This window comes from Hevea brasiliensis, chromosome 14, assembly GCF_030052815.1.
Source record: "Hevea brasiliensis isolate MT/VB/25A 57/8 chromosome 14, ASM3005281v1, whole genome shotgun sequence".
Taxonomy (NCBI): domain Eukaryota; kingdom Viridiplantae; phylum Streptophyta; class Magnoliopsida; order Malpighiales; family Euphorbiaceae; genus Hevea; species Hevea brasiliensis.
Genome location: NC_079506.1, coordinates 22,931,024 through 23,003,112, shown reverse-complemented (window position 1 = coordinate 23,003,112; position 72,089 = coordinate 22,931,024). Strand labels below are relative to the sequence as shown.

Sequence of the window (72,089 nt, the reverse complement as noted above, 5' to 3'; positions counted from 1 at the left end):
TTTAATTCAATGGAAGCACAATGTCTGGTTAACAATCGATCGTCTATTTAACAAAATATAGTTATCTTCTTTTCTTCACTATAGAATAATCTTAAAATAGATAAATGGAGAAACTTGAACTCGAGATCTCCTTATTTTTTTTTACTTCTTACACTTTAAACGTGAAAAAGGACCAATCGAGCTACCCTTGATTGGCCTAAAACTTAATTAGTTAAAGCTGCATGTATTTAGCATTGACATGGTCAATGAACAATTTTTCTATGGCCAACCAAGATTGATAAGCATCACGGAGAATATGGTTGAAGAACATACAACAGAAGTACAATGGAGGTTTAATAGTAATTACCCTATTAGAAGATTTCTACAATGTGTATATGACGTATAGAATGTTGTTAACTAGTGCTCAGAAGAAGCAAGCTCCAACATCTATGCACATGTATAATAGACACTTAGATGCTATATGTATCCCTTGTACTTGTACCAGCCAATAGCCATCACATACAGTGCAATGACCCCTGCACTGGAGCTGCCAGTAGTCCAAAGCCATTTTGGCATTCCTTCTTGCACACTTATTTTGAACAAATGAATTCTTATATTCATACCAAGAACACCAGCCAAAACAACAAACGCTGTCAAAACTAGAGTTGCTGTTGTCAACATCACCCCCATTTGCAGCAGCTGGTTCTGTTTCTCATCCAGCATTATATTTATGTAGTCCTCTGTGTCATCCACATATTCCCTCAGCTTCCAACATCAACGATATACCATTAATACGCATAATAAAATTAGAGAATCCAAAAGTAAAAATAATTTAAAAAGGGTGATCCGGTGCATAAAGCACCCCACATTTATGGACTCTAGGGAGGGTTGATGTGTGCAGCTAACTTGGCAACAAGCCACTTCGAATCATAATCTGGACCGGAACCTGGACCGGCCAGGTCAAACCTGGGACCAATCCAAGTGAACATTTCCGGTTCATGAATTGAGATATAGGGGGTCGGTTCTGGTCCCTCTTCCTCGAACCTGAATCAAAATCGGCCTGATATTGTCAGGTCAAACTGACAGTTTCCAACCATAACCGACTGATTCAAGAAGGTTTTATTTTAATTAAAAAAAATTATATTGAATTTTATATTCGAATGCCTTTGATTTATTTTTTTTACATTAGAAACTAAATAAATGATGTGTAAAAATTTATTATAATTTAGTAATAACACAGGACCAAACTAGAACTGGACCAAAATTTTATCGATCCAAAACCATTTTAAACAGGAATTCAAAGAGTGAGGCTGGCAAAACCGGCTATTTCGGCCTGGAACCGGCTCTTAGCCAGGTCTATACACAGACCTTGCTTTGCAGAAAGATTATTTCCATAAAAGTAAAACTGATTTAGAATTTAGAAGGAAAAAAAATAGGTGAAGGGGATGCCGGGAATTGAAGGTAATTCTTAAGGTAATTTTGAAGGTAAAGACATACCGTGGATAGTTTGTTTAGTGTGCCATCAGTTTGCACAAAGTATGCCTCCAAGAGCATTTCCAACTCTCCTACATTGAAGTCCCTGATGTTAGAATTGGCATAAGTACCATGGCTGCCATTGTCTCCATGAGCTTCCAATAAGATTTCAGAGGGAACCATTCTGATATACAATCCAATCAGACAAATTACAAATATTCAGAATGGCAAAAAACTAACATTGATTTTAAAATATTTCAATTTTGACTCACTAAATTGATTAAAATTGTTATATAAAAGTTTATTTGGAACCTGTCGTCTACTCCTGCATCTTCATAATCAGATTCATCTCCTTCATTTGTAGAGGAAGTGGAGGAGGGTTCAAGGTGTCGTTGAAACAACTTGTTGGTCAGATACATCTCAGCCATATCTCCATCATCATCTAGTAAGTGCTCTAATTCATCCCTTACCTAATTAAATATATATTAATGCACTGAATTAGTAGTAACTAATATTCTAAAATTTAATAAGCAAGCAATAATTAAGAGTATACTCAACTCTTTGAACACGTCCAGTTGTGGCAACTATACGACTCTTGATTTGGCGGACTCTTTCCAGGTTTAGAGTACTGATGTGAGAAGTAAGCTTGTCCAAGGCAGGATGAGCCTCTAGCTCCAAGGTATTTGCCTGACATCAAACTACTAATTTCAAGAAAATAAACAACTAAAAACCCTCAATTTCATTTCAATTTGTAATTATGGTCAGAACATCAAAATTTATTATTACTTTTACAATTAACACTTATATGAAATTAACGAGTTTTAACTTGATAATACTTGAATTGCCTTTAATATTATAAAGTTTCGTGTATAAACTTTAATCCAAGCTAAATGAATTAAAAAGATCAACTCGTGTTTGGATTATGTAAACTAAATACCAAATTGAATAAATATTTCTTTTGTAAAAATCAACTTCAAATAAAATTTTACATGAGATTCACCCGTGACAGACTCAGCGAAAAAAAAAAATCTCAAGTCAACATGCAAGAAAATTTTTTGGGGGTCAAATGAAATCCATTTGCAAAAATACATCTATTCCTAAAAAAAAAAAATCAATGATTAAATTTATGAAGCTTCATTATATATATATATATATATATATATATATATATATATATATATATATATATATTAGAAAAAAAAAATTATGCATCCTCCAATGGATTCACCATGAATTTCTTGCTAGAACTAAACCGAAAAAAAATTGCACTAAGTTAAAACGATAAAATAAGAATGAATTACTTCATTTTCCAAGATGCTGCAAGCTGCCTCAAGGCATGCCTCCAAAGCGACAAACTCGAAGGGAAGGACCTTGGAGCCATCTTGGTTCTTGAAACCTTGTTTCCTCTCTGCCATACTTCCCTTGTCTTCAAAAAAATCTTCCAAAAGTTTTTCAGGCCTTACAAGCTCGGATTGTTTTGAATCTTCCTCACCATCATCCTATGAAAAAGATTTCACAAATATACAAGCAAATGGAGCAATTATTTTTTGAGTTCATTCTAATTATGTAAAATAAGTTTGACTCATTAAAAAATAAAGATTTTACATAGATATTAATTTACACCCAGTGTTTAATAAAATTTACAACTACCCACCTGGGTTTTAGTAGCTTGGAGATAGCAGAGGATTCTTCTCTCCAGCTCCTGAACAAATGGCTTAACGAAAGGATCTTCAGAGTTCAATACCAGTACCTCCTTTGCCATGATTATTGCCTTTATATGCTCTAAATTGATAACGATCGCTCTCTCCCTACCCAAAACCGTTGATGGGTATGACAGAAAAGGATCAAGAACGCGCAGGTCTCTTGCTGGCAGCCCCGTTCGCCGCATGATCGAGTACTTGCCGGCCTCCAACACCTGGTTCTGGCCCGTCGAGTCCAGCATGAGCCAGGTCCGGACGCCTGTGCCCTTCTTGCGCAGCACTGGAGCTGTGTTTAAGGCCGTGGCAGGGTCAGAGTCTCTCATGGTTTGGGTTATTGACCGTTTATGTGACTGATCGATCAAAGTAGCTAGAGAGACTGTAGTTGCTGCATTTGTGGCTTCTGCCCAAAATAAGAAGAGGGTTTCGTATTGCCTTAGATGGTTTCTCCCCTGGTCGGAGCCTCTTGATGAGGTGGGTACATGTGCGTGCTGTGGTGGGTCTGGTGCATTTGATTCACTGGTGATGGTGTTTACTACGCATGTTTGTTTTTATGCACAAACAAGCATTTCCCCTGATGAGGCTCCGTTCCGACCATGCATGGAGCTTGTTGTAAACAAACTAATCCATGAAACGATTCGATTCAATAATAAAAAAATATTTAACGACTGAGCTTTTAGTTTAGTGATAAATTATATATAAAAAAAAACAATAAACATATTATTTTTTTATAATATACCTTTGATAAGATATAATTAAACTTCATATAATATAATCAAATAAAAATTTCAATAAAACATTATATTATAATATATGAAAAAATACACTTTAATAACTTATAATTTGCGTGTTCTATTAATTGAAGCCTGAATTTATTTTTTAACATAAGAGTGTGTTATTATGTTATTAGCACTCAAAGAATAAAATTACTAAAAGATATCAATGTCAATGCAATTGTAAATCTCCCCACCCTCTTAAGTTGGCATAACTAGTAAACCCTACATATCTAGTGATATGTACCAATCTGCCTTCTTATTTCTTCGTGATAGAGAGTAAATATTAACGTATTTTATTTTCTTTCATTTTTTTCCTGACTTGACATTAGATGGATGATTACATACAATTAAATATAAAAGACCCACTTATCACACTATCTCAAAAGTAAAGAGAAACTCGCCATGTCAACACTCATTGAAGACGTTTAACAATTTTATCATAATATAATAATACAGACCCTTAAGTGAAAAAAATAAAAAAACCTTAAACCCCTATTAATAGAACATGCATACCATAGGATACTAAAGTGTACATTTCCCTATAATATATTACATTTTACTTACAATATAAGAAACATGAACTCGGTGAAAGTAGAGAGAAAATAGCTGCACTTAAAAAAAAAAAAAAAGAAAGACGACCTGATGAAAGCAACATATTACCTGTGAAAAAAAAAAATACAGTTGAACATACATAATCTCTGAACTTGTCAACCTGAGAACAATAATTAAAAGTAACTAGGCAGAACCCATTCACTCAACATTTTTGTTTTATTGCTGTATGGTAAAGTTATTACAATCAAAGCCTCTGTAGTAATATCGAAATCCAACATGAATAATAGGTTTTTAAGTTTGGGGTGGGTGGGGGGGTGGTGGGGAGAGCAGAGGGGGAAGGAGTTGTTCAAACTTGAGATCTCTTATAGTAAATCTCAAGCTTTTACCACTGAAACGTGCCCTTCCAAACACCATGAATATCATATGCATAGGAAGTTGCGTCAGAATTTATTCACAATTTCAATATATCATGCAGCAGCCACTAAAATTTATTGCCTCCTCATAGAAAGCAAGCCCCTCAGTTATTCCAGCAATCGCTTGTGCTTGCACCAGGCAATAGCAATTACATATAGGAATAAGCTCCCAGTACAGCTGCCCCCAACAGTCCATAAAAACTTTTGCATCCCAACCTCCGTCTCTTCATTGAACAACTCAATGTTGATATTCATGCCAAAAACACCAGCAACAACAACAAAACAGCTGATTACTAGGGTTGCTGTTGTTAACATGACCCCCATTTGGAGGAGATGATTCTGTTTGTCGTCCAGCATTATATTGATGTAGTCCTCTGTATCATCAACGTACTCCCTCAGCTTCCAAGATGCAACCAGGAAAACATAAAACAGTGATTAATCAGTTGACTTGCATCTATAAACGGAGAATTGACTACAGGATTAGAAATGAATATAGACACTGTTCAATATTTTGTTCAAAATCACAGGCAGCCATGCGCTTGAATGCATGAAAAGCCAAATAATATGGACAAGGTTCAGTTTAGTTACATTGTTGAGCCTAACGTCTCCGTAAATCTAATTCCAGGCATTTTTGCTCCAAAATTCCGGCAGTAACAATTAGGATTTTACACAAAGGGAAATTGTTAAATCCACATCATTTAAGTGCATAACTTATTTTCTGGTTTCTTAGAAGGGCACATAATAACAAGGATGTGCATATATGCATAACAAGCTAGTAATAATCAAAATTTAGATAACTATCAGAAGAACCAAGTGCAATGATTAAGCTGCTTACCGTTGATAGTTTGTTCAGTGTACCATCAATTTGTACAAAGTATGCCTCCAACAGCATTTCCAGCTCCTCTACATCAAGGTGCTTGCTTATAGCACTTCGAGTGGTACTGGTATGGGTCCCATGGCTGCCCCTGCTAAGCACATGAGGAGCACTAAACAGATGATCCTGTGGATTGTCAGCATTGTGAATATCACCTTCACCACTGGTAGAAGGCCCATGAGCCTCCAATGAGACTTCAGCAGGAATTCTGATGCAACAAAATGAGAATTCCCAGTGAACAGACAGCATAAAAAAATAAATGGAGAAAAAGTGATTGCGTAATCAAAGTGATGATGAAATTATTAGGTACCTGTCATCCAAGTCTACTGGAAGATATTCATCATCCATGTCATCTCTCTCATTTAAAGAGGTAGTGGAAGAATTTTCTAGGTGTTGAACCAACTTCTCTGTTAGATACATCTCAGCCATATCTTCATCATCATCCAACAAGTGTTCCAATTCATCCCTAACCTAGAGATGAACATGTATGTGTAATCATTTAGCATGAGGTATTGGAAACTTGCAATAACAAGGTTATTATTCATTACAGAATATCGCAAGACACTATGACAAAGCAATGGAAAAAAAAGGAAAAGACTAGCAAACCTTTTGAACACGGCCAGTTATTGCAACCAAACGACTTTTAAGCTGGCGGACACGCTCTAAATTGAGAGTACTGATTTTTGAAGTCAGCTTATCCAACGCTGGATGAGCCTCTTGCTCCAGTGTTTTTGCCTAGTTAGATATGGAAAACAAAATGAACAATGAAAGCAAAAAACCAATCTGAAAGAAGTTATAAATAAACCAAAAAGCTACCAAACTAGAACGTAGTAACGCTCACTTCATTTTCTAAGCAACTGCAAGCAGCCTCAAGACATGCCTCCAATGCAACAAATTCAAATGGAAGAACATTTGGTCCATTTCGATTTTCAAGCCCTGGTTTCCCATCTACCTTATCCCTCTCATCTTGATCCTGAAAGCCCCCTGGAAAATTTTTATGATTTTCCCTTGATTGTGGCTCTTCAGGATCATACAAATTTTTCCAGTTTGAATCATCACCATAGCACTCCTGTATAGAAAAGGCAAAGGCAAAAACAACAAAGAAGCATGCACATGATTCAAAAGGCACCTAATGTAAATGTCAATAGACACATAAGTTTATATGGTTAAAAAAAATTAAAAAAAAAAAAGAAAAAGAAAAGAAAAGAACTTCTTCAAGCTTTGCATGAGTAATTATTAGAAAAAAGAATTGCACAAATATGCAAGCTTGAAGATTGAGACAGTTTAATTTTATATATATAAAGCAATGACGATCGTGCTGACTAGCAACAAGAAAAGCAGCTCAAATATGTGAACCTTAATATAATTGTTACAAAGAGTTCATCAAGTTCTGTTTTTACTTGGGGAGATTTCATTCGTTCCAAGTTTTTTAGTTCAATATTAACCAATATAAACAGTCCAGTGCATTTTTTTATTTCATTTTCATTGACCAGCCGGCTTAAATAACCCATTTCCAATTCAATTATTAACTACTTTGTCAACTTAAAGCTATGACATATTTCCCCAAAAAATCTCCGAGTTTCCTATCCTAAATTCTTCACATCCTCAGCAAATAAAAGAACTTTTTCAACACCTAAAACCCATCGATATGCCACAAACTTAAACAGGCACACAAAGAGAGACAAAATAACTGTGAGTTACTTCTACAGCGTTCTTCCAAAGCACAAAAGGAATCCAAAACCCTGAATTGGGTACCAGAGAATCCAATAGAACTTGCAAACAACACGTTAATCACAGAAAATCCCCGCATATAAGGAATTCTCAGTAAAGCAACACACATCCTTAAGAAAATTTAAAGAATCTTGAATTGTACAACAAACAATCGAAATAAAATAAGCAGCAATCCACATATAGGCATCAAATTTAAGCACTTCACAAAATAAACAAAGAAAAGAACCCAGAATTTTTTAATTGACATTAAAAATGAGGATCAAACCTGGGCTTTAGTGGCGTTATAATGACCCAACAACCTCGTCTTCAATTCCTCAACGAAAGGTGTAACAGAGGGGTCCTTGGAATTCAGCAAAAGAACTTCCTGGGCCGTAATTATTGCCTTGATATGCTCCAAGTTGATGACAATCGCTCTCTCTCGACCCAAAATTGTAGATGGGTACGAAAGTTGTGGGTCCAGAATCCGCAGGTCACGAGCAGGTAAGCCGGTGCGGCGCATGATGGCATGCTTACCCGCCTCCACAACCTGGGCCTGGCCGGTATTGTCAAGGAGGAGCCAGGGCCGAACCCCGGTTCCTTTCTTGCGGACAGTCGGGAGGACGGAGGCGGCGGCCGGTCGGGTTAATGGGTCGGAGTCGTCATCGGGTTGTGGATAGGTGGGTTTGGATAGAGGCGGAAGGTGAGACCTCATAGCGAAGGCCGGAGTCTACGCCCGGGGTAGGGTGGATGTGGAGTTGTTGTTACTGAAAGTAATAAAAAATTAATGTTCATAATAAAATAATTTTTTTAATTATAAAAAATTAATATTAATATATTAAAAATAAAAATATATATACATTAAATACACTTAATAATATTTGTTATTATTCACTGATACATCGATGCCTAGAGAAAAATTAACAAGAGTTCATTATTTATTTATTTTAAAAAGAGAGAATATTTTTCTTAATAATAAAAAAGGAAAAATACTTTCTTCAAAAAAAAAATAATGGGATAAGTTATCCGACACACAAGAAATTTTTTTTAACTGCATTGTTGAAAATAATGCATTTCTTTTTATTAGAAAAGTATACTTAATTATTATATAATTTAAGCTTTTTATTAAAAAGAATTTCATATTTTTCCTATTTTTTAAAATTAATAATTTAATGCCGAAGAGAAAACTTTTAAAATAAGATATAAATTTTTAATATAAAAGTTTTTATAGAAGTATAAGTGTTTTAAGGCTTTAAAACTTTCAAAGCCCTTACTTTTTCTACCTATTACTATGAGCGATTTTTAGAGGTGGATTGAATTAAAATTTCCTAACAAATATTGCCAAGTACTAATATGGTAAGGAAAAAGCTTACGTGTCAGCAACATTTTAGCATTTATAATATTTAGGTATTAAAATAAAATAAATATTAAAATGTTGATATGATGGTAGCAGGGGTGGATCACGATCCGATTTAAAATTGAAGTTGAATTGGAACTGATTTAATTAAAATCTGACAAAAATTAATTAAAATCAGAATTAGTTTTGAATCAGACTGAAATTATCTTTTTGTTGTTTAGTTTAGGTTCAAATTTTTCAGAAATCGTGAACCGACAGTTCCGAACTGAATTAAATCAATGATTTCAAATTGGATTAAACTGACGATTTAAATAAAAAAAAATTTAATAATATATATTACCCCACTCTTAATTCATTTATATATATATCATTAATTTGCTACACAATTATTCTCTACACTTTTTTCAATTTTTAATACTTTTTCAATTTCTCTCAAATTCTCTAAATAATTATTTTCTACACTCTTTTCAATTTCTAGTACTCTCTCAATTTTTTTATTTTATTATTTTATATACTTACTGAAATTTTTAATATTATCTAAATTACTTTGTTATTATTTTAAATCCTCAATAAAATTTCTAATACACTCTATTTTAATTTTTTTTTTCTTTTATATTTTTTTAATTATCAATTATTATATAATTTAAAAAAAAGGCAAGTAATAGAATTATAAATTTTGATTTTTCTAAATCCTAAATGGATATATAGACAAAATTAAGTTCATACACTTTTTATTAATTTCTTTAAAAAAATTAATTTTATCTCTAATTTTTTAATCAAGTTCAATTTTTTACTTATTAAATTTTTTTTTAAAGATAAATTATTTTTTTTCTTATTTTTTTTTGATTAAAATATTTCTAAGAAAAATTAAAATATTTTTACAAATATAACTTAAATTTGAAATCAATAATTTTTTTTTTAATTTTTTTATTTAAACTATCCTTAAATCGCTCCTAAATCGCTCTTAAACTGTTCTTCAAATTATCTTTTTTCAAACCGCCTTTTAAATCATTTTAAATTGAAACTCAAATCGAAATCAGCGATTCAAAAATCTTCTTTAAAACTATCCCCTAGCAGTTTGGTTCAAATTTATGATTTCACCAAATATAAATTAGTGATTACCTGTGGCTGAACCGTGGGTACCCCTTAGTGTTAAAGTCACATCAGTGCCACATCAATCTTTTCTGCCATGTCACCATTCATAACATTGCCATTTGATGATCGTCCAGCTTATGAAGTTTTGGATGATCTCTACACAGACTTGATAGTCACCGACACTCTGTTTTGAAGGAAGCAGGATAAAGTAAAATTTTTTTAGAAATATAAATTTTTAAAAACCTTATTTTAAAAAACTCATATTCTTCTCCAAATACAAATTTGAGGTTTATAATAAATTTTCAAAAATCTTCTATTACTTTAAAATGCTTCTTTCTAATCATAGGTTTGAAAGTTTTAAAAAAGACTCGATTTGATAAGATAATAGATAGTAAAGGGTATAGTTATTAAATTCAGATTAAATTAATCAAATCTCAAATTGATTCGAATTTATAATTAAATTAGATAAAAAAGTGATTTAACGTGATTCAATCGACTCGGTGATTAAACTAATAAATTAATATAATTTGACTAATTCAGTTAGTTCAATTATTTAATAGAATCTCTTTTTTTTTTAATTTTTATTATAAAGAATTAAACTCAAAATACCATAAAAAAATTTTAAAATCAAAATAAATTTAATTAATTTGATAGCTATATATTTTTTATTTCAATATATTTATTTTTTAATATATACTTAATATTTTATAAATATTAAAAAGGGAATTATATATTTATAAAAACTTTTATATATTATAGTACTTAAATATTTTTATATAAAATTTAAAAATACTATTAAAATTTATTAAATATATATTAAAATTTCATTTTAAATAATTAAAATTTAATTAATTTTTAATATTTTATTAATTAAATTATTTACTCATTGATTAAATCCCGAAGTCATTCACTCAGTTTCTTGGCTAGGTAAACGTGGCCGGGTTTAATAACCCTGGCGAAGGGGCTAAAGTTAGGTCTTTCCAACTTAACACTTGGATTAGGGGTGTGCAAATGGTCGGTTCGGTTCCGAACCGAACCGAACCAAACCTATAAAACTGAAAATCGAAAATCAAAAATTTTAAAAATCGAATCAAACCGATTGATAAGAGAAAATCGAACCGATAAATATCGGTTCGGTTCGGTTTTAAACCAATCAAACCGAAATTTATAAAATTTCATATTTTTAACATTAAATCTAAATAATAAAAACATAAAAACAAAAAAATTAGAAATCAAAACTCAAAAATCTTAAGGTTCAATTCGGTTTTTTTGATTTCGGTTCGGTTTGATTCGGTTCGATTCAATTCGATTAGATTTTTTTATTTCCTATATATATTAATAATTTCGGTTCGGTTCGGTTTTTTTGATTTTTTTATGAAAATAACTAAACCGAACCAATTAACCAAAATTATCAAAATTATAAACCAAACCGAACTGATTGAATTTTAAAACCAAACCGATTGAACCGAATTCAATCGGTTCGGTTCGGTTTTTCGGTTTAAACCGAAAACTGCTCTCCCCTAGTACCAAATTGTACGTAAGAAAAGAAAGTACTAGGGTCTGTTTTTACTTGTAGACTTTTTTTTTTGTCAAGAACACAATTTTTTAATTTAAAAAGTTAAAAAATATCATATCTTTTGTTGACCCCGTATAGCTCAAAATGAGCATTGATTTTGATGATAACAAAACTCAAAGAGAATCTATCTAACCCAACTTCAAAGTGATGTGTAGATTCTTTGTCTTATGCATAAAGAACCTTTCAAGTTGTATCTAAGGAGAAAAGATACTCAAAGACATTTCAAGACAAATCCAAAATGAGAAAAAGACTATGGAAGCCAAGACTCAAAGAAAATATATGAAAGGCATAGTGTTAGAGTCTTAGGTCTTTTGTGAAAAGAATGAATGAGAATTTAGTCATATGGAGCTCAAAATTGAAATTTTATTTTCTGATTACTTTTTCTCATCATGACCTTAGACACTACTATTGAAACATTTTTTTTAAGGTCTAAATCATTTTACATAGCAAGTTGAGACATGTAGCTGTTGACTTAGTTTGCTAACTGGTTTGCTAAAATTTTCAGTTTGCTAATGTGTTTGCTAAAAAATTAGTTTACTAACTAGTTTACTGACTGCTACCATTATTTCATTAGTTTGCTAACTGTTCAGAGCTGCTCAACTTCGCACAAAAGGACAAAATAACGGCCATTTTGTCTTGGGCAGTGTGTATAACGTTTCAAAAGTGTTTCAAACGGTCTAAAATGATTTGGGACTATAAATACACCTTCTTTACTTCATTTACTTTTGATGAAAGCTTACATTTGAACTCCAACATTGATTTTTCATTTATTGCTTTCATTCAAGAGCTTTAAAGATTTTGAGCTACCATTGGCAAATCAACTCATCTCTTCTTTATAGTTTGATTTGTATTGAGTAAGAGTGAGTGTTGAAACATTGAATTGCATTTAAGAGAGGTTGTACAAGCACCTATTGAAGCTTGAGAGAGAAAGTGCTTGTGATAGCACTTGTGGAGGTTTCAAGCTACCTTGGTAAAAGCTTGGTGTTGAAAAGTTGTAAAGGGCTTTTGGTCTCTTGCCTTCAAAAGAGCAAATAGCGGAGAGAAGACTCAAAGAGGGTTCTTTGAGAGAGTGGATGTAGGCTAGTTAAGCCGAACCACTATAAAAATCGTTGTGTTTGATCTCTCTAACCTTGACCTCCTTAATTTTGTGCAATTTAAATTTTATTTGTTATACATGATATTGAATGTTGATTGAATAGATTGAATTGAAAAACTTGAGGACATATTGAGTGACTTGAGAAATTAATGCATGCCTTGTTAGATATTGCCATATACATTGATTGAGGGTTGAATTGCAACTTAGGAACACCTTGTTGAAGCACATATTATTTTCATTATATATAGAGTAGCACCTAGTTGAACAAAGCCACAATTTTTCATTAGGCTACAAGCAAGAGCCGAAAAATTGTTAAAGTCCAATTCACCCCCCTCTTGGACTATTTTTGGGACAACAAATTGGTATCAGAGCCTGACTCTCTTGCTTAGAGTATTACAACCTTAGAGTGATCCATAATGGCTAGTTCATCTAGTAATACTGCTGGTATACCCGCACCATTAGCTAAAGGCTACTCAATCACTAGACCACCACTCTTCAATGGCACTAATTATTCATTTTGGAAAGTAAGAATGAGAAATTTCATATAATTTGTAGATATTGATGCATGGAGAATTATTAAAAATGGTCCACATGTTCCTCAAAAGAATGGTCCAGGAACTACAAAAGTTCCAAAACTTGAAGATGAATATGATGACAATGATTGGAAGAAAATTTCTATAAATGCTAAAGCTATTAATATTTTGCATTGCTCACTTGACCTTAATGAATACAATCGTGTTTCAGGATATCAATCTGCTAAGGAAATTTGGGATAAGCTTGAAGTGACTTATGAAGGAACTGATGTTGTTAAAGAGTCCAAAGCAAACCTTCTTATTCGAGATTATGAGCTGTTTGAAATGAGACTAGGGGAGTCAATTGCGGATATGAGTACAAGATTTACTGATCTTGAAAATCTTCTCAAAGCACTTGGTAAAAGATTTGAGGAAGCTGAACTTGTGAAGAAAATTCTTAGATCACTTCCAAAGTCTTGGGAAGCAAAGACAACAGTTATCCAAGATACCAAAGATTTTAATACATTCACCTATGATGAACTCATTGGTTCTCTCATTGCACATGAGATTGTATATAAAAAGGATGAAGTTGAAAATGAGCAAAAGAAGAAGAAAAGCATTGCTCTCAAGTCAAACATAGATGAAGATAAGAAGAAAGGAGTTGCATTCAAAGCTAATTCTAGTGACAACTCAAGTGCTTCAAGTGAAGATGATGATGAAATGGCTATGCTTGCAAGAAAATTTAAAAGAGCTTTCAAGAAGGGAGGAAGCAAATACAAGAAATTCTTAAAAAAATATACTCCCAAGGATAAACACTTCAGGGATTCAAAAGAAGAAATTGTATGTTATGAGTGTCACAAACCTGGACATATCAAGCCCAAATGTCCATTACTCAAAAAGAAGAAAGGAAAAGAAGATAGGAGCAAGAAAGCTATGAGAGTAGTATGGAGCAACAGTGAAGAATCTTCAAATGATGAATCAAGTGACAAAGAGGCTGCTCTTCTTTGTATGATGGCACTTGAAGAGAAAGTCAAGGGTTCACAAAAGGAAGAAGAAAGTGACAATGAGGTAAATTCTTATGAATCTCCTAATGTAGAAGAACTTGAACTTGCATTTGCTAGAGTATATGATGAGTATAGAAATTACAAGAGAAAGTGCACTAAAATGAATTTAGAAATTGAATCATTGAGATCACAAAATATTGCCATGATCAATGTGCATAAAGAAAATGAATTCTACAAAGGACAAATTGCTTTGTTTAAAGAACTAGATTTAGAGTTGAGAATCTCAAAAGAAACTTGTGAAATGCTCATTGAGAAAAATAAGGTTCTTGAAGCTAAAGTAGAGTCCTTGACTAATGATTTGGCTAAATTTACAAAAGGAAAAGAGACTCTAAATGTAATTCTTGGAAACCAAAGAATTTCAAATGAGAAATATGGAATTGGTTTTGATGGTTTCATGAACTATGACAAGTACAAGAATTATTTCACTAAAGCATCTACATCCTCTTTGCCTAATGTTACATGTTATTATTGCAATAAAAGAGGTCATATGATTAGCTCTTGTGCACTTAGGAAAGGTCATCTTAAAGTAAAGAAGGTATGGGTACCAAAGGGAACCTTACCTAAGGTCACTAACCCCCAAGGACCCAAAGTTGCTTGGGTACCTAAAGCTAAGTGATTAAATTTTAGGTTTGTTGCAAAGGGATGGAGGAAAGTGATAAATGGTATATAGATAGTAGTTGTTTAAAGCACATGATTGGTGAAAAGGACAAGTTTTCAGAAATTGCAATGAAAGATGGAGGATATGTAAAATTTGGAGATAAAGGGAAAGGAAAAATAATTGGAAATGGCACAATTGGAACCAAACCTTGTATTGAAGATGTATCGCTTGTTGAAGGTTTGAAATACAACTTGGTAAGTGTAAGCCAACTGTGTGATAAAGGTTTTGAGGTAAAGTTTACTTCTTCTCTTTGTACAATCAATAACTTAGATAATGACACATTGTTCATTGCAAATAGATCAAATAATGTTTACTTGCTTGACATGAATAATTTTGAAACTAATCATGATACATGTCTAGTATCTCTTGATAACTCTAGTTATTTGTGGCATAGAAGACTAGGTCATGCAAGCATGCATACACTCTCAAAATTGTCTAAGAAAGAACTTGTTGATGGTATTCCTAAGATTAATTATGAAAATGAATTTCAATGTAGAGCATGTGCACTAGGAAAGCATACTAGAGCATCTTTTAAATCTAAAAATGTTTTTACTACCACTAGACCATTAGAATTACTTTATTTGGACCCGTATCTCCTACTAGTCTAGGTGGGAAGTCATATGCTTTAGTTATTGTTGATGACTATTCAAGATATACATGGACATTTTTCCTTGCTCACAAAGATGAAACTTTTGAAAAATTCACCTCTTTTAGTAAAATGGTTCAAAATGAAAAAGGCTTTTGCATCTCATCTATAAGAAGTGACCATGGAACTGAATTTGAAAATCATTTATTTGAGAAATATTGTGATAAACAAGGAATCAATCATAATTTTTCAGCTCCTAGAACACCACAACAAAATGGCATAGTAGAAAGGAAAAATAGGACTTTGCAAGAAATGACTAGAACTATGTTGAGTGAAAATAATTTGCCAAAGTACTTTTGGGCTGAAGCTGTTAATACATCTTGCTATGTGTTGAATAGAGTTTTGATTAGACCAATTTTGAAAAAGACCCCCTATGAGCTATGGAAAGGAAGAAAACCAAATATCTCATATTTCAAAGCATTTGGTTGTAAGTGCTATATTTTAAATAACAAGAAGGATAACTTGAAGAAATTTAATGCTAAGTTCGATGAAGGAATCTTTCTTGGGTATTCAACAAAGAGTAAAGCCTATAGAGTATTCAATAGAAGAACTTTGGTTATTGAGGAAACTATTCATGTTTTGTTTGATGAGACTAACCCTTCTATCAGAAGGAAAAATGTTTGTGATGATAATAATGAGCAGGTTTTTGGAAAAGAAAATATAATATCAAGTCAAGAAATGGAACAAATTGATGACAAAGATGAAGAAACTCAAGGAGAAACCCCAATAGAAGTCCATGATGCCAATGAAGATCAAATCAATGAAGAAATGCCAAATTTGGAAGAATTACAAGTAAATGAGCCTCAACATGAAGATTTACCTAAAGAATGGAGATTCCATAGAAACCATCCTCAAGAAGACATTATTGATGATCCATCTTAGAGGATGATGACTATAGCACAATTGAGAAGATATTTTGGTAATGTTGCTTTTGTTTCACAAATTGAACCTAAATGTTTTGAAGATGCTCAAAATGATGAAAGTTGGATTCTTGCCATGCAAGAAGAACTAAATCAATTTGAGAGAAATAAAGTTTGGAATTTAGTGCCTAGACCAAAAGATCATTCAATTATTGGTACTAAATGGGTTCTTAGAAACAAAATGGATGAAAAAGGCAATGTTGTTAGGAACAAAGCTAGACTAATGGCTCAAGGCTACAACCAAGAGGAAGGGATTGATTTTGATGAAACTTTTGCTCCGGTTGCTAGAATTGAAGCTATTAGAATGTTGTGTGCCTTTGCATGTTACAAGGATTTTATGCTTTATCAAATGGATGTCAAGAGTGCATTTTTAAATGGTTATATTGATGAGGAAGTATATGTTGCACAACCTCCATGCTTTGAAAATCATGAGCATCCAAATCATGTGTATAAACTTACTAAAGCTTTATATGGTCTAAAACAAGCTCCTAGAGCATGGTAAGAAAGGCTTAGTAAATTTCTCTTACAAAATGATTTTTAAAGAGGCAAAGTGGATGCAACACTTTTTGTTAAGAAGCATCATAATGATATGCTCATAGTGCAAATTTATGTTGATGATATAATTTTTGGTGCTACTAATGAATCTCTTTGGAAGAAATTTTCTAAGATTATGCAGAATGAATTTGAAATGAGCATGATGGGTGAGCTCACATTCTTCCTTGGACTTCAAATTAAGCAAATGAAAGATGGCATCTTCATAAATCAATCAAAGTACATCAAGGATATGCTAAAGAAATTTAAAATGGAAGATTTGAAGAGCATGGGCACTCCTATGAGTTCAACAATTAAAATGGACAGTGATGAAAAAGGTAAAGAAGTAGATACCAAACTTTATAGAGGTATGATTGGCTCTCTTTTGTACCTTACTGCATCTAGGCTAGACATACACTTTAGTGTTTGCTTGTGTGCAAGATTTCAATCATGTCCAAAAGAATCCCATCTAAGTGCAGTTAAAAGGATTTTTAGATATCTCATTGGCACACACTCAATTGGTTTATGGTATCCAAAATGTGAATCATTCAATCTTGTTGGTTATAGTGACTCTGATTTTGCTGGAAGTAGACTGGATAGAAAAAGTACTTCAGGTACTTGTCAATTTCTTGGTCTTGCACTAGTTTCTTGGCATAGTAAGAAACAAACTTCAGTAGCTTTATCTACAGCTGAGGCAGAATATATAGCTGCTGGTAGTTGTGTTGCTCAAATCTTATGGATGAAACAACAATTGGAAGATTTTGGTTTAAAATATAATCTTGTTCCAATTAGGTGTGACAACACAAGTGCCATAAACTTGATTAAAAATCCAGTCCAACATTCAAGAACAAAACATATTGAGATAAGACATCATTTTATTAGAGATCATGTTCAAAATGGAAATATCAAAATAGAGTTTGTTGCCTCTGAAAATCAATTTGCTGACATCTTTACAAAACCACTTAATGAAGAAACCTTTTGTAGAATTAGAAGGGAAATTGGTATGTGTGAACCACTTGCTTAAAATTGAAGTCATAATAATTTCATGTTACTACATTTTATTCAATGTGTATGTGATCTACTATGATATAAGTTTGCTGAGAAATCTTTAAAGAATATTAGCTAACTTGTTTGTGTACACGTGAAATTAGTTTACTAAGTTGTATGCTAATATTGCTTGACCTAAATTAGTTTGCTATATCGTGTACTGTTCAAATCTCAAACCAAAAGGTGATTGTGCTTGAAATTCTCTGCGTGTCCAGCTATGCATTTATCTTCTCACATTTGATATCACATTCTCAGTGCTGTGTCAGACATGTAGAAATGTTTATTTGTGCATATAGGGATAGATAGACTTGTTTGAAATATAAAATAAAAAAAAAGGGGGATAAGAAAACAAGTTCAGTTGAAAGTACAGTGAAACAGAAAAGCGCGGGACTCAAGAGGATTTAAACCCTCTGCCACACGAAACCCTCACGCTCTCTCTCCTCTGCATCGGGTCACGACACCATACCTCTAAAACAGACCCATTTTCTCTCCGACAAAATTCATCCAAACCCATCAGACTTCTCATCTCACTTCTCTTCTTCAGTCCTAACACACCGAAAAACTAGTATTCAAATTCAACATTTTGTCAATGGCTCGTGCAAAATGAAAGTCCCCTGTTGCTGCGGCTGCTTTGTCTTCGTCCTCAGCCTCCAACGATGTCCCTGTCGCCACATTGCGAAAGAAATTGAAAGGGAAGAAAAACCTACCTGCATCGAAATCAGCTGGTGAGTCTTCCGAACCATCCAAAGGTGTCGAACCCACTATATCGACTCCTGAAAAGAAAAAAAAGGGACAAAAGCAAGGGATGGATACCCAACAAAAAATGCGTGCCGTAAAATCTTCGGGTTCAGTGGATAAAGCACTGTTGGATTGCAAATTCATCAAATGGGAGTACTTTAATCAGGTAAACTTTCAATTCAAAGAGCTTTTTGAGTTTCAAGGATGGTTTGATGTTTGTGAATGTACAAATGAGTATTACCCTAGGCTTGTTCAAGATTTTTATAGGACTTTAAGAATGATTGATGATGAGGACAAATTTGAGGTAGTGTTGAATGAAAGTGTATATGGTGTCTCTATTGAACTGATAGCTACGGCTTTGAAATTGCCCAATGATGGAAATAAAATTTCCACACATAAGGATGTTGCTAGGGTGGCAGGATTCAATTTGGTTGAGTTTGAAAACGAAGTGTTCCCTGTTAACACTGCCGCAAATGAAAAGTCCACCAGTACAAGAGCCCTTCAACATATCAAAATCATTCACAGTATGGTGAACTACATTTTCTGTCCTAAATCTGGTAGCTATGGTTATTTGAGTCACTTGGACATGTGTATTATGTGGCACATTGTGAATAAAGTTAGGATGAATTTGGCTTATTTAATTTTCAAAAACATGTGCAAAGCTTATGGGATTGGAAAACTGCCTTATGCACATCTTTTGACTGCTGTGTTTAAAGAGCTAAATGTGAATGTCTCTAAGGAAAGCTCTAGGACTGATTTGATTGTGCTCAGAGAAATACACTCTGACACTGATGGGAGAAAGAAAAGATTTGAAAAGGGTGGTTCCTCCTCTGCTAAGGTTGATTCTGAGTCTGCTAGTGAATTTTTGAGTGAAATTCAAGGGATAAAGGCTACTGTTAATGAATAATTTAGTTCAACCAATCAGTCCCTTGACATTCTGAGAAAATTTGTGGATGTGGTTGACTACAAAGTGAGTCACCTGCTCACTCAAAATGAGGAATTGAAGAGGCTGATTATGGATCTTCAGCAGGCTAAGGAAACTGGTGTTCCAACTAAAGTTGAGGCTGTTACTCAAGTCTCTGCTGATAAGGGTGAAAGCAATAAGGTTGATGAGTCTCTTGCTGCTATGGCACATGAAAGTGACCAAGTAGCTGAACCTGAGCTTGAACCTGCAGCAGAAGCCCCTGTTGAGCATGCTAGTAACCAGGTCATTGAACCTGAAATTGGCCTTGCAGTTGATATACCTACTGAGCATGATGGTGAAAAGATTGTAGAAACTGAAGGTGAGCTACCAAAGGATGGTGAAAAGGTTCTAGAATCTAAACAAGTTGTTGAAACTGCTGCTGCCCCTACACAGCAGAAGGAAGCTGCTCTCAAGGATCACCAAGAGAGTGCTCAAACTCAGCTATCTGTAGCTGCTGCCCCTGCAGCCAAAAAAAGGTAAGAAAAGGTACAAGTCAACTATGTCAAATCCATATCAGACATTAGCTGCTGCTCTTCAACCACCATCTGAAGAAGATGAGCCCGAGAAAGATGATCAATTGGCTGACCAAGCATCTTAGCCCCCTGTTATTAAACTCCCTAGGAAGAAAATGGTGCCTTCAAAATCCACTCGCAGGAGTAAAAGACTTAAATAGCATCTCATCTGGATTTTTAGTTTACTATCTGCATATTTAGTTTACTAGTCTGTTTGCTACTATTGGTTTTTAGTTTGCTACTGTCTACCTTACTGCGTTTACATTTGGGCTAACATGATTCTTTTTGGGTTATTTTCTCCTGTTTCCTTTTTGATTGATGACAAAAAGGGGGAGAATGGATATGGATATGTGAATATGTGTTTATACTTGTGTTGATGGACATGGAAATGTGGAAATGTGTTGATATACTTGTGAAGTGTGATGATATGTGAATATGTGTTGATACTTGTGTTGATGGACGTGGAAATGTGGAAATGTGTTGATATACTTGTGAAGTGTGATGATATGTGAATATGTGTTGATACTTGTGTTGATGGATATGTGTTTATACTTGTGTTTATACTTGTGAATTGTGAATATGCTTTATAGCATAAACTCAGGGGGAGCTTATGTACAGAAAATAGATTTCTTGGAAATTATGTGCATATATTTAGGGGGAGCATTTTCGGTATACTATACTGCTTGGATTTACATACTCACATAAACTTTCACACACTTTAATTTTTTATTGTTGATTCAGTTGAGTTTTGTCATCATCAAAAAGGGGGAGATTATTGACCCCGTATAGCTCAAAATGAGCATTGATTTTGATGATAACAAAACTCAAAGAGAATCTATCTAACCCAACTTCAAAGTGATGTGTAGATTCTTTGTCTTATGCATAAAGAACCTTTCATGTTGTATCTAAGGAGAAAAGATACTCAAAGGCATTTCAAGACAAATCCAAAATGAGAAAAAGACTATGAAAGCCAAGACTCAAAGAAAAGGTATGAAAGGCATAGTGTTAGAGTCTTAGGTCTTTTGTGAAAAGAATGGATGAGAATTTAGTCATATGGAGCTCAAAATTGAAATTTTATTTTCTGATTACTTTTTCTCATCATGACCTTAGACACTACTATTGAAACATTTTTTTTAAGGTCTAAATCATTTTACATAGCAAGTTGAGACATGCAGCTGTTGACTTAGTTTGTTAACTGGTTTGCTAAAATTTTCAGTTTGCTAATGTGTTTGCTAAAAAAATTAGTTTACTAACCAGTTTACTGACTGCTACCATTATTTCATTAGTTTGCTAACTGTTCAGAGCTGCTCAATTTCGCACAAAAGGACAAAATAACGGCCATTTTGTCTTGGGCAGTGTGTATAACGTTCCAAAAGGGTTTCAAACGGTCTAAAATGATTTGGGACTATAAATACACCTTCTTTACTTCATTTACTTTTGATGAAAGCTTACATTTGAACTCCAACATTGATTTTTCATTTATTGCTTTCATTCAAGAGCTTTAAAGATTTTGAGCTACCATTGGCAAATCAACTCATCTCTTCTTTATAATTTGATTTGTATTGAGTAAGAGTGAGTGTTGAAACATTGAATTGCATTTAAGAGAGGCTGTACAAGCACCTATTGAAGCTTGAGAGAGAAAGTGCTTGTGATAGCACTTGTGGAGGTTTCAAGCTACCTTGGTAAAAGCTTGGTGTTGAAAAGTTGTAAAGGGCTTTTGGTCTCTTGCCTTCAAAAGAGCAAATAGCGGAGAGAAGACTCAAAAAGGGTTCTTTGAGAGAGTGGATGTAGGCTAGTTAAGCCGAACCACTATAAAAATCGTTGTGTTTGATCTCTCTAACCTTGACCTCCTTAATTTTGTGCAATTTAAATTTTATTTGTTATACATGATATTGAATGTTGATTGAATAGATTGAATTGAAAAACTTGAGGACATATTGAGTGACTTGAGAAATTAATGCATGCCTTGTTAGATATTGCCATATACATTGATTGAGGGTTGAATTGCAACTTAGGAACACCTTGTTAAAGCACATATTATTTTCATTATATATAGAGTAGCACCTAGTTGAACAAAGCCACAATTTTCCATTAGGCTACAAGCAAGAGCCGAAAAATTGTTAAAATCTAATTCACCCCCCTCTTGGACTATTTTTGGGACAACATCTTTTGTAATTAAAAAAATAATCATTAAAAAAATGTTTAAAATCTTATTGTAATTTTAATATTTTTAATTTGTGTCATTCATTTTTTATAATTTTATCATGGTAAATAAAATTTTTTTAAATAATAATTTAATTTTAGTCATGAAAAAGTTATAATATAATTTTAATTATAAAAAAGTCACTATTTTTCACTTGGAAAATAAAACTTTTATTATAAAAGATAAAAGTGAAAAATAATTTAAAATTATTTTCAAATCTTAATTAAATTTTAAAAATTTAGAAAATTAATATTTTAATTCTTTATTTAGAAAATTAACATATAAGGATATGAATAGGAAATTCTATTTTAAAGTTTTCTTAGAATTTTTTTTTTTCAAAAAATTACTTTAACTTTTCACAAGTGAACAAGACTTTAAAAATCTCAAGTAGTGGCTAAAAATTAGGTTGATATTGATGTTAAGGGTGGCCTTGGCTCTAAACATTTTAAAAAATATTTTAATATATATAATAATTTTTTTTATTAATTAATATCTTAAAATTTGTATTAATATCTATAAATATTTGTAAAAAATATTAAATAAGTGTAATAAATTTTTATTTTTCATTAATTTTCCTTTTAAAATTTTTATTGGTCATTATTAATTTATAATTTATATATTATAATTTCAATTAAAACATTAAAATATTTATTTGGTTATCATTAAATAAGTATAAAAGTTCAATTAAAAATTAATTATTTAAATTTTTATATTTATAAATTAAATTTTAATTAGTAATTATTATTTATGAAATTTTTTTCATCTTTACTCTTCCTTATTATATATTTATTATTATATATTACTATATATTATATATTTATAATGTATATTATGTTTATATTTTGTTTATTTATTTAAGGCTATATGGACTTAACCGTAGACTTTCTCAATAAAACAAATTAAATTGATTTTTATCCAAATGTGTAAATATAATTCTTTTTTTTTATCTTTCTTTTATTTTGTTTTATTTTATTTTATTTAAAATTTATTTTATTTACATATATACAAATAAATAAAATTAGTGATTTCAACTCTCGTGTAAATTTTGAATTGATATATCAACTTAATTATATATTTATTTTTATATGATATGTTTACTTTATTGTTTAACTAATCTCTAATTTTCATGTTTCTTTAATTTTAATAATAATTATTTTTTTTAATTGTGTGTTATTATATCATATAATCTAGTTAGTAATACGTACTTTTATCATAATTTAATTGATAAATAATTTTTATAATTTAATATTTTATATTATTTTTTTATTAGCTTGATAAAATATTTTATTGATATATATTATAATTTAAGACTAGCTCCCCAATTAAAATTTTCTTACTCCATCATTGCCCGTGTTGCCTGGTCTGCAGACGCGATAACTTTGCCGTGATTTGCAGCTGGCAGAATGACTTAGGATTGCCTCTTTCTGCACTGGCATTTTATTTTTCAGGATTATACTTACTTTCGTTTAGCCACAAGCACTTTAACAGTATATGTTACAGTTATATATATATATATATACATATATATATATATATATATATATATATAAGGCCTTTTGTTCTTCATGAACCAAGAATGAATTTCAATGTCTCTATCAAATTTTTTTCTCATCAATGCCAATAGAATTAAAATGAGTCCAAAACTATCTTCACAACTTATATTCCCATTCTATGACTAGACAATAACCAATAACCAATAACCCAGGAACAAACAACCCACAAACATCTCATATTTGCCTTTGAAATATAATTGTTGTTAGTGAAGTAAAGCATGCTGATTCATCACAAAAGTACAATGAACTATGCAACATATGGCAAGGACAAAGAAGTTAGCAACATATTACTGAAATCATTTACCCAAAAAAAAAAATGTATTACCAAAATTTACTCTTTGAATTTGTTTTTAACATTTGAGAAGACATTGCTATAAGCTTGTTGAATAATTGGTGCTATAATTTTGTCTACAAAGTAACAGGAGCTTCAAATTTTAGTAAGCTCTCACCAAGTCCAAGCGTTTCTCACATTAGATACTAAGATAACCACCTATCAATCATTGCAAGACACTCCTTAGGCTTGTACTCTGGAGCTGTATGACCCCCTCCCTGTAATGAGCCAAAAAAAAAAGAAAAAAAAGTTACCTTATGTTCACATTCTGATTGTGTAACCACTTGCAAATAATGTTCACTTGCCTTTACAGTGTTAAAGACCAAACCGTCTCCAAATTTGTGACCATATTTTAATGTGAATCTGCAAGGAAAAGAAAATTGAAATGTTAAATTGGATTATAATTGTTTTGTAAAAGACTATTTGAAAGAAAAACAAATTGCTATATAGAAACCAACCCTGCTATTTGGCCCTCAACAAACCAAGGTCTCCAATCATCAACACCGGTTAAATTGAGAGTGTAAATCCATGCTACTGTACCAGTGTAAGGAATTAGCATGTCATGGTCGCCACCGCAAGAAAATGCATAGGATAAGGAATACAGCCATATATGAAAGAAAAAGGAGAAAACTTTTAGCTGTAGAGTGATGTTGGTGGTTAAGCTAGTGGAAGAAAAATCATATATTTTCCTCCAGTTCTAGAATTAATATTTGTGTTATTAAAATTCTACAGCAGTTTTTAGAAAGTCCAAGGGCTTTATGTGGTATGCTGGAATTTATATACCTTGTTGACGCTGTATGAGACGTGAGCTAAGTTAAATACAGATGATCTTCAATGACAATTTATTATCACCTAAAAATATTTCTTGGCAACGTAAACTGGAAAACAAAATCACTATTGGAGAAACTGAAGAGCAACAAAATGACCCAAAAAAAAATATATATAATCATACGATACCTGAGCACGATAGCCGCTCATGACGAGTTCTTTATGGTAAAAGACAGTACTCAATATGTGATAATCATAAGCCAGGGTTTTGTTACACCTCATCCAATCGGTTATGGTATCCTGATTTCCAGCAAAAGTAAGAAAATTGAGTATGCAACAGTGATTAAAGTGGATTTAACAAATCTGAAATTAGCACATTGAAGTTATTTACATTTCGAACATGAAGAGCAAGCTGCACACGTTCATCATTTGCCCAGATGTAAGAGAGTACATAATTTGATTTCTGCAAAGAAGTACAAGATTTACAAGATTTGCTGTTTGAGATTAGAGTCTAATTGAGCTAAAACAATATCTGGTGGATTGGACTTCTATCTTATGAAGGGAGAGAGAGAGATTTACTCGGCACCAATTGTCAGGACCTTGCTGCGATGATAAAGCAATGTCCACAGGAGTGTCATAAAAAAATTTGTGTCCCCACTTCAAGCTCATTGATTTTGGTGATGCAAAACTGCATTTTGGTTCCAATATTTGGGCATTACATACTTTTGTAGTGCACTAAAAGTTCACACATTCTTATTAGTTTTTATTTATTTATTTATTTATTTTTAAGTAAAGGATACAGTAGATTGTGAAGAAAAATGATAAGCCTGTTTATTTTCCCCCTCCATTCAACAGCTGAAGGAGAGATTTTTTTTAACCTGCATTTTTTTAAACATGTTGTGGTGTTGCTTAATTAGTAGTTTTTATTTTATTTATTTAATAAATTTATTCTTCAAATTTCACTATGAAATTAAAAAATATTGTCTTAATGGATATTGATTATAGATAATATATTTCGGATATTAAAATTGAGCTAGACTACTAGATAATAATATTATGTATTGAGTTGAGTTAGACTTTCTAAATTAAGTTTTAATATTTTAAAATAATGTTTTATCTTATATGTCGGTGAACAATAAGATTTACTACTGGTTTTGTAAACTTTCAATCGACCTAAATTTTAGTACTTTATCCATAGAATTAAGTGGTGACATGAGTGCCTGAATTTATATAAGTGGAAAAGGTGGAATTGAGTCCAAATAAAGAAGTAGGTGGACATATTTAAAAAAAAAGAAGTTGGTGGACATGTTTTTAATTAAATAACAAGTCACCACCTAATGCGATTATATTTTAATATCTAATAGACTTTTCCTTTTTGTTGAGGTGATTAATTTTCTATTCCCCTACCAACTCTTGATGGGAAATTAACAGAATCTCAAAAAAAAAAAAAAAATGGAATAGATGACGAGATAAAATATATTGGAAAATTCTTGCATAGCAAAGTTTCCTAATAAAACATAAGCATATTTTTTTAAAGCATCAAAGTTGTGGAATGATATTCGTTATATTATATGCTATCTACATTTGAGATTTTGACATAAGCATAGTTTTTTAAAGCATCAAAGTTGTGGAATGATATTCGTTATATTATATGCTACGTACATTTGAGATTTTGAAATAAGCATATTTTTTTAAGGCATCGAAGTTGTGGAATGATATTCGTTATATTATATGCTATCTACATTTGAGATTTTGACTCTGGCGAAGGGAAGCAATTTCTCATCCAATAATACACGCAGATCAAATCATAAAGTTCTTGGGATATGTTATCTGTTTACAGCACAGCAGCCTGATATCCATATCTCTCCTACTAAGACTACTCGTCTCGATCAGACCAGGTAATTTGTCTGTAGACTTCTGTAAACCATTGTATATCTTATCATGTTGATGTTTTCTATGCTCTTCAATACTTAAGTTTTTCATTACTAGTTGTAGATTTGGATACTGCCTAGCCAATGATGGAGAAGCAGATCAATATTGACGTTGACCAAGTTTTAGCATCTTCAATCCGAAGGAAATTGGTTCAGAACTCTCCGGTTTCTGCAGGTTGCTGCATATTTAGAGTTCCCAATACACTTAGGAAACATAATGAGCAGCTTTTCGAGCCAACATTTATTTCAATCGGTCCATATCATCGAGATATACAGAAGTTCCAATTTACTGAAAAGATCAAGCTCTGGTACTTGGATTGTCTTATTGCTCGAGCACCAACTCCTGAGACAAGTTTGGAATGTTTCATCAAATCCATTAGAGCAAATGTAAAAAGTTGCCTGGAATGCTATGGAGAAGAAGTACTGAAATTGACTAATGATGAATTTGTGGAGATTATGGTCATCGATGGCTGCTTTATTATAGAGTTTTTTCGTAGAAATGCCAATATAGTGCCAAAAAGTATGGATGACCCTTTGTTTAAAATGCTTTGGGTGCGAAAAGTTCTAGTGACCGACTTCTTGTTACTTGAGAATCAGCTTCCTTGGTTTGTCTTGGAATGCTTGTTCAACCTCACCGAGACCAGTCATGATGAGGAAAGGCGTCCCCTTTCGCAGCTTGCTTACAATTACTTCCATCGGAATGCTTTCAAGACAGAAATGATTGAAGTTAACCAGAGACTCCAAAACAAGCATTTACTAGACTTGCTAAGGAACATCATACTCCGTGGAAGTGAAGATCCTCAAGAAAAAGGTTTCTTGCCAATTCCATGTGTGACAGAGCTTCTGCAAGCTGGAGTTGACTTTGCAGTAGGAGAAAAGACCAGCTTAATGAAGATAACATTCGAAAATGGAATATTGACAATCCCTCCATTAGTAATTTTAGACAATGCAGAATCTTTCTTTCGCAACCTAATTGCATACGAGCAGTGCGACAGAAGTCTGAATGATGGAGTTACAGCATATGCTGCATTTTTAGACAATCTCGTAAACTCAAGTGAGGACCTTGAGTATCTGCGCCAAAAGGGAATTATAATTTGTTACTTGAGCACGGAGGACGTGTCTGCTTTCTTCAACAGGCTTTACAATGACGCTCATTTGACACGTTATCCTTATAGAAAGATTTCAGAGCGAATTGTTACTCATTACCAATCTCGTTGGCCTCGATGGCGAGCAAAATTGTGTCGAGATTACTTTAACAGTCCATGGGCAATCATCTCCCTCATTGGTGCCATCATTATTTTGGTTCTCACCTTCTTGCAAACGCTTTATGCCATGTTTTAAACCTACGTCTCTATTACTTTCCTTGCTGTTCTGTTCTTTTTAGCTTTTTCGTTTTGGACTTACTATATAGCTCTTATTGGACTTACAAACGCTTTTCGTGCAATTTTTGGGCTTGGGCCTTCTATTTGGGTTGGGTAGTGTAGTTGCTGGATCTTTAGTTTGTTTATTGTACATCATTTTCTCTTGGGCTGCCCAATGAGTTCGCCTTTCTTTCCTTTTTTTTTTTTTTTTAGCTTCAATCAAGAAATTTAGTCCAAAAATTAAGAATTTAAATTTCTTGATTTTTTATTTCAATAAAAAAATCATGAAATTTAGTTTATAAATTTTAATTTTTAGGCTAAATTGAGTTTAAATTGAAAATTTTGGACTAAATTAGAGAAAAAAAAATAAAAATTAGCTAAATTGAATTTCTTCAATAAGTACATGGGATAAATTGAATATTTTGTCAACAAATAAATATATATCTATTAAAATAATTATTTTATCCCATAAAATCTATAAAATATTATTATTTTTAATAAATTTAAATTTATTGAACACTTCACTTTAAAACATATATTATTTTAATATTTAAAAATAAATAATAAAACCTAATATTTTATTTTATGTTTAATAAATTAACAATTATCATACTTATTATTTTAATAATTAACATGTAATATATGATAATTCTAGTATGTATATATATATATATATTAGTTTATTTGTTTGTGAAATTGATATTAATGTTACTTATTTCAACAGCAAGCATTAAAAGTATATTGTTTGAATGAATATTATAAAAACTTGATTATGAAATTAAGTGAAAGATATAATTCTTTATTTATGTATATTAAAAAAATGTCTTTAATAATATTGACAATGATTCTAAAAATTATAAGTTAAATTATAAATTTAATATTATAGTAATAATTATTATTTTATGAAATTATTTTTTTATATTCAATTATTATTATTATTATTATTATTATTATTATTATTATTATATATTGAAAATTTATATTTATTTTTATATATTTATTTTTGTTAATAAATAATTTATTATTATATATAATATTTTTTTCTTTTAAATTATATATATATATATATAATTTTTTTTTTTTACTCCACTTGCTCAACTTCCTGGCTTACCTGAGGATTGGGACAGGAGGCAGGAGTGGGTATGGAAATGACTTTTACTTCTGTTCTATAATTGTGCCATTTTTTTATGAGAGGTACTTATTTATTGGGTAATTATTATACTTAGTCACTTAATCTTATGATTATTTTCATAAAAGTCACTAAATTTTAATTTATTTCATAAAACTCAATGAACTTTAATTTAATTTCATATAAATTAGTGTAATAAAAAATTATAAATTTTTAAGTTAATTTATTGACTTGTTAATTCTTTTACAAATAAAAATACATAATTAATGGTTGTTGATGGAGAAAAAACATAGAAAGGAGAGAGATTTAACGACAAGAAAAATAGCTAAATGCTTTTCATGCATCGTATAAGCTTGTTGAATAATTGGCACCAATTTTGTCTACAAAGTAACAGGAGCTTCAAATTTTAATAAGCTGCTTCAAATTTTAATAAGCTATCCCAACTCCAAGCTTTCTCACAGGAGATAATAAGATAACCACCTATCAACCATTGCTAGACACTCCTTAGGCTTGTACTCTGGAGCTGTATGACCCCCTCCCTGTAAAGAGCCAAAAAAAAAAAAAAAGAAGTTACCTTATGTTCACATTCTGACTGCGTAATCACTTGCCAATAATGTTTACTTGCCTTTACAGTGATAAAGACCAAACCGTCTCCAACTTTGTGAGCATATTTCTGTGTGAATCTGCAAAGGAAAAGGAAATTGAAATGTTAAATTGGATAATAATTGTTTTGTAAAAGGCTATTTGAAAGAAAACAAATTGCTATATAGAAACCAACCCCGCTATTTGGCCCTCAACAAACCAAGGTCTCCAATCATCAACAACGGTTAAATTAAGAGTGTAAATCCATGCTACTGTACCAGTGTAAGGAATTAGCATGTCATGGTCACCACTGCAAGAAAATGCATAGGATAAGGAATACAGCCATATATGAAAGAAAAAGGAGAAAACTTATTAGCTGTAGAGTGATGTTAGTGGGTAAGCCGAAAGCTAGTGGAAGAAAAATCATATATTTTCCTCAAGTTCTGGAATTAATATTTGTGTTAGTAAAATTCTTATTAGTTTAGAAAGTCCAAGGGCTTTATGTGGTATGCTGGAATTTGTTGTATAACTTGTTGATGTTGTATGAGGCATGAGCTTAAGTTAAATACAGACGATCTACAAGGACAATTTATTATCACCTAAAAGGATTCCTTGGCAACGTAAACTGGAAAAAAAAAAAAATCACTATTGGAGAAACTAAAGAGCAACAAAATGACCCCCAAAAAAAAAATACCTGTATACCAGAGCTCGATAGCCAGTCATGATGAGTTCTTTATGGTAAAAGACAGTACTCAATATGTCATAATCATAAGCCAGGGTTTTGTTACACCTCATCCAATCTGTTATGGTATCCTGATTTCCAGCAAAATAAAGAAAATTGAATATACAACAGTGATTAAAGTGGATTTAACCAATATGAAATTAGCACATTGAAGTTGCTTACATTTCGAACGTGAAGAGCATGCTGCACGCCTTCATCATTTGCCCAGATGTAAGAGAGTACATAATTTGAATTCTGCAAAGAAGCACAAGATTTGCAGTTTGAGATTAGGGTCTAATAGAGCTAATCTAATATCTGGTGGATTGCAAGGACTTCTATCTTATTAAGGGAGAGAGAGAGATTTACTCGGCACCAATTGTCAGGGCCTTGCTGCGATGATAAAGCAATGTCTATAGGAGTGTCATCGAAAAATTTGCGTCCCCACTTCAAGCCCATTGGTTTTGGTGATGCAAAACTGCATTTTGGTTCCAATATTTGGGCATCACATACTTTTATAGTGCACTACAAGTTCACACATTCTCATTAGTTTAACAATAAATAAATAAATAAAGGATACATTAGATTGTGAAGAAAAATGATAACTCTATTTATTTTCCCCCCTCCATTCAACAACTGAAAGAGAGATTTTTTCAAACCTCTGCAATATGTTGTATAGTATTCATACATTCAGCATTGCTTGCATTGGGTGATATATATTCTCCAACACAGTATGTTTTGGCTGCCTGTAAAAGCATAAAACAATTGAAATTTATTTTATATGATTTTATTTATCAAAAAAATAAAAAATAATGAATGAATGCGATAAGTGTTGGGACTTGAACCAATTTCCTATTCTAATTCTGATTTTTGTTCTTTGTAGATTTCCTTGTTCAACAGGAACGAAAAGATTGATATATTCAGCATTAGTAATTGTGTAAAAAGGAATAGAAGTTTATCTTATCAATAGAGACAGGCTGTAGCTCTGCCCAAAGCCAGAGTTCTACATGGGACAGAGGTGAGAAGCATTAAGGCTACTAAGTGAAAGGAAGTTGATAGCAAGTGGCTTCAGCCGAGAAATACTGATTGCTTAAAGTTACATATAGCAAGAAGTTCTAGTGTAGAACAAAGATACTTGATGATTTCTTTTACAGCTGAGCACGACATATGACTTGTATATTTAGTGATGCTACAGAGTATATCTAATTGGAAGGCTTGTTTTAGTAAGTTTTTGCCTTGGGAGGGGGGGAGGTCATAATGTATTTAACAACTTTATTATGGATGTAGCCCTAGAGGATGAACTAGAAACTATTCTGCTCATCCGTTTGCTTATTTTTGGTTTATTTTTTAGATGCCATGAAAACCTAAAAAAATAAAAAGAAATGAAAAGAAAACCTGCTATATGGGAGCATGGCTGCATAGCCAGCTCATCATGCATGAATTAAGAATATGGAGAAATACGTGAAGTGGAATAGTTAGTCAAACCAACATTCAAATGTTGCTGTTTAGCTACAAAACATTACCCAAACCCTTTATGCTGATCACCAATTGATTTAAATAAATTTATGTAAATAGGAAATTAGGCTACATTTACAAAACATCAATATGAGGTTATTTTTATTTCAGAAGCACTCAAATTACCTTAAACAGTTCACTCGATATAAGTCCCAACCTGTAGAAATATTCAACTCTGGAATTCTCATCATTATGCAAATCTGTTACTGGATTACCAAGGATGTATCCCTGACTCAAATTTAAGCAACATCAAAGTCTTAGCATGCACAATAGACAGAAAAGATATAAAGATATAACATCAATGAATAGGAAAAACCTGGAGATTCAAGTATGGCTTGTGTTTAGCCCTGTTTCCTGCAACACAATCATAGAGTAATAATTGAGCTTGATGATATAAAACAGAAGCTATAGAGAACTGAGTTTCAATGAAAAGAGATCCAACATAATTTATATAATACTTTTCATGATGGGAGCTACCTTCTGCTACTTCTACAGTAACGGTGGGAACAATCATGCCAGAATAAGAATCACCAGCGATATAAAGTGGATTATTGATGAATTTGGGATGATTTGTTATCCACTGCAGCACAACTTGCAAAGTAAACAAACATTGATATGGTTTGCATTTTCTTTACCAGGTATTGATGTTTTTAACTTCAAAAACGAAAATGGAAATAGGATACTTTGATTCAGTATATTGCTATCAGATTAAAAAAAAAGTTCTTCCATGCTTTTGCATCCCATGCATACCAGCATACAGATAATGAACATATAAAAATAGGGGCTTACCTTCCTAAGAAACTCATAAATTGCCTTTGACGATAATGTGTCAGAGGTATAATAACTTTCTTGGCTTTTTGAGTAGGAAAATCCAGTGCCAACTGGTGAATCCAAAAATATAATATTTGCAACCTAGAGCGTTACCAGCACAGTATGCAAACAAAGATTGATGAAAAAAATTCCAGCTGATTTAAACGTCTACATAAAAATTGAAAGATCAAAGTGAAACTTGATTAGCACCTTTGTCCATGTGTATTGATTTAGTACAAGTGATGGCAAACTTCCATTGAAAGCATCAAAATCAAAATTTAGCGGACCTACAAAAAATTTCAGAAATCCATCAGACATGTTCAAAAGAATTTGCTTGGTAATTACCAGATTTTTCAGATACTAGAGCTTTTTGGAATAGCTTATGCCAAGAGCTACAATATTTTTTTATTTTCCCATTTCTTCTCCCAAGTTAAGGCATAGAACTTAACAGTAAGAGACTGGAAATATTAAAATCAACAAAGCAACAAACTTCCCTCCCACCAATCATTCCAAATTAGATGGATTGATTTATGTGGGGCCAGCTAATAGAAAGAAAACTGGTCTTTCTTTCCTTCTCAAGTTTCCTTTTAACCAAATAAAGGATTTTTTTTCTTCATCTCATCCCTCCTCTCCTCTTCCTTTCCTCCATTCTTCCACGCATCCCAACATGGTGCAACTGTTTGACTTTCTTGAAGCTCTTTTCCTGGATATTGGAAAAGAAAAGGGACAACCTTTTTTTTTTTTTTCATTTTTTCAGAATTATACCACTAGATGTGGTAATCTGGTTCACCTCAAGACTCAAGCAGTAACCTGTGCATTTTGATTATACACAAAAACTACATCCTACATTCCAGCAAGCAAAACTAATCCATCATGATTCTGGAAGGTCAATGCATGAATACTCTCCTCGGAGACCAATGATTCTTCCACCAATTGAAGCTCCAGTATTCTCCTCAGAGATCATACAATACATAATTCCATTTTGTGATTACAGGCAAATAAAGCCCAGAAAATACCCACCCAGTATCTAACCCAAGAAGAAAGGCCAAACCCTTCAGCAATACTTCATTCAGAAAAAACATCGAGCAACTTGTGAACATCCAAAATGCTAGGCATCAAAGCTTCCTCAATGAAGACTGGTTACTCCATTCTATAACAGAGATATAGCGTCACCAAAAAAAAGAACTCGAAAATTTGAGAGCTTCAAACTGTTTTCGGAATAAATTTCCCATATTTCCTTTATGGGTTTCATATTCGCTGTCAAGTCGCAGAGAACCACAGTTTATCTGCCAACTAATCATCAGTTGGCATCTAAATCAGGGTCGTGGACGGCTCTAAACAAAGAATAGCACCAAATATAAACTGAAATCGAAACAGAATAACTACCCTCAAAATAAAATTTTATTTATTTTAATTTTTAATTATATATGTCTATTTAATTAAAAATTATATAATTAAAAAATAAATATGAAAAAATATAATATATTATTAAGAATTACATATAATATATTTTTAATATTAATATTATTATTTTCATTTTCATATCATTTATTGGTGTCGAAATTTAATATTATTTTTTACTTTTTAAAATGAATTTAATAATGTTATAATTTTAGTTTATAAAAAAATAATTTTGTAATTCTAAATGTAATAATAAGACTCAAATTAAAATTAAAATCAAAACTTTATTAAAGCCAGAATTAAAACTATATCAAAATTGTTTAGAATCGAAGCTAAATTAAAATTAAAATTTAATTTCAATTTTAATTTTTAAAAATAAAAAATTAATTCTTATTTTAATTTTGAGATAAATTAAACTCAAAATCGAAACCAAATACTTCCATCTAAATTGCATTAATCAATTAATCATGCCTACCTAAATACATAAGATAAACAAAATTATTGTAATAATGTTTAAGGAATATTTCAGTATAAGTAAAAATGAGTCGATATATATATATAAAAAAAATAATGTAAATATTTTTTATATGCTAATACATATATAAGAAAATAGAAAATAGAAAATTTATTTAATAAAAAATTTATTGGTTATATATATATATATATATATATATATATATATATATATATATATATATATATCTAGCCAAGGTCTCAAAGTTAAATACATTGTAAAAGTTAATTAACATAATTAATTTTCTTTTATAATAACTTCAACAGACAGTCAACAAATGGTTAGTAATAATAGTCCACTAATGATAATATAACACATTATATATTTGCTTGGCTTCTTCATTTTCCAACTTTGTCCCATGTTAGGTAAACATATATGCATTATTAATTCGAAATATTTTATTATATGAATTTTTATTGAAATTCAAATTTCAAATAAAAAATATTTTTATATATGATTTCAATTATTTGATCAAAATTGAAAGAGTGTAGGATATGTGATATGATAAAAGATAAAAAGCATACCAATTTCATAAACTAGGCCAGAGAAAGCAGAGCAACCAGGACCACCTGTGAGCCAAAGCAAGAGAGGGTCCCTTACAGGATCCCTGTCTGACTCAACGAAGTAGTAGAATAGTTGCACTTCCTCCAAATCTCCCACACCCACGTATCTGAACATAAATCCAATATCAACATCATCATCTTTCACTTTTAAATACGAAGAAAACAGGGCAAAATATTTCCTGAAAACCCACAAACTATAACTTACCCTGTTTCAAGCGTAAATGGGAGTTTACCAGGATAGCCTGGTAGACTCTCCACAATTTGCCCTGAATCAGCCACAGTTGAGATAACCAATAGCAGTAGAAAATGTAAACAAACCCAGAAACCATAGCTGCGAAAAGCATAGAATGCTGGACCCATGGCTTACTGCCTAAAGATGTATAGTTGCTAAACAAGCTTATAGAAACTATCTTCTTCTATTATATTTGTCCCTTTTTGGGTGGAAGGAGATGATGAATTTGGCTAACAGAAATTGATGAAGAAGAGTATGATGCGAAGCAATTGAAGGATTTTGTAGTGTGTTGTTGGATCAAGAATGTATACCCAATTTAAAGATTTTCTTATTTGGGCTTGTCCTGATTCAAAAATCATAGATTTTAGTCTTTAATTATATATTTTCATTCTCAACCGTGAGTCCAAACTTTTTTTTTTTTTTTTAAGAAATCACAGTGAGTCTAAGTTGGAAAGTTGATCTTAGACCACAGAAATTCAGTTACACTTGTAAAATTGTAGCTAACTTTCACCTTGCGGATAACTAACTAGCCCTGGCCACGGCTGGTTCTAGTTTGAAATCGGTCTGGAATCGGAAAAATTTTTAAAATACAAGCACTATATATAAAATTATATGGAATAAATTATATTGATAATTATAGATTTCATTTGAGTTCCATCATAATCAACGTCAAAATCCAATTAATTTTTATATTGTGCATGAAAAATACTTAAATTCATTACTATTTAGAAGCATATTTTGAAGAACTAATCATAATTAATTGGGTAAGCAAATTGATTTTATGTTAGGAGTGCAAAAATTATGTGGGTATGAAAACAATGGTTTTAGTTTGAATGAAATATATTCAAACTGTAAGTATTGAAGTGCAGACTGCTTGAATTGGAAGGGAGGAGACAGCTAACTTTCTTAGCTAGATAAATTGGAAGGAGGATTATTAGTTATATATATAATAATTAAAACCACATTTTCTGAGGAGAATAATAACCACACATTTAACTTGCTTTCCACGTGTTTTGAATATTTATTTTTTATTATATTGTTGGTGAGTGGTGATGAGCAATAATTACCAAAATAATTTAAAAAATAATTATTTATCTGATAAATTATTTATAAGCATATTAAAAAAAATAATTTAAGGTTTCACATTTTTTAACATTTTTTTATATAATAAACCACTTTTCTCTTGCTTATTAATGTATGAGTGATTACTTTTTGTAGCAAATAGTTGATAATTAAAGGTAATTTCAACTTGACTCATATGGTTGAAAATATTTTTGAGCTTAAGTTATTTCAGGTTTCATTTTCTTTTGTATTGATTTTAATTAAATTATTTTAAATTATATATTATTTTTTACAATTATATGTTAATTTAAGTTATTTATTGAATCTTTAACAAACAAATTTTAGATGAAATTTGAATCCATTTAAAGAAGATTACTACTCCCTTCCAATCACTATGTTACTCTTCTCTTGCTTCATATTTTCGTTTTAATTTAACTATTTTATTTTTGATAAAATAGTACAATTTTTTAAAATTTTATTTGATTTTTAAATTGAGTTTGGCAAAAATTTACGTTACATTTTAATATTATATTATGGATCCCATGTGATATAATAAAAAAAAAAAGAAAAGCAAAAAAAATATTATGTGCTTTCCACTATAAAAAATTAAAAAAATAACTATAAAGCTTATCCACGAAATTTGCTAATGTTTCATAGGTGCTATGGATTATCGATAAATTTACCAATAAAAATTTCTTGTCTATAAATTTATGCGTAGGTAAATTTTTACTGATGAAAAAGTTATTTTGTCGCTAATGTTATCAATGATCTAATTCATAGGTAAATTAGGCTTTTTGTTAGTAATTTTCATAGAAGATCATCGACTAGTAAAATTACTTACCAATGTAAGGGAACATATTAGGTGCTTTTGCGCTTTGATACACGAGGGATCATATTTTAATTTTGTTATCTTGTGTTTCCTTTATTAGTAAATGTAGTTTAAACAATTTATTATCGTCAAATCATGTCACTATTTTGTTGAAAAAATATCAAATAAACCCATGTATTTCCAATCAAGTATTAAATAAGCCTAAAATTAAATTTTAGACAAAATAAGCATTTGTACTTTCTAATTAAAGTTAAATAAATATGCACTTTATAGAATATTATTTTTTTAATAATAAAATATTATTTTTTCTTTTTTTTAAATAATAATAAATTAAAAATAATAATTTTAATATTAAACAAAATTTGTTCACCATGTTTTTCAATTTATTTTTTTTAATTAAAACTAATAAATAATTTTTAATATTTAAAATTAGAAAAATAATTATTTATTATTAAAAAATATTTTATCAAATGTAGACTTAATTGGCTTTATTAGAAAGTATATGATTTATTTAGCACAAAACTTAATTTTGAGCTTATTTCGCTCTTTATTGAAAGTATAAGTGCTTATTTGATTTTTTTTTTTCATTATTTAACTGTAACTAATAGTTTAAACCACTTTTACTAATACGGGAAAAATATAATATTAAATTAATAAAAATCAAATCATGATCCCTTATGTGTTAAAATGCAAAGTCACGTGATTTTTTTTTATATTTTTCCCTAAAATAACCTAATTAAAAAAAAAATCCAATCTTTTTTACCCAATTCTATTTTAATCTAATTATAGTTCGAGTATATATATATATATATATATATATATATATATATATATATATTTTTTTTTTTTTATTTATTTAAAAATGTATGCCACTTAATAAGAGGACTTAAAAAATTGGCGTGTTATACACTTTTTTTTATTTTTATTATTTTTATATAAAAATTTACTTATCATATTAAATATTAAATTTTATTTAAATATTTTCAAATTTTAACTGTTAAAATCTTATCTCATAAGAAAATATATTATCTAAAATTTTATTTACTACATTTTTTTAAGAATCTTTAAATTATTTCTAAGTTTATAATTTTATAGATTATGCATAAAACTCTACTCATCATATCATATATCTAAAAATTAATGATTTTCTAATTAAATTTTTAATTAGACTAGAAAAATGGTGAATTATTTTATAAAAATTATATTAATATATATATATATTTATTTAAATAACTATTCAATAAAAAATTATTTATAAAAGTTAAAATTTATTTTAAAAACATTTCTTATTTTTAAATTATAAGAATGTTAATAATGATACTTTACTGTAGAAATTATCACGTGGCATATACACCTTTTTCCTACTTTATTTATATTTTATTGGTATATGTCAATTAATTTAAAAAATAATCTATTAATCAACTTATTTATTTATATGTTAATTAATTAAAAAGTTTATTATAAACAAATTTTAATAATATGATTATGAAAATACAAAATGTAAATATATATATATATATTAAATTATATTATTAAAATAAAATAATAAATAATTCGTTACTATGAACAAACTATAATTATATGATACGATTAAATTAGTTAAATTTATTATTTTGAATCCGTAATTAACCCTAAAAATCATCACATATGGATCGGTAGATTTCTCACAATTGGTGTTGCTACTCATGCAGTCCTTTATATGGTAAGGGATTATGATCCAACTACATTTTCTATGATAAAATAAGTTTTTTATTGCTGTGTCAACTTTTCCTTGAATTCAAAAGTTGGACATAAAATTTTGAAGATTTCAAACTAATTTTAATATTTTGTGAAAATTAAAACATTTGAACTAAACCAAATAAGTAAGAGGTTTGAATTTTTTTTTTTTTTAATAATTAAGCCTTTTCTTGTAATATGCTTGTGATAATAGTCAATTCATAAAATGATGTGACTTGCTAAATTATTGCTAAAAACAAACTACATTATATATATTATTTCGAGAAGTATAAAAAGGTAATATTAAGGGATAAAAGTTGCATTGTTGTAGTACTTTATATTATGTATGGCAATAATTTTTCCAAGCCAATTAAATAATGCACTAAATGATTAATTATGAGGATAGTGATATGTGTGGGCACCATTGTCCATTTGAAATAAATGGCATATGTGGATGCTGTGAAAATCACACTCACATTAATTAAAAGAACACAATTTAACATAAATTGACATAAGTCTAGTTCATCAAATAAATTTATTATAAAGTAAAAATAATTATACAATCATAAATTATTTTTATCACCCTCAAAATCACTCAAACAAAACTCATGAAATTCAGAGTACTTTTTTAAGTTTTGAGCTCTTTTCAATATAATGGCCAACTAATTAGTTATATGTATAGGCCATTAAAATCTAGTTCTTTTGATATTCTAATTATTAAATTTTATAATTTAAATTATATTAAACTTTCTATTTTATTTCTTGCTAAATTAAACTTTATCCTAATTAATTTTAATTCCTAATTCTAACTGGACTTGGCCTCGAATAATCTCTACCTTCAAGTCACATATAATTAATCTTCACAACTTTTGTAAAAATCAATTTTTCTTAGATACTTCATTGCACTCTTGATTATTGATGTTGTCTCTTACCTTAATTTATATTCTTTTAATCAATGTACTTTTTTCCAATTTGTAGAGATTCTTTACACCGATCTTCTTGCTTTTCATGATCATGAGAATACTTTGACTAACTCTTATGACACCACCATGAATCGAACACTCATAACCTAAAGAATCAAACCTACCCAAGGAAATTAAATTCCTTTTAAATTTAGGAACGTGTCTTACTTCATTGAACAATTTCACACGATCACCATATAGCTTGATTTTCATTCTTTCAATACCTTTGACCTCCATCGTATTCCCATTGGCTATATTCACTTTTTCTCCTTTCTTTTCTTCAATCACATTAAACCACTCTTTCTTTGAGCAAATATGGAATGAGCAAACAGAATCCATTAACCACTCATCTTGCAATGGATCTTTTGCCTTTTCCTTATCATTATCCACATTCAAACATTCTCTATCAACACCATCATCAATTGTAATTGTAGCAGTTCATTCCTTTTCTTTTCCATGACTCTTCTTAAATTGTTTAAACTCTGCAAGATCTCCCTTCATCTTCATACAATAGTATTGAATGTGGTTCTTCTTATGACAGTAGTAGCATTCTCTATCTTCAAGGTCTATTCGTGATCTTGAGCTCGATTTACTATTTTTTCTCCAATTGTTTCCATGTGGATTGCTTATATCATGACTAAAGCCAGCAACAAAAGCTTCACCTTCATTGCTACTACATGTTTTCTTGAACTTCTCATAATTCAAGATAACAGTGATAACCTCCTCCACCTTCAAAGTCTCATTCCCAACTGTTAGGGCAGTCACTAAACTTTTATAAGATTGTGGGAGGGAGGTTAGAAGCAAGAGGGTTTTATCTTCATCATCTACATTCACAACAACACTAGCTAATTAGGTAATTAATTTATTAAAAACAATAAGGTAATCTTTTACATCGATACCTTCCTCCATTCTGAGTTAATACAACTCCTTCTTCAAGTACAAATAATTTGTGGATGACTTTCACATGCGCAGGCTTTCCAATTTCTTCCACAAAACAACTGACGAAATCTCCTATAAAACATTATACTTTCCATCAATGACTAATGCCAATCTAATCGTACTCACGACCCTTTGTTGAAATTTCTCTCAATCATCATCTTTCATGGTCGCCAAATGCTTATCGTTCAATACTTTGATTAATCCTTATTATACAATGACATCCTTCACAGTGCTTTGCCACAAATTGAAATTAATTTTCCCATTGAATAACTTCACCTCAAATTTTATGCTCACAATCTTTGACATTTTGAACTATAACTCTGATATCACTTATTGTAAAAATCATACCCACACAAATTAAAAAATATAAAATTTAACGTGATTTGGCGTAACCCAACTCCACCAAACAAATCCACTGTAAAGGAAATAAAAAAATTATACAACTACTAATTATTTTTCTCACCCTCAAAATTACTCAAACAAAACTTAGGAAATTCGGTGCACCTCTCTACTTTGTGAGCTCTCTTCAATATAATGGCCAATCAACTACTCATATTGATAAGTGTATAATTTATTAATTTTACTCCCTTCACATTTAGTATTTCTAGGGTATCTTTATGCCTAATTCAGTTGATTAAAGTATAATTATCTATTAGGCATATGTTTAGAGAGTTGTTGAAATAAATTATGTTAAATGGAGAAATTTTCAGCATTTGCATTAATTTGACTCTTGCTATATTTTTCAGGGTTTTGGTGAAGTTCCAGATGCATAAAAGTGTGGAAGGAAGCTTGGAAAAGTCGAAGGATTGAGAAGCGTTGTTGATACAAAGTACACGAGTCATGTAAGCACAACCACAGACTCGTTTAATATTCTGCCAGAAGAAATCTAGAGAACCGAGGAAGAGACAAAGTACATGGGCTGTGTAAATCTTGGAGACCCGTGTAACTTTCTGTGCCAATTCGAAATAGACTCACTTAGCTCCAGTAAGTTACACGACCCTGGGCCGTATAGTGATACACGGGCTGTGTATCCGTCGACAGTCAGTTTCCTGATTTTGCTCCAGTTGCAGTTTTTGACAGAGACTCTAAAAAAAAAAAAAAAAAAACCTAACCCTAGACCATTTATTACAAATAGAGGAGATAGCAGCCGACTCAAGGGATTTCAGAAACGCCTCAACACAATTCAGCAGCCTCTCCATTCTCTTTCTTTTAGATTTCTTTATTTTATTTCTCTGTAAGCCATGAACATGAGTGGCTAAGTTTTTGATTCAGTTTAAGAGATTCAAGTTCTTTTGCTTGATTTGTGAGACCAGGTTCTTAATTTAATTTATGTCTTTTTGAATATCTATTATTTTCTGATTTCTTTGTCTTTGATCTATTGAATAATTTGCTAAAAAGGCCTATTAGTTGATTGTTTGATGAGATCAATTGCTAGTTCATCTTCATAATCCGTAATTGTTGTATAAGATTGAACATGAGTAGCAATTAGGTTTTATTGATTATGATCTCAGTTTTCGATAATAACCTAAGGAAACAATAGGGTGGATTAAATGATTTATGCTTCATAAATTGTTGTTCAGCTTAACTACTTCCTTTTCTTAAAGCATTTATTAATTTGAGGAGGATTACTTAATACCAATTTAGTTAATAATTAGAGTTAACAAGAGTGCTGGGCTCGAATTGATGAGTATAGGGAAGTCAGGAGTTTACCTCGCTGTTTGGTAAATCTACGTTAAGTATTCAATAAGATATAATTGTATTTCTTTTGTCTATGATCACATTAATGCATTGGAATGCGAATTACCTTGGACTGAAGTTTGTTTAAATTGAGATTTTCCTATTTAGTTCTTTAATTTCTGATTCTTGTGGGTCGCGAATTAATCCCCCCCTAAACCTTTGTTTCTTTTTACAATACACTAGCACACGAAATTTAATAATTCAGTCTCTAGGGTTCGACCTGGACTTACCACTTATTGCAGAAAATATTTCATAATTGGTGATTTCAGTTAATTTAATTTCTGGTGGATTTGACACCCATCAAGAATTTTGGCACCGTTGCCGAGGACTGAAATTTATTGGATTTTGTGTTTTTGGTGTTAGATATTCTGTTATTAACTTTGTGGAGTGTTGCTATTTTCAGGTTTTTGAAAAAAGAAAAAATTTTTTTACGGTGTTACTGTTCATTGTTACTGTTCATTAAAAATTTTGGTTGAATTTGGAGGACAGCCTATACCTATTTTGAAGGAAACGACGCTCTGATCAAAACCAATCAATCCATAGGATTTCCTTGGCCCCACCCTCTTAAGACCAAATTCCATCGTTTTCTAGGGTTTTGAGCCTTTTTTTTTTGTTTTTAATTTGATTTCTCTTTGTTTATGACAAGAACTTCTCAATCTGGTGAGTTGACCTTTAATCCAGAAGTAGAAAAAATAGCAAAACAGTTGAGAAATTTGGCTAAGCAAGCTAAGCATATTCCGAATACATCTGAAGGAGTCCAATCTCCACGGGAGCTAAGTTCAGATTCGGATTCAGAGTTAAATTCTGAAAATGAAACCATGGCTGTTAGGACTTTGAAAGAGTTGCCTGCTCCTGATCTAAACCAACAGCCTTTGTGTATTCAATACCCTGCTTTAAATGTTGCTTTTGAGTTGAAATCTGGACTAATCCATTTGTTGCCTAAGTTTCATGGTCTTGCAGGTGAGGATCCACGTAAGCATTTAAAAGAATTTCATGTTGTGTGTTCTAGCATGAAACCTCAAGGAGTTTCAGAGGATCAAATCAAGCTTCGAGCTTTCCCTTTCTTACTGGAAGGAACAGCTAAGGATTGGTTGTATTACCTTCCTTCCGGATCTGTCAACTCATGGAATGGGATGAAGCAGATATTTTTGGAGAAGTATTTTCCTGCTTCCCGTGCTGCCAACATAAGAAAAGAAATTTGTGGCATCCAACAGTACAATGGAGAGAGCTTGTATGAGTATTGGGAACGATTTAAGAGACCGTGTGCAAGCTATCCCCATCATCAAATAAGTGAGCAGCTTTTGATTCAGTATTTCTATGAGGGACTTCTACCAATGGACCGTAGTATGATAGATGTTGCTAGTGGAGGAGCTTTTGTTAACAAGACACTAAAAGAAGCAAGGAGGCTGATTGCTAATATGGCAGTAAATTCTCAGTAGTTTGGAATGAGAATGGATCACACACCTATGAAGGTTAATGAGGTAAGTACATCTAACCTTGAGAAACAAATTTCTGATTTAACTTCTTTGGTGAGGTAGTTGGCTGTAGGGAACATGAAAACTTTTAAGGTATGTGGAATTTGTTTGGTTCGGGTCATGCTACTGACATGTGTCCTGCGTTACAAGAGGATGAATCAATGCAACATGCTAATGTAGTAGGACATTATGGATAGCCACAACGCAGGTATGATCCCTTTTCTAGTACTTATAATCCAGGATGGCGAGATCATCCCAATTTGAGTTATGGGAATCAATCGGGGCCAAACCGATACCAACAGCAAAGACCACAAGTGAATCAACCACAACCACCCCTGCCTCCCTCAAATCAAGGTATGTCACTTGATGAAATTATTAAGACTTTGGCTAACAATACTCAATAGTTTCAACAAGAGACCGAAAATAGCATTCAAAACATAGAGAGGCAGATTAGTCAGTTAGCCTCATCTGTGAGTAAGCTGGAAGCTCAAGGTTCTAGAAAGCTCCCATCACAAACAGTCATGAACCCCAGAGAAAATGCAAGTGCGATACTGTTGCGGAGTGGGAAAGAAGTTGATAATCAGACTCCACATGAGCCAATAAAAAAGAAAAAGCAAGGAGAAAAAGAGTCTGAAGTTCCTGAAGTTGAGGTAAATACTGAACCTAAACTGAATAAGGTTAATAATTTTGTTCTTCCTCCATTTCCATGCAGGTTGGCTAAGACTAAGAAAGAAGAACAAGAGAAAGAAATTTTGGAGACCTTCAGGAAGGTAGAGGTGAATATACCTTTACTTGATGCGATCAAACAAGTTCCTAAGTATGCTAAATTCCTTAAGAAACTATGCACTATAAAGCGCAAGTTGAGGAATAATGAGAAGATCAGTGTGGGGGAAAATGTATTGGCATTAATTCTGCAAAAATTATCCCCTTAGTGTAAGGATCTAGGTTCGTTTTCTATTCCCTACAGAATAGGTGATTCTAAATTTGAACGTGCAATGACAGATTTAGGAGCATCTATTAATGTTATGTCAAATTCAGTTTTTTAAACTTTAAATTTGGGTCCTTTGAAAGAAACCAATGTCATTATTCAGTTAACTGATCGTTCTAATGCTTACCCATTGGGTGTAGTTAAGGATGTGTTGGTGCAGGTTGGAGAATTGATTTTTTTCTGCAGATTCTTACATTCTGGATATGGAGGATAGTGTTCTCACATCAAAATCAGCTTTGATTTTGTTTGGAAGACCTTTCCTAAAAACTGCCAAGACAAAAATTGATGTGGATGAGGGTACCTTGACTATGGAGTTTGATGGAGAGACTATCAAATTTAACATCTTTGATGCCATGAAGTATCCTGCTGATGACCATTATGCCTTTTCTATTGATGTTGTTGATACAATTGTGCAGGATGTTTTTGAGTTAAGCATGGAGGATGAATTAGAAGTGGTGATTAGTCAAGGAATTTAAGAAGTCAGTACCAATCAACCATTAAGTGTAGAGGTTCAAGAGGCAGTAATGGCATTGCAGTCATTACCTCCTGTTCCAAAAAGGTATGGAGTATCAAAGATTGACTTACCTGTATCTCACACAAAATTATTACCTTCTATGGTGCAGGCACCAGTTCTTGAACTCAAGCCTTTACCTGAGCATTTGAAGTATGTTTACTTAGGAGACAATGAGACACTTTGAGTTATCATCTCATGTAATTTAACAAAGACTGAAGAAGACAGATTGACTAGGGTTCTAAGACTACACAAGGAAGCAATTGGATGGACAATAGCTGAAATCAAAGGTATAAGTCCATCAGTGTGCATGCACAGGATTTTACTGGAGGATGAGGCTAAACCAAGTAGAGAAGCTCAAAGGAGATTGGACCCACAGATGATGGAGGTTGTGAAGAAGGAGATTTTAAAGCTACTAGATGCAGGAGTTATTTACCCAATTTCAGACAGCAAATGGGTAAGTTCAGTCCAAGTAGTGCCAAAAAAATCAGGAGTCATTGTGGTAGCAAATCAAGATAATGAACTTGTTCCAACAAGGATTCAAAGTGGATGGCGAATGTGCATAGACTACCGCAAGCTGAATTCAACAACAAGGAAGGACCACTTCCCACTGCCATTCATTGATAAGATGCTTGAGCGGTTAGCAGGTAAGTCTTATTTCTACTTTCTCGATGGCTTTTCTGGATATAATCAAATTTTGATTGCACCGGAGGATCAAGAGAAGACTACCTTCACTTGCCCTTTTGGAACTTTTGCTTTTAGAAGGATGCCCTTCGGGCTTTGTAATGCACCTGCCACATTTCAGAGATGCATGATAAGCATATTTTCAGATTACATTGATAGTTGCATTGAGGTTTTCATGGATGATTTTACTGTGTATGGTGATTCATTTGATGCATGTTTACATCATTTGACTTCTGTTCTTGAGAGATGCATTGAGAAAAATCTTGTTCTGAATTATGAGAAGTGTCATTTTATGGTGGAACAGGGGATTGTTTTAGGTCATGTTGTCTCTAATAGGGGTGTTGAGGTGGATAAGTCTAAAATTAATTTAATTGTGAACTTACTCTACCCGACAACTGTGAGGGAAGTACGCTCTTTTCTTGGTCATGCAGGTTTCTATCGCAGGTTCATTAAGGATTTCTCTAAGATAGCATTGCCTTTGTCTAGACTCTTGCAAAAAGATGTTTCTTTTGAGTTCAGTGAAGAGTGCAAGGAGACTTTTGACAAATTAAAATCTGCATTGACATCACCCCCTATTATCCAGGCGCCTGATTAGACTATACCGTTTGAAATTATGTGTGACGTGAGTAATTATGCAGTGGAAGCAGTTTTAGGGCAGCTTGTTGGGAAGCTCTTTCATGTGATTTATTATGCATCCAGAACACTCAATTCAGCTCAGCGTGTAATACCCCTATTTGCATAGCCTGGTATATTTGCATACCTCTCAGACTGGCCATCTGTCTGTGGGTGGAATGCCGTGTTGAAGTTCAATCTAGTTCCTAGGGCTCTCTGAAGACTACCCCAGAATCTAGAAGTGAACCTAGGATCTCTGTCAGAGACGATGGATACTGGCACTCCATGCAGTCTCACAATCTCATCAATGTACAACTTGGCCAATCTTTCTAAATACTGGCACATGCTGTATTTTTCAGGGTTTTGGTGAAGTTCTAGATGCATAAAAGTGTGGAAGGAAGCTTGGAAAAGTCAAAGGATTGAGAAGCGTTATTAATACAAAGTACACGGGTCATGTAAGCACAACCACAAACCCGTGTAACATTCTGCCAGAAGAAATCTAGAGAACCGAGGAAGAGACAAAGTACACGGGCCGTGTAACTTGACCCGTGTAAATCTTGGAGACTCATGTAACTTTCTGTGCCAATTCGAAACAGACTCACTCAGCTTTAGTAAGTTACACAGCCCTGGGCCGTGTAGTGATACACGGGCTGTGTATCCGTCGACAGTCAGTTTTCTGATTTTGCTCCAGTTGCAATTTTTGACAGAGACTCTAAAAAAAAAAAAAAACCTAACCCTAGACCATTTATTATAAATAGAGGAGATTGCAGCCGACTCAAGGGATTTCAGAGACGCCTCCAACACAATTCAGCAGCCTCTCCATTCTCTTTCTTTTAGATTTCTTTATTTTATTTCTCTGTAAGCCATGAACATGAGTAGCTAAGTTTTTAATTCAGTTCAAGGGATTCAAGTTCTTTTGCTTGATTTGTGAGACCAGGTTCTTAATTTAATTTATGTCTTTTTGAATATCTATTGTTTTCTGATTTCTTTGTCTTTGATCTATTGAATGATTTGCTAAAAAGGCCTATTAGTTGATTGTTTGATGAGATCAATTGCTAGTTCATCTTCATAATCCGTAATTGTTGTGTAAGATTGAACATGAGTAGCAATTAGGTTTTATTGATTATGATCCCAGTTTTCGATAATAACCAAAGAAAACAATATGGTGGATTAAATGATTTATGCTTCATAAATTATTGTTCAGCTTAATTACTTCCTTTTCTTAAAGCAGTTATTAATTTGAGGAGGATTGTTTAATACCAATTCAGTTAATAATTAGAGTCAACAAGAGTGCTAGGCTCGAATTGATGAGTATAGGGAAGTCAGGGGTTTACTTCGCTGTTTGGTAAATCTACGTTAAGTATTCAATAAGATATAATTATATTTCTTTTGTCTATGATCACACCAATGCATTGGAATGCGAATTACCTTAGACTGAAGTTTGTTTAAATTGAGATTTTCCTATTTAGTTCTTTAATTTCTGATTCCTGTGGATTGCAAATTAACCCCCCCCCCCCCCAACCTTTGTTTCTTTTTACAATACACTAGCGCACGAAATTTAATAATTCAGTCTCTAGGGTTCGACCTGGACTTACCACTTATTGCATAAAATATTTCATAATTGGTGATGTCAGTTAATTTAATTTCTGGTGGATTCGACACCCATCACATATATATAGGCCATTAAAACTTAGTCCTTTTGGCACTCTAATTATTAAACTTCATAATTTAAATTCTACTAAACTTTCTATTTTATTTCTTCCTAAAGTAAACTTTATCCTAATTAATTTTAATTCTTAATTCTAGTTAGATTTGGACTCTAACAAATTTTATATCTAATTTAACTAAACAGAAATTAAGAAAAAAAAATCCAACTTAATTGAAATTGAAAATATTCAATGGGCTATTGATTATAACTGAATGAATTAAAAAATAAAATATATATTTTGTATTATTAATTAATTAATTAAAATATTTTTATAATTTTTTATTTATAAAAAATAATAAATATGATTTAATATTAATAAGAGAATAATTATAAGTTAAATTAAATTATAAAAATAATAATTATAAATAAATTATAATTAATATATTAATTAATAGAAATTTGGTTTTTTAGTTAGTTTAGTTACCAAATCAAAAGTAATCAAATCGATAATTGAAAATCAAAATTTTAATAATTACTAATATAAAACTAAATGGGATCGAACTTATTCTTATCAAAATAACCAAATTTCATTAGTTTGGTTTGATTATTCGGTTATAATCGAATAGTGCATACCCCTACTTTTATCCCATTTCAAGTGATGTTTTTAAAACAAATTTGTCCCACTTTATTTCCTTTTTTAGAAAATTAAGAAAAAATTAATTATATTTTTTCAACTTTACCCTTGTTTATTGTTATCCACAATGTATTTTTTTCTTATCACATTTGTTTATCTTAATTAAATACAAAGGTAATTTAGTCGGTTGTTAGTATTCTTTTTTTAAAAAAAATGAGGTTATTAATTATTTTCTTAATTATAGTGTAAAAATCTTAAAAAATCACTTGAAATGGAATGATGGGGTAATTCATGTGCTGTAAACTATGATGACTTATTTTCTTTCTTTTTTTTTTTTTTATAAATTGATGACTTACTTTCTTAGTTATTTTTTATTTATCGGTTCAATTTTCTGTATGGTAATTAAAGATGTAATTAAATCATCTAAACTATAATAAAATACTCATTAATTTGACTAAATTATCTTTTATCTTAACTAATTATTTCAATTTTAATATTTTTCTACCCATTAATTTGCCTCTAAATTGTAGAAATAGTAGTTATTGTGACACAACTGAAATAATTAAGAGAGAGAGGTGATAAGGTTTTAGAAAATCGTAGAAATAGTTATTATATGTCTAGTATAGATGGAAAATTAGAAAAAAAAATAATTAATACTTATTAATCTTTTTAAAACGACAAATAATTTTAAACAAAATAATTTTTCAAAATTGACAAATAAAAATAAATGAATGGAGTTGTAAGGTTGTGATAATACTCGAGGTATTTTCAATATATTGAGTAAAACTTATTACTGTTATATCACTTTAACGATTCAACCTTGAAATTAAATGATTCGTGTAAGAAATCATATTATTATTATTATTATTATTATTATTATTATTATTATAGTAAATAGATGTTAAATTAACCAATATACCTTCTTTTTTTTTTTTGAAAATACATTATTAAAAGAGGTGTACTGTTTTTTTTCAACATAGTTCATTTATATATAATATATTATTTTTCATTTTATTATAGTTAATGATTTGAATTATGAAAGAAACTTTCATAGAACAAAATCAATCATCAACATTACCCATAATGGCATTAACAATGTTACTAGGAACATTATCATCATGAAAACATATAACACTGCAAGAAAAAAGCAATTTAGTAACAGAATTTTCCGTTTCTAAATTAAAGATTTCTAAATTAAAGATTTCTGTTTTTAATTTATCATCATGGAAAAATCTGTTTCTAATTAACTTGTTGCTAATAACTATAAAAACAGAAATTTTTATCCATTTCTAAATTAGATACGGATAGTATTCCATTGCTAAATAAATTAGAAGCAAAACTAATTCTATTTCTAATCGTTTTTACTTTTTTTCCATTTTTAATCTATTTCTAGTTAGCAACAGATTACAAACGGAATTCAGAAAAAGAGATAAAACTGTTTCGAATTAAAAACAAATTCTTGTCTGCTCATAATCCATTTCTATTTGGAAAAGGATTTCTATTTCTAATTCATTTCTAGTAAGAAAAAAAATATTTTAAAAAAATTTAGAAACAATTTTTTTCATTTCTAATTAATAAAGGCAAAAAAAAAGTAATTTGTTGTTAAATTATTAATTTGAAGTCATTTTAAAAGTAATTTAAAAAAAAACAATAAATTACTATTAAAAAATACAATGTAAATACTATTACAAATATTATAAAATAAATATATAAATATTAAAAAATACTAATAAAAAATACAAATGGCCGGATAATTATCATTAATATGTTATAATAAAAATATTAAAAAAATAAATTACAAAAAAATTTATAATATATTCCTAATAAAAATACATTAATACTAAAAAAAATATAAAAATATTATTAAAAATTACAGATAAAAATAAATTAAACAGAAAATTACGATAACTATATCATAGTGAAAATTACTAAAAATTAAATTACTAATAAAATTAAAATGGGAGAAAGAGTTATGAAAAAAAAAAGAGAAAAATGAAGTAAAAGAAAATGAAAAAATGAAAAAAAAAGTGAGAGAAAAATGAAATAAAAGACTATTAATAAAAAAAAAAAATAAGAGAAAAACAAACTAAAAGATAAAAAGGAAGAAATTTAAAAAGAAAATGAAATAAAATGAAAGAAAGAATGAAATAAGAGAAAATGAAATGGAAAGGAAAAAAAAAAGAAAAAAATGATATGAATAATGAAATGAAGAGAATGAGGAAGAAATGAAAGGAAATGAAAGAAAGAGAAATGAAAAGAAGTAGAAGAAAGAGTGAAACCAGAGAAAAGAAAATGAAAGAACGAATGAAATGAGAAATGAGAAGGTTTTTTTATAAGCAATTTATAAGCAATTTAGGAACAGATTGTAAAATTCTTTTCTAATTGAAAAATAGTGAGATTTTTCCCTCCAAAAATTAGAATCAAATTTCTAAATTCGTTTTTAAATTTAAATGAAATAGAAATAAATTTTCATATCAATTTCTAAATTTTAAAAAAGGCCGAATAATTCTCGTCATAAATTTTAAAGTCCACAATTTAAAAACGGATGAAATGGATTCTAAAATCTGTTTCTAACTTTGGAAATGGATTGAGGAGTCTATTTCTATTTTTTTTTTTAAAAACGGGTTATTTTCTTCAATAATTTTCAATCTCTACAATTTAAAAATGGATTAAAAACAAAATTTAATCCCTTTCTAATTTAGAAACGAAAATTCTAAATTTAGAAATGAATTTTAGAATATGTTTCTAAATTTTTAAGCTTCCTTTCATTATTTACAATTTAAAAATGGATTAGAAATGATATTGAATCCCAGTCTAATTTAAAAATGGAATTTGTAATCATTTTTAAAATTTTTAAACTTCTTTTCATTCACTACAATTTAGAGACGGATTAGAAATGAAATTGAATCCATTTCTAATTTAGAAACGGATTTCAATCTATTTCTAATCTATTTTTAATCTACTTCTAGATTTTGAGGTAAACTTTTTGGTGTTGAGATTAAAAACAGAAGTTTACTGTTTTTAATTTCTATTTCCATTTGCTTCTAAATATCGCACCATTTTTTGACGCTAAAAATAATAATAAATTCTTTTTGGTTTTCATTCCGTTCTAATTCATTGCGACACCTAATAAACAAATTTAATTTCTAGTATGTTGTAAGTCCATTGCAAATTAGAAATGGACATAATCCTCTAATTTCCGTTGCTATTTCGGCAATATTTTGTTGGTGATAAACCATGAACTGAATTATGGGCCACAAGCAAATATGCCACCTGGTTGCTGGATCGTTGAACATAATGGAAGCTACACGCGAAGAAAACAACTGCATGGCCAACTTAGCACCATCCACCAGCAAATCCAAAGACCCAGATGAGAAGAGCAGACATTAACAGCAGAAACAATGCTCCAACGAGTCTGACTCAACCTGCACCTTGAATGTGGCCTAAAATTAAAAAGTTTGAATATAATTGTTAATTAGTGAAAAATTTTAATATTTTCTACCCATTAAGCTTTATATAAATACAGAATATATGTATATATATAAAGGGCTAGGACGAGCAGAATTAAGAGGCCTAGGCCCCAATGCAAGACTAAAAAGATTCAATAAGGATCCATAAAGTTACATGCACAATGAGTAGATCTATTTAAGGGTGGCAATTCGGGTTGATGGGTCGTATTCATGTCGTGTCAACATGCGACACGAATACGATTAAGTCGATACGAACACAATACGAGACACGATTAACAAATCGTATTAAAAATTTAAACACGAACACGATCCTTTTATTATACGGGTTACACGACACGACACGATTAATATTAAATTGTATTGGTGTATTCAACACGACACGACCCATTTAACATGAAATAACCTATTTAACACGGTTTAACACGACTTAACCCATTTAACACGATACATAAGTGGGTTTATGGGTCTTAGTGGGTCAAATAGGTTAGTGGGTCACGGGTTAACACGTGACACGAATATTAAATCGTGTCATAAACGTGTCAAGTCGGGTTAGCGGGTTAACCTATGACACGACACGATTATAACTGTGTCATAAATGGATCGACATGAATTCAACACGAACACGAATAAGCCTAATCCAAACCCTATATTTTCGTATCAAATTCGTGTCGTCTTTGCTGGTCGTGTCCAAAATTGCCACCCCTAGATCTATTGAAGCCTATTTCTAGTGGTGGAACCAAGAATTAGCTTTAGGGGTGAAAATCTTATAATTTTTCTCCTATTGTGAAAAATGAGTGGTCACTTTCAATGGAGTTAAAATAATAACTTCTAAATTTTGAGAACCCATTTTTCATAAAATACATATAAGTAATTTTAGTTTTACTTATGATGTCAACTTCTTAATTTTACTAACTTAAAATTTTATTAATTTACAATTCAAACATACACCAAATTATAAAAGCAATAACTTAAAATTTTATTAAAAGTTTACAATTTACACATGCTTATAATTACAAAAATAAAATGTAAGTTATTAAAATTAATCAAAATTTCCATCCATCTATATTAAATATCAAGTTTAATAAAAATCCTATAATTATCAACTTTAATTATGGAATAGAATGAAAAGAAAAAGTAGAGAATAATAAAGAGAATGGATGAGAAAGAAACTAAGTTGAGCAATGGTAAAGTCACTGCAAGTCTACAATGAGAGCAAAATTCGCCTTAATAGTATGTTAACTGTAACTTGATTTTTGAGACATACACCCTAAGAACACAAGTAAGCCAAGGAAGAACCAACATCGTGATGAAGAGCAGAATAGAGCCACGGAAATGTTGGACAGTCTGGTGAGGCTTGGTAGAGCTCTTGACATTCTCAGTCTCTCGCAGCTCTCTAGGGACTGAGACCATTTATGGGCTCCGTGAATGCCCACGAGTTACTAGCCAGCAATCTCCTAGCTAGAAAACTCTAAAAATTCGCTGCAACAATACCCACATAACATAAAAAAGAAACAAAAACTCAGCAACAAATAAGGCAGCCTTAAGAAAACCACCCTTAACCATTTAATGATGGCTGCATAAAAACCAAAAAGCTATCAACATCCGAACGAGCGTGGAGAGGGAACCCACAATTAGGCCAAGGAAGAGCTACATTCCCTTGCTTGAAGGGGCAAAGGAAGGCCACCAGTGCAGTAGAGAGGAGGGTCTGAAAACCTTAGGGAAAGAAAGTAAAAAAATAGAGATAGTAAAAAAAATAAAAAATGCTACACAGCTCAAATTGAGCTAGCTCAAAATGGCATATTGGTAATTAAATTGAAATTCATTATTATTTTACCCTTTTAATATATGAGCCATTTATGATAACCTATGAGCTATTTAGCTCATTTATAAGCCACTTAACTATAAAATCTCTTCATTTAATATTTACTCACCAAACAACATTTTCCAATGTCAAATTAAGATGCTAGCAGCTGTTGGAACTCTAAAAATTAATGCTATGGGAAACATACAAATTTAGAGATATTATATACTATAAGTTATTACATATAATATATTTGTTATAAGATAAGATATATTGATTTTTAATGATAAGTTATACTATAAGTTATACTTATTTTTTTTAACTTGAAATATGATATAAATTTGATATATATATTAATTGAAATGAAGTAAATAGCATTTCAAAAATGAAATTAAATATTATAACAATAAATATTGATATTAAAGTAAGTATCATATTAAAATTGGTTTGAAATTTAATAGTGGTGTTAGAGTAATAATGATGGCGGTGGCTGATTAGTGTAGGTAGGGTGACGGTCAAACTAGTTATATTTATATTTTTTTCAGTATATAAAATATTAAAATATGATGTAAATTTCACTATATATATATATATATATATTAAATCATATATACTCTATAAACACTAAAATCACCACGGTTTATAATTACCACTATTATCGTTATTTAAATCATTTACTTACAAATTATATGAATATAAATAGATATAAATGTAAAAATAAATATTACTTGACATGATATACACTTTTAACAAATAAAATTTATATTTTTGTAAAAAATATTATATATATATATATATATATATATCTTGTATAATATATATATTTCATGCAATAAAATGTTGGAAGAAGGCAAGTAGCTTGATTAGCATAGAAGCATGTATCTCAGCGTGGTTCAAAGTTCAAGCCCTCTCTATGTTAGATATTATTTTTTTTCATTTATAAGCACACCTAACACAATACATTCTTTATATATGTATATATATATTTTCGTTGATTTGAAAAGCGGATGAGGGCTAATAGCCCGATTGTACATGCTCCCAAGCATAAGGTAGAGGGTTCAGGGTTCGAATCTTTGTTTTGCCCTTTTTTTTTCTTTATGATTCTTTATAATTCATTTCATTAAAAAATATAATATTAAACTATAATAATTTGAAGTATTTTTAAACCCTAATTAACACTTTTCCTTAAAATTATAATATAACAAATATTTAGATTTAAAATTATAAGATATATATAAATCATTTACTTATATACATCTAGTTTTTTTAGTATTAACACCACTTCACAACTATTAGAATAATCACCTATACAACGATCAATAGTTAAATCAACACCACCGCTATAATCACCAAGTGTACAATATTACCGCCATTATTATCATTAAATCATTGTTTTTAATTTAAATATAGAAGGAGATAGTCAAAGATATTTAGAGAATGATAGAAATAAAATGAATTATAGATAGAGATATTAAGATTATCATATATATATAAAGATAAATAGAGGGAGAGAGAGATAAAGATGTGGAGAGAGATATATAAAAATGCATAAATCAATATATGTGTTGATTTATTGATTTATGCATTTTTATATATCTCTCTCCACATCTTTATCTCTCTCTCCCTCTATTTATTTATATATATATAATAATCTTAATATATCTATCTATAACTCATTTTATTTCTATCATTCTCTAAATATCTTTGACTATCGCCTTTATATTTAAATTAAAAGTAATGATTTAATGAAGATAATGGTGGTAATATTGTACACGTGGTGATTATAGCGGTGGTGCTGATTTAACTATTGATAGTTGTATATGTGACTATTCTAATAGTAGTGAAGTGTTGTTAATACTATAAAACTAGGTGTATATAAGTAAATGATTTATATATATATATATCTTACAATTTTAAATTTAAACATTTGTTATATTATAATTTTAAGGAAAAGTGTTAATTAGGGTTTAAAAATACTTCCAATCATTATAATTTAATATTATATTTTTTAATGAAAAAAATTATAAAGAATCACAAAAGAGAAAAAAAAAAAAAGGGACAAATGGAGGGATCGAATCCTAAACCCTCTACCTTATGCTTGGGAGCATGTGCCAATCGGACTATTAGCTCTCATTCGATAATTTTTTGTATACACACACAAACACACACACACACACACACACACACACACAAGAGTTATTTCAAAATCAACACATTGATTTATACATTTCTATATATCTCTCTCCACATCTTTATCTCTCTCTCCCTCAATTTATCTTTATATATATGATAATCTTAATATCTCTGTCCATAGCTCTTTTCATTTCTATCATTCTCTAAATATCTTTAATTAGCTCCCTCTATATTTAAATTAAAAACAATGATTTAGTGATGATAATCGTGATAATATTGTACACGTGGTGATTGTAGCAGTGATGTTGATTTAACGATTAGTCATTGTATAGGTGATTATTCTAATAGTAGTGAAGTGGTGTTAATACTGTAAAACTAGGTATATATAAATAAATGATTTATATATATCTTATAATTTTAAATCTAAAAATTTTTTATATTATAATTTTAAGGAAAAATGTTAATTAGTATTTAAAAATACTTACAATCATCATAATTTAATATTATATTTTGGAATGAAAATAATTAAAAAGAATCACAAAAGAAAAAAAAAAGGAACAAATGGAGGGATCGAACCCTAAAACCTCTATCTTATGCTTGGGAGCATGTGCCAATCGGACTATTAGCCCTCATCCACTTTTTAAATCAACGAAAATATATATATATACATATATAAAGAATGTATTGTGTTAGGTGCGCTTATAAATGGAAAAAAAATGACATTTAACATAAGGAGGGCTCGAACCCTGAATCAGGCTGGAATGCATACTTCTATGCCAGTCGGGCTACTTACCCTTATTTAACATTTAATTGCATGAAATATATATATTATACAAGCTCTAATGTGTATATATATTATTTTTTTGAAAAATATAAATTTTATTTATTAAAATTGTATATCATGTCCAGTAATATTTATTTTACATTTATATTTAATTCTTCTCTGCAATCTAATTCATTATGCTAGCTCATCATTGTTGCATGTAGTAGCTCATATGTGCATGCATTAATGCAATAGACACACTTCTCAAATCATCAGTTCTTGAATGGTGTGCATGGCTGCAAGCAATAATAGCTTGTTGCATACACACTTTCCTTTGCATTAGCCATTAAATGAGCTACCTCACCAACTCCAAGGTTTGAAGTTATTTTTAAGCTGTTTCCTCTCTTTCTTTAAGGGCATAATAGTAAAATTATATACATTAATACCATTTGAGCTAGCTCAAATTGAGCTATTTAGCAATACTAAAAAAAAGAGAGTTATTTATTGAATAAACCAGGGGAGTATTAAAAAATAATAATTGTTTAGATACAAAAAAATCAGTCATTCTTAATTTTAAGAAAGTGAATGTCATATTTTTTAGTGAGAAAATGTATTTATATCGGTATATCTAAAAATTTTTAAAAAATAAAAAAAAGAAAAGGTAGATCTCCTTTTTAGATTTGCCAACTGCATTGTCGGCAGGATTTTTTTTTTTTTTTTTTTTTAAGTGCAAATTGAGAATAATTGCATTACAGGGCCCTTGGGCAACTGCATTGTCGGTAGATGAGAGAACAATTTTTATCTACCGAAATAAATGTATTGTATTTGTTGGCAAGCGCAGTAGGTCGCTATTGGCTTTTCCTTGATCAAATTTCTGGCATAAATTTGTGAGGAATTATCACTTTCGCAATTTATCCTCTCATTATATATATATATATATATATATATATATATATATATATATATATATATATATATATATATATATATATATATATATATATATATATATATATATATATATATATGCGCCAATAGCAAGCAAGAGCCTAAATTTTGAATGACAAATTGTATTACTATTCTTAAATAAATTATTATCTAGTTTTTGAAATTTTATAAAAATAATAAGTAAAACCTTATATTTTTATATTTTTTTTGAAAAATACCTTTTAAAAAACTATATTTGGAATTTTTTTATTGTTGAATATTTATTGGATTTATTGATTTTAATTTTTATTTTTGAGTGAAATTAAGAAAAATAAAAATGATTTGATATAATGATGTCGTAACTTCTTTGTTAATTGTAGTAATTTGGAAATTTGAATTTTGAAAAAATATAATATAAAATAATATAACTATAATCTATAAAATATAATATATATCGTGTGTAATTTTTTTTTTCAATATAAGGGAGGAAGCAAATCCAGGGAGCAAAACTAACAAGAGATTATTCTAGGCTAAGCAATGCCTTGGATATCATACTTCGAAAGACCAACTATCGAAAATCTGTGGACCCTGCTGCCCATACGCTGCTATATTAGCAAGTCTATCTGTTGCAAAATTAGCTTCACGAAAGCAATGAGAAATAACAGCCTCTCACTGCTTATGCAACAACTGCTGACATTTGTGAATCAAACCAAGCATACGCAAGTATCCTGACTGTTGCCTTGCATCATATCCACAACCACTTGAGAGTCAGGCTGCACTTCCACCCTTTTATAACCCATCACCCAGGCTAGATGAAGACCCTGGTAAAAGGCATAAAGTTCTGCTCGCATCGTAGAATAGAACCCCAACCGAATAATGAACCTAGCGCACCACCTTTCCAAATGATCACGCAGGACCACCACCTCCCCCACGACCCGGGTTCCCCTTTGAAGGCATGAATATCCATGATAGGCTCTATTTAAGTAAGCTCAAAATATAAGGCTTAGAACTTGATTATTATAAGAGCATTTCCTATTGGAATAAGAATTAAAAATTCTCTCTACTTTTACTGGGTGAAGTATTACAATAGGAAAATATAAGTTGACACTAAATAGAAGAATGGAGCCATGTATAAACCAAATAAAAAAGAGCAAAAAAAAAAAAAGAGATCTATATTCTTTGATATAATTTTAGTGACACAAAGAAGAGAAAAATGGTATTTTCTTTGTAGTTTTATATTGGTGTTTTTTCTTAGTGAGATTTTAGTCCTATCAAGGTGTTTTCATCAGTGCTTTATTGGGAATTATCTACAATCCAGGTACATTTATATTGTAAATTTATGTTTAATTTGTCGATAACATGTGATCAAGTATGTACTAGTGGCACAAGGTTGGTTATAGGTTAATATGCTTGAGCTAATATGATTAGGGCTATCCTAATTTTTCTAACATTGATATCAGAGCTATTTTCTTGTTTTCCTAGTCTAAATATGTTAATTGCCATGTTAAACACATGCTAGGGTGATTAGAATTAAATATGAGATTTAATTTTGTACATATGAATTTATTGAAATATGTTCAATATGCCTACAAAAGGTTAGTTATCGGTTAATATGCTTGAGCTAATATGGTTAGGGCTATACTAATTTTTCTAATATTGGTATCAAAGCTATTTTCTTGTTTCCTAGTCTAAATATGTTAATTGACATGTTAAACACATGCTAGGGTGATTAGAATTAAATCTGAGATTTAATTTTGTACATCTGAATTTATTAAAATATGTTCAATATGCCTACTTTGAACAATTATATCTCTCTGTGTTTTTATCCGTTATGTATGATTTTTATATCATTGTATAGTAGACATGACAAGCTTTCCATAGGTACATTATTTGTATTTTTTTGGATAAAAGATGAGAGAGTTAGGTTTATTCAAAGTTATCAGAAAGTCATCCTAAATCTAGTATTAGGAAAGGTTGAAGGAGATCCTTTTTTATTTTGGAAAATACCTGACCTAAACAAATCGGAAATATCATATTTTTTATTATTTATTAATAAAAAATAGATATTTTTTGGAAAAATAGTTTTTCAAGGGTTTTTTCAATGGAAAATCTTCCTACAAGATCATAAAAATATTTTAAAAATATTGGTGATGAAAATTTTCATTTTTGGGACATTTTTATTTTATTATTTTTTAGATTTTTGATAATTATTTTAATTTCATCTCTTTAAATTTACTTTAATTATCTAAAAATCATTTTTAAATGTCCCAAATTATTTAGATATTGTTCTACATTATTTTCACTCACTCGGAATATTTTTATCAATATTTTTATTAATATTATTTATTTTTGAATAAATATTTTATTTGAACTTTAAATTCTTTTTGTATGTATATAGAAATATGGTTCATCTTGATAGAACCCCTATCAGGATCTTTACTGCTCAACAAAGAACTAAAGTAGATAGAATGATTAGAGAGCTAATCGCTCTAGAGATTAATCTTAAAGATACTTTTGATAATTTGGAGCGTCTGGTTAATCACATTGTAAGGGTAAATTTGAAGATACAGCCAATTATTTGGGCGGGAGGTCTCTTACGAGAGAGTGATAGATATAGAGCACTAAGAGCTGTTTTACCTAACCCTAACTTAAGAGAAATTTTAGATTCCACTTAGAAAAAGGTAGATAAAAATACTATCGGGTGTTATAAGAGTCTCGTGATGGAATTCATTAAGAATACCAAAGTTGGATAGCTAGGAAAGCAGCATGTCTCTCACTTAGTCTATTTATATGAGATGCAAAAAGGATATCATTAGCCAAGAAAATGTTGCCGAAGGTTGACAATGGACTGAAATTTGAGTTGAATAAAAAGTTGGAAGAATCTTTTTTAGTATCAAGGCTCTCCATCATCCTTTAGAATATACTAAGATTACTAAGGAATATTTTTTTGGATATTTTTTATTATTATGAACATTTTATTTTAAAATAGTAATAAAAATATTTATTATTTATTTTATTATATCATTGTTCATTTTTTATTTATTTACTTCCTATGAGATTTAAATATAAGATAAGGAAAAATAATAAATTTATTATAGTATAAATTTATTAAGATCTTAGATTAAAAGTAATTTAAGAATATTACCTTATATAATTAATTATGTTATTTTTATTATACATTAGGATCTTAGAGGATGATTGGGAACATAGTGAACTTTTGATTCTAAACCTAATGTAAGATGAATTATTAGCATAATTAGTTGGTGCAAAGGTAGATGTATGTATATTATTAAGTGATAATAAATATGCATAAAATATCCTAAACCAAAAAATGTCGCTAGCTACTAAGAACATTGTAGCCAAGCTAAACAAGGGTGAGAAGCTTAATGGTGACAATTACAAAATTTGGAGTATGAAAATCCAGTATGTGCTTGAGGAACAAGAAGCTCTAGAGGTTTTCAACCTAGTCATGGAACTACCCGAAGAGGGCAACATGGCCCAGCATAGGCAGGACCGTGAGGAGTATGAAGCCTACAAAAAAGAATTCCATTGCTTGCATTACGTTGCTAAGCAATTGGATGATGATGTGATGCCAAAATTCAGGAAATATGATAGGGTTGAGGACATGTAGTCTATTCTCAAGGAAAAGTTTGGAGGTATTTCGATCGCCAAACTTAGAGCCCTAACTATCAAATTTAACACTTCTAAGAAGTGTCCTCATCATGACATGAAGAAACATTTAAGGGTTATAAATAACATGGTCAATGAGCTTAAAGATGCAAGTCATATTTTGATTGATAAATAGCAAATCTAAACTATCATATGCTCTCTGCCAAACAACTGGGAGAATATAAAGATGCACTTAATCCACAACACCCATATCAATACTTGGGAGGATGCTACGCATCACCTTGATCTAGAGGAAGAGTGTTTCCATTTTAGCAAGCTAAGAACCAAGGTGGGAACTAGCAAGGAAAGGGGAAGGTGAAACAAATACGAAACAAAAAACTGGAAAGGGGAAAGTTCCACCCAAGAAAAAAAAAAAAAAGAACATTGTAAAAGTAAAGTGTTTCAACTGTGGTAATAAGGAACATTTTGCTAGTGATTGCACTGAGCCCAAAAAGGCAAATGGACTTTTAGCACTTATGAGTGTAATAAATATTTCTAGTTCTATTTTACTAACTGAATCTAATCCTTTGTGGACTATATACTCAGGAGCCACAAACCATGTAGTGAAGGATGGAGAAGCCTTCATGGAATTTTGACATCTACCTCACAGGACAAGATGGATATATGTTGGAAATAACTTCAAAGTGGAGGTGAAAGGGATTGACACATGCAAGTTAGTCATGTGTGAAGGTCGGACCTTGCTCCTACATGATGTCTTGTTTGCTCCAGAAATTCATCAGAATTTAGTTTATGTTTTAGTTTTAGTTAAATTGTTTTACCCTTAACTTTTATGAATTAGGAGTAAACTTGTTTTTAGATCAAGTTTTTATGGTTTGGGATATTTTCTAGATGGTTTTATTTTTTGGATATTATAAGTAATTCTAATAATAATATTAGTTTTTCCTTATTTATATCTTCTGATAAGTCTATGAATGATGTTAACACATGGCATGCTAGACTTGGATCATAGGTCAACAATGCATGTAAAGATTGGCTAAAAAGGGCCTACTAGTTAGTATTAATAAAGTGGAATTGTGTAATTGTGAATATTGCCTAATGGAAAAAACATCTAGAAAACTATTTGGAAAAGGAATTAGAGCTAAATTTCCATTGTAATTAATCCTCTCTGACATATGTGGTCCAATGAATGTAAGGGCTAGGCATGGGGCTATTTATTTCATCACATTTATAGATGACTTCACTTGATATGGTTATGTTTATTTGATATCTCATAAATATGAAACTTTAAGTTACTTCATTAAATTTTTGAATTTAGTTGAGAATCAATTAGACTGAAAAGTTAAGGCTTTAAGAACCAATCAAGGTAAAGAATATCTATTTGGTCAATTCAAGGAATTGTGTGATGAAATGGGAAAAGGAATAATAGTTGACTATTCCTGGAACTCTGCAACAAAATGGTGTTGCAGAAATGCGAAATAGGACCCTATTAGAAATGGTTAGGTCAATGATGGCTCAAAGCTAATTTGCCAATTACCTATTAGGGTGATGTAATTTTAACTACCACTTTTGTGCTTAACCGTGTGCCTACCAAATCAGTTGCTTTCATTTCGTAGAGCTTTGGACAAACCACAAACCAGACCTAGGTTTTACGAAACCTTAGGGATGTGCTGTGTTTGCTCATGATTCATCCCATAAATTTGGAAAACTAGGTCCAAGGGGAAGGAAATATATCCTTATAAGATGCTCTAAACAATCAAAAGGATATGTTCCAATAGGTGAGCAAGAAAATGGAAGTATAACTGAATTTGAATCACGAGATGTCACATTCTTAGAGAATGATTTTCCAAAGCAGGGTGAGATAAGTCAAGACTTATCTTTATTTGAAACTCATGACAAGGATGCTTCTGCTATAGAAATTCAAACGGATACACTTCCAAGTGGGAACAATATGAATATAGATCAATATGATCATTCAAATTCACCATTGCACCCTGAAGTCAGTCCAACTTTGATGCCTGGCCCGAGTGAGAGTAACATACCCAATGATGAGTCAATGATTCACTCTTAACTATAACAAACGAATTGTACAAGGGTTCCCCATCATCATTTTTAGATCAAAGGGGAAGCATTTATAGTTACTTTCAATGAAGAAGAGCCTAGGAATATAAAAGAGGCTCTTTCATGCCCAGCTAAAGGAAAATGGATTAAGGTAATGGAAGAGGAAAATGAGTCTATGAAATCTAACCAAGTTTCGAAACTTATTGAATTACCTAAAGGACGTAGGGCAATTGGGAACAAGTGGGTTCTCAAGATAAAGCATAAGGCTGATGGTAGTATTGAAAGATACAAAGCTTGCCTAGTGGCTAAGGGGTGTACATAACAGGAAGGAATAAATTATAAGGAAAATTTTTCATCTATTATGAGATTTACTTTAGGAAGATTAATTTTGGCTATAGTAGCTAATTTAGACCTTGATTTACATTAAATGGATGTGAAGACTGTCTTTTTCAATGGAGAATTTAATGAGGAAATATACATAAAACAACCCATAGGTTTCATCAAAGAAGGCTAAGAATACAAAGTGTGTCGACTTTTGAAGTCAATTTATGACCTTAAACATTCTTTAAGGCAATGGTATACTAAGTTGCATAATGCAATCATGTCATTTGATATCACTATGTTTTATGAGGACATTGCGTATATGTCAAGCAATCTGAAGATAAATTTGTAATCTTATCATTGTATATAGATGATATATTTATATCTGGAAACGATAGTGAGTATTTCAAAACTATTAAAGGATGGTTATCATCTAATTTTGAGATGAAAGACATAGGTGAAGCTGTATATATCCTTGGAATTAAGATTTCAAGGGATCACTTAAAGAAATTAGTCATATATCTAAAAGGTTCTAGAGTGATTTAATATGCAAAACTGTAAACCCATAGATACTCCCATTTCTAAAGGTGAAGCTCTAAGCCAAAGACTAGGTCCTAAGACTCCTCAAGAGACAGAGCAAATGAAAAATATTCCATATGCCAGTGTAGTCAAAAGCCTAATATATGCTATGATGTGTACAAGACCTAATATTTGCTATGTTGTTGGCATGGTGAGTCAATATCAATCCAATCCTAGGCAAACACATTGGAGAGTAGTAAAGAGGATATTAACCTATCTTAAGGGAACAACTAATTACTCATTGTGTTATAAAGGAAGTGGTTTACAATTGAAAGGCTATACAGATGCTGTTTGGGGAGGTGATTTAGACGAGAGAAATGAAGGAACGGAAGCGTGAAAAACACAAGTTTATACCATTGAATTCAAAAATTTTCACCTAGGGTCACATGCATCATGCAAGATTTATTTTTATCTATTTGATTTCAATGATAAACAACATATTAAAACTCTTTTAATATGTTTTTGGATCTGTATTTGCCATTTAAGATTTTAAAATTAATCAGATTAATTTTAGAACCCTAGATTAAATCAAGAACGATTACACTAACCTCTTGATGCATTGCAGCGTGTCTGCGCCTTTGAGATTCGTCTTCAGGACACCAGATGTTGTCCCTCTAGCTTGTCCACACCAAGAACACCTATGGCAGCCCTTGAACAGCTTCTAAAGCTTTTTCTATTAATTAGAAATTCAAGTTCTGCCTTTTAAGAGATTAGAGATGTAAACAGGACACTAGAAACAATTTCTAGCGTTCTTAATTCAAGAGATTGATGGCTAATCTCTTTGAATTGATGAGAGATGAAGAAAAATAGATGAAAACCCTCAAAGTGGCGTGACAAAGGAGAGGAGTGGCTGCTAGTTATTTTTCTTTTCATAACCACACTTAAATAGCTAGGTTAACACATTAAACCCTTGCCACATGTCACCCTTTGATTAGCTCTAGGTTTAAGTGACCCAATCACATTGTGCCAAGTGTTAAACCTATATTTAATCTTGATTTTAATCATCTTACATGATTAAAAAACATTTAGCAAGCTTATGTATAATCCCATGTGTCACCATCTCATGGTGCCACGTGTCACACTGTGAAATGACCAAAATGCCCCTATATCTTAATTTTGAGTTCTTAACCAATAATAATTATTTTTCTTCTTCTAATTAATTTATATCAAATATAAATTAATTAATTAATCTCTATTAATTAATTTCTCATTAATTAAATTCATATTTAAACACTTTAAATATAAGTTTAACTTATACTATACATCCAATAATCTAGATTTGGTTTCAAGTCATGCTAGGGACTTTGCAATTTAATTGCAAACCAAACCTATTTAATTAATCAATTAAACTCTTTAATTAATTAATTAAATCATATTTAAATAGGTGATAACTTGTGTATGTGTGTGACTTACTAGGCTCATCACTAATTGGCAATGAGATATGATATCAACTCTTAATATCATCAGAACTCTTTCTTACCATAAATGATTTCTCTAAATCATTTTATGAACCTCATAGACCATGGTTAACACCTAGCATAGCATGCCATGGCCACCCAATTAGTAATAAGGTTTACCTTAAATGAACCTATAATCATATGTTACCATGCACTAGAATCTCTCTGTTACAAAATCCCAACTCAAGCTGGAGTCATGGTTTATGTCAAACTCCATTTGCTATGAATATTATGTTCTCTTTTAATTCTAGTTCTTGATTAAAAAGATTTTCTCATCAGAAACTCTTTTCTGAATAAATCTATCTGTCCTGGCCAGGAACTTGAAACATCAAGAACAATTAAATGAACATAGGATTTTATCTCTATTTACTTAGAGGAACAGATTCCATCTTGATCAACACCTACCTCCATATATAACTAGTAGGAGCCAACACATGCCCATATACTCATACACAGTACAAGTATGAAAGCAGTATCAAACTCAAACTACCTATATACAAGATAACTGTGCTATCTCAGGTCTAAAGATTATATGCACTGATATGATTTATGAAAAAATATTGACAAGAGTAAACTCCATGTGCTTATCATAAGTGTCACTGGTTCGGCCTACTTATCATTTATAAGTGCCTATCATGTTTATTATATGGCATGAGACTCACCATTGCATCTTATTTATATCTCATATAAATAACTTGGGAACAAACATGAATACAATCTTTCTGGATAAGTCATGTCCTTATTATGAAGTATCCTCGATTGTGAACCTATTTATGATACTTTGTGCTAGAAATATTGTCACTCATATTCTTAACAACTTAAGAATAATATTTCTAACAAAATATCAATGGACCTTTTCTATTACACATAAATATATTATGTAAACGGAAAAGTGGAAATGCCTTTTATTAATAAAAATATGTACAAGATACATACTAAATGATATGCTCTACGGCATACTACTAACAATCTCCCACTAGCACTAGAGCCATTCATTACAATATCTTAGACCTATCTTCTCAAGATGTCGGTCTAACTGAGTCTGTGACATAGGCTTAGTGAATGGATCACCGGATTTTCACCGATGCTATTTTCTGCATGGCTACATCACCTCGCCCAACTATTTCTCCGATAATGTGGTAGCGCCTTTCTATGTGTTTGGATTTACGGTGAGACCTTGGTTCCTTAGCTCAGTATGATCGCTCCATTATTGTCACAGTGTAGTGGAATTGCTGACTCAATGGAAGGAACTAATGTAAGTTCTGTCACGAACTTCTTTATCCAAACGACTTCCTTTGCGAAGATTCGATGCAAAGAATATACTCACCTCCAGTGGAATCTGCAATGTGCTCTGTTTGGAACTCTTCCAACCGATCGCACCTCCATTACAAATGAACACATATCCAGAGGTAGATTTTCTATCATCGATATCTGATTGGAAATCAGAATCAGTATAACCATCCAATTGCAAGTCTCCACCTCCATAAATCAAGAATAAATCCTTAATTCTTCTCAAGTACTTAAGGATATTCTTGACAGCTATCCAGTGTTCCAAACCTGGATTGGATTGATACCTACTAGTCAAACTAACAGCATATGCGATATCCGGCCTAGTACACAACATTGCATACATTAAACTTCCAATAGCCGAAGCATATGGAATCCTGGCCATCTTATCTCTTTCTTCAGGTGTCTTTGGAGACATCTCTTTAGAAAGACGGATACCACGTCTCACTGGTAACAATCCTCTCTTAGAATCAAGCATGTTAAACCTCTTTAACAGCTTTTCCAAGTATAGACTTTGGGATAAACCAATTATTCTTTTCGCTCTATCTCTATAGATGCGAATCCCAAGAATATAGGTTGCCTCCCCTAAGTCTTTCATGGAGAATGTATTTGACAACCATACCTTTATAGTCGTCAACATACCTGTGTCATTACCCATCAACAGTATGTCATCCACATATAAGACAAGGAAAGTGATAGCACTGTCACTAACCTTCTTATATACACATGGCTCATCCTCATTTTTGATAAAACCAAAGGATTTAATGGCTTCATCAAAACGGATGTTCCAACTCCTCGAAGCTTGTTTCAACCCATAAATGGATCGCTTTAGCTTGCATACCTTGGAACCATCTCGGGATTCAAATCCCCTAGGTTGTTCCATGAAAATGTTTTCTTCAATGTTTCCATTGAGAAAAGCTGTTTTGACATCCATCTGCCAAATCTCATAATCATAGTATGCAACTATTGCTAATAAAATCCTAATTGATTTAAGCATGGCAACAGGTGAGAAAGTCTCCTCATAGTCGATTCCTTGCCTTTGGCGAAACCCTTTCGCTACTAGCCTTGCCTTATAGGTCTCTACCTTTCCATCAGAACCAATTTTCTTCTTGAAAACCCATTTGTTCCCTATAGGTACAATACCTTCAGGTGGGTCAACAAGATCCCAAACTTGATTCTTATACATGGAATCAATCTCGGATTCCATAGCATTAATCCATTTTGAAGAGTCTATAGCTGATATAGCTTCTTCATAGGTAAGTGGATCATCTCCATGATCTACTTCTTCATGAGTAGACAACTCTTGTTCTTCTTCATGAAGAAAACCATATCTCACTGGTGGGTGAGATACCCTGGTTGTTCTTCGAGGAACGGCTGTAGATGTTTCATCAACGGGTATAGGTTGACTAGATGGATCAATATCCATCTGATCTGTTGGTTGGTTAGAATTCTCCAATTCTAACTCTATTTGCCTTTCTTTGCCTCCTTCTTGAACAAACTGTTGTTCAAGAAATGTGGCATCTCTACTTATCACAACCTTTTGTGAAGTAGGCAAATAAAAATAATATCCAAAACTATCTTTTGGATATCCAACAAATCGACCTTTTTCTGATCTGGTCTCCAATTTATCAGTGTTCAGCTTTTTGATATAAGCTGGACAACCCCAAATCTTAACATGCTTAAGATTTGGTTTTCTTCCATGCCATATCTCATAAGGTGTGGAAGAAACTGATTTTGATGGAATCCTATTCAGAATATACAAAGCTGATTCTAATGCAAATCCCCAAAAGAAGATTGGCATATCAGTATAGCTCATCATACTACGTACCATATCCAATAGGGTACGATTTCTCCTTCGGATACACCATTCAACCGTATGCGTTCTGGAGGAGTCGGTGAAACAATGCCATGCTTTCTCAAGTATTCATCAAATTCAGTACTCAAATATTCACCTCCACGATCTGATCGAAGAGCTTTAATACTCTTTCCTGTTTGATTTTCTACTTCAGATTTAAATTTTTTGAATTTTTCAAAAGATTCATGTTTGTATTTCATCAAATACAAATACCCAAATCTTGATTTATCATCAGTAAAGGTAATAAAATAATGAAAGCCCCCTCTAGCCATTTCTTTAAATGGACCACATACATCACTATGTATTAGCTCCAAAATATTTTCAGCTCTTAGCCCTTGTCCAACAAAGGGTGATCTAGTTATTTTGCCCTGAAGGCAAGATTCACAAGTTGGAGTAGGCTCAGAGCCCAATGAGGATAGAATCCCCATTTTCTCCAATTTTGCAATCCTATCTTCTGCAACATGACATAACCTTAAGTGCCAAATATATTTTGAACTTGAGTTGGTTTTCACCATGGCATTGCATTCTTTTAGATCACTTGCATTCAATTTGTGTTTGTAATTATTATCCAAATAATAAAGACCATCATTCATATAACCCGAACCAACATATTTATTTCCAAAATAAATATTGCAAACATCATCTGTGAACTAAAATTCATAGCCATTTCTAGTCAAACTAGATATAGAAATGATGTTCTTAAAAGCATCAGGTACATATAAAATATTATCCAAACACAAAACATGTCCAAACATGTAAAAAGATTTAGATCCTATGGCTAAAGCTTCAACAGTTGAGCCATTGCCAATCCGGACTCTAATATCTTGAGAACGCAAGCTGCTACTATTTGCTAGTTCCTGCATATCATTAGAAATGTGAGAACTGGCACCAGTATCTAAAACCCAAGCTATAGATGAACTATGAGTATCATCAGAATCTAAATAACAAGATATGGACATACCTTCCAAAGGTGTATCCTTCTTGTCCTTCAGAGAAGCAAGATACTCTGGGCAGTTCCTTTTCCAGTGCCCATCCTTTTGGCAGTGGAAACACTTTTCTTTGCCTCCATCAGCTTTAGTCTTCCTTTTCTGTTTAGCTATTTTCTTGGAAGGACCAGGAATCTGAGGTTTCTTTTTCTTATTACCCTTCTTCTTGCTGGACTTTCCAGCAGAAGAAGATGCAACCAAAGCTACCTCTTTTCCTTTATTGCCTGGCATATTCTTTTGGGCAATAACCATCATGTTGAGTAAACTAGCTAAGGTGCATTCCTGTTTAGTCATATGGAAATTTGTCACAAAATTCCCAAAAGACTCGGGAAGGGACTGAAGGATCAAATCCGTTTGTAGTTGGAAATCCATGTTGAAGTCAAGATGTTTCAACTGCTCAATCAGCCGAATCATCTTGTGGACATGATCTCCAACATTCTGTCCCTCAGACATCCTCATACGGAATAGCTGTCTAGATATCTCATACCTAGCATTCCTGCTATGCTCACCATGCAACTCTTGTAGGTGAAGGAGGATCTCACTCGCACTCTGCATGTTCTCATGTTGCTTCTGTAACTCATTACTCATGGAAGCAAGCATGTAACAATTAGCTCTCATATCATGCTCCTTCCACTTGTCCAAAGTTTCATGTTCCTCTTGTGTGGCCTCTGGAGGTAAGGGACCAGGAACATTTGAATCTAGAACATATCCTATATGTTCAAGGTTCAGGACAAGTTTCAAATTTCTTAGCCAATCAGACATATTAGGTCCTGTCAACCTATTGTGATCAAGTATGCTTGTAAGGATATTGGATGGTGGTGGTTGTTTTGTGCTCATTTTTATCAGAAAATTAACTGCAGAAAATAACCAGATTAATTAGTAAATGTATCATGTAATGAACCAAAATGATTATGGTCTTTTAATCAAATTGGTCCTCCCACTAACTTAGCGAATCCTACACTTCCAAAGTAGAAAACGGAAATCCTAGTTGGATGGATTTCTAGTGGGTGATTGAATTCTTATAATTCTATTGATCATCCTCAGGTACATCCATTATTGGAATTATAATAAACTATAAGTGAGCAACTCCTTGCCCATCACATCTCATGTGAGGTTCAATCCTTTACCTAGCCCCTAATGCTCAAAATCTCAGGTACATCCATTATTGACTTATCTTGCATTAGTTAAGTTGATCCCATTGAGCCAGTAATTATGCAAATAATTTTA

General features: G+C 31.2%; 5 protein-coding genes and 1 non-coding gene across 8 annotated transcripts; 1 reads left to right on the top strand and 5 right to left on the bottom strand.

Annotated features, from left to right (window-relative positions):
- Window positions 1-325: 325 nt before the first annotated feature.
- On the bottom strand, window positions 326-3,764 carry LOC110637270 (magnesium transporter MRS2-3). 2 transcript variants are annotated; one of them, XM_021787305.2, is made up of 6 exons: window positions 3,107-3,762; window positions 2,754-2,951; window positions 2,011-2,139; window positions 1,765-1,922; window positions 1,477-1,636; window positions 326-744 (listed from the first exon to the last, which is right to left on the bottom strand). In XM_021787305.2, exons 1-6 carry the CDS (start codon window positions 3,473-3,475, stop codon window positions 457-459), a joined length of 1,302 nt encoding a protein of 433 aa, XP_021642997.2. In that variant the 5' UTR covers window positions 3,476-3,762; the 3' UTR covers window positions 326-456. The 2 variants fall into 2 exon arrangements, with proteins under 2 accessions (XP_021642997.2, XP_021642998.2); XM_021787306.2 differs by lacking the exon at window positions 326-744 and adding an exon at window positions 759-1,023 and having other exon boundaries at window positions 3,107-3,764.
- Window positions 3,765-4,674: 910 nt separating this feature from the next.
- On the bottom strand, window positions 4,675-8,255 carry LOC110637276 (magnesium transporter MRS2-3). Its single transcript, XM_021787312.2, has 6 exons — window positions 7,761-8,255; window positions 6,606-6,833; window positions 6,371-6,499; window positions 6,075-6,235; window positions 5,726-5,972; window positions 4,675-5,289 (listed from the first exon to the last, which is right to left on the bottom strand). The coding sequence occupies exons 1-6, from the start codon at window positions 8,184-8,186 to the stop codon at window positions 4,999-5,001; spliced, it is 1,482 nt and encodes a 493-aa protein (XP_021643004.2). The 5' UTR covers window positions 8,187-8,255; the 3' UTR covers window positions 4,675-4,998.
- Window positions 8,256-24,420: 16,165 nt separating this feature from the next.
- LOC110637289 (putative serine carboxypeptidase-like 52) lies at window positions 24,421-25,711 on the bottom strand. Its single transcript, XM_021787325.2, has 6 exons — window positions 25,622-25,711; window positions 25,434-25,505; window positions 25,232-25,342; window positions 24,733-24,911; window positions 24,580-24,637; window positions 24,421-24,492 (listed from the first exon to the last, which is right to left on the bottom strand). Exons 1-6 carry the CDS (start codon window positions 25,709-25,711, stop codon window positions 24,421-24,423), a joined length of 582 nt encoding a protein of 193 aa, XP_021643017.2.
- A 1,092-nt stretch (window positions 25,712-26,803) lies between these two features.
- LOC110637261 (UPF0481 protein At3g47200) lies at window positions 26,804-28,514 on the top strand. 2 transcript variants are annotated; one of them, XM_021787294.2, is made up of 2 exons: window positions 26,804-26,940; window positions 27,038-28,514. In XM_021787294.2, the coding sequence occupies exon 2, from the start codon at window positions 27,058-27,060 to the stop codon at window positions 28,312-28,314; it is 1,257 nt and encodes a 418-aa protein (XP_021642986.2). In that variant the 5' UTR covers window positions 26,804-26,940; window positions 27,038-27,057; the 3' UTR covers window positions 28,315-28,514. The 2 variants fall into 2 exon arrangements, with proteins under 2 accessions (XP_021642986.2, XP_057990985.1); XM_058135002.1 differs by having other exon boundaries at window positions 26,806-26,940; window positions 27,032-28,514.
- Window positions 28,515-29,674: 1,160 nt separating this feature from the next.
- LOC110637259 (serine carboxypeptidase-like 17) lies at window positions 29,675-36,131 on the bottom strand. The gene is made up of 13 exons (XM_058135388.1): window positions 35,772-36,131; window positions 35,528-35,673; window positions 33,299-33,375; window positions 33,068-33,190; window positions 32,756-32,858; window positions 32,595-32,632; window positions 32,405-32,506; window positions 31,423-31,509; window positions 31,133-31,288; window positions 30,950-31,021; window positions 30,740-30,858; window positions 30,242-30,355; window positions 29,675-30,146 (listed from the first exon to the last, which is right to left on the bottom strand). The coding sequence occupies exons 1-13, from the start codon at window positions 35,924-35,926 to the stop codon at window positions 29,957-29,959; spliced, it is 1,482 nt and encodes a 493-aa protein (XP_057991371.1). The 5' UTR covers window positions 35,927-36,131; the 3' UTR covers window positions 29,675-29,956.
- An 8,093-nt stretch (window positions 36,132-44,224) lies between these two features.
- On the bottom strand, window positions 44,225-44,331 carry LOC131173549 (small nucleolar RNA R71). Its single transcript, XR_009143865.1, has one exon. It is a non-coding gene; the product is annotated as a small nucleolar RNA R71 (small nucleolar RNA).
- Between the last annotated feature and the right edge of the window lie 27,758 nt (window positions 44,332-72,089).

Coding starts and splice junctions, on each gene's coding strand:
- LOC110637270 (XM_021787305.2), bottom strand. CDS start 3,475: ATGAGAGACTCTGACCCTGCCACGGCCTTAAACACAGCTCCAGTGCTG. Junction 1,637..1,764: donor GATGCAGGAGTAGACGACAG/GTTCCAAATAAA, acceptor ATTGTATATCAG/AATGGTTCCCTCTGAAATCT. Junction 745..1,476: donor CACTAAACAAACTATCCACG/GTATGTCTTTAC, acceptor TGATGTTGGAAG/CTGAGGGAATATGTGGATGA.
- LOC110637289 (XM_021787325.2), bottom strand. CDS start 25,711: ATGAGCTTGAAGTGGGGACACAAATTTTTTTATGACACTCCTGTGGAC. Junction 24,638..24,732: donor GTTGAGGGCCAAATAGCAGG/GTTGGTTTCTAT, acceptor TTTTCCTTGCAG/ATTCACATTAAAATATGGTC. Junction 24,493..24,579: donor TGGTCTTTAACACTGTAAAG/GCAAGTGAACAT, acceptor GGCTCATTACAG/GGAGGGGGTCATACAGCTCC.
- LOC110637261 (XM_021787294.2), top strand. CDS start 27,058: ATGATGGAGAAGCAGATCAATATTGACGTTGACCAAGTTTTAGCATCT.
- LOC110637259 (XM_058135388.1), bottom strand. CDS start 35,926: ATGGGTCCAGCATTCTATGCTTTTCGCAGCTATGGTTTCTGGGTTTGT. Junction 32,633..32,755: donor TACTGTAGAAGTAGCAGAAG/GTAGCTCCCATC, acceptor ATTGTGTTGCAG/GAAACAGGGCTAAACACAAG. Junction 30,859..30,949: donor ATGCTCTTCACGTTCGAAAT/GTAAGCAACTTC, acceptor GCTGGAAATCAG/GATACCATAACAGATTGGAT.
- LOC110637276 (XM_021787312.2), bottom strand. CDS start 8,186: ATGAGGTCTCACCTTCCGCCTCTATCCAAACCCACCTATCCACAACCC. Junction 6,834..7,760: donor ATAACGCCACTAAAGCCCAG/GTTTGATCCTCA, acceptor TTTTCTATACAG/GAGTGCTATGGTGATGATTC. Junction 6,236..6,370: donor TAACTGGCCGTGTTCAAAAG/GTTTGCTAGTCT, acceptor GTTCATCTCTAG/GTTAGGGATGAATTGGAACA.